Genomic DNA, 64,015 nt, shown 5'->3' with positions numbered 1-64,015 from the left:
ACACTCATCCCTACGAACGCACACCCTGCCTTTATGAGCACCTTCGAAAGACTGAGCCACGAAGCCACAGTAGACTCCTCGTAGTCGACGGGAACTTCTCTTCCCATTGAAAGCGTTTCGCCGGAAATCCTGAATTAATTCCAAGATAAATGCGAGCATCAGAACTTAAACACTGCTGAGCTGAGGATACCACTGTCCACCTAACCATCCAACCACATGTTGGTTCGCCACAAGCCATGTTGTTGTTTCGATGCGAAACTGGAATTAACTAGCAGTATGCAGATCATGCTTGTATTTTCTTGATGATATTCTCAGATTGTTTAGGACGGAGGAGCTGAGCAGCTAGCCATCGACCGTGCTTTCGTAGACATTTCCTTCAGTCGTCGTTTTGTTGCTGCTGAGCAAGTACCAAGTCAGCGTTCAGAAACAGGATCATGTAGCGTTGGTTGGGAGTGGGCAAGGAGTGGCAGGCCAGCTCGATCTGATCTAGCTTGCTCTCCGTTGATTTAGCAAACGCGACCCGGCCCGGGGGAGACGACACTTGTAAAATATAGGGAAACAACACTGCAAACACTGTGTGACGGAATATGTATACAGCATATGCTGCCTGTTGTTGGTGAGGCCGTCAGTCCTTATCCGCAGTTTGTTTACGACGAGCAGCGATCGGTGCTTTGTTTAATTACTAGTCGTCGTCCAGTCGACCATTTATGGTTTTCTTTGGATCGGAAAAGAGAGGACGATCGTCATTGGGAACTCTGAAAGAGTACAGCTAGACGGACGACGCTTGCTAGCCGAAATTCACACGACATGTCATATCGCACCTCCATTCACAAGTTAAAACAGTCCGACTCTGAAAATGGACCGATCTCTCCGCGCACGTACCCACCATGCTATGCTTTTTTTTTCAAAAAGGGGAAATACCCTCAACCTCTGCATCTCTTGATGTACATAGTCATCTTATTGAAAATTCAGGTCCAAAACAAAGTCTTAAACAATAGTACAAAGCTCAAAAAATAAATTTGCCACAACCGCCGAAAATAGGGTAAGATGACTAAGCAACTATCATATTATTGGACCGTCATCCAAACCGGTTGTAAGTATCCCGTGCAACCGTCTCTCATCGGTTGCACCCAATATCCATATGCTCCATGTGGTGGTCCATATGGATGAGTAACGACCACATACGGATCCAAGTAGACGCACTGAAGATGACCTGCACAAAATTTTGATAGTTTGGCTGTTAAAGGCAACATCATTTCGACAGTTCCATATGGTCCAACGTAATGCACAGACTCCAAGTCGAATATGTGCCGCAGTCTTAGGCTCTATCTCAGTTAACCAAGTCCCAAAAAAATGCAGGCGGAACAATGTTAAAAGCAACGTGAATGGTTCTCCACAATAACTTAGCAAGTGGGCATTGGATAAAAAAAATGTTCTATTGTTTCATCCTGGTCACAAAAGCAACATCTTTTACTTCCTTCCCAACCACACTTGGCCAAATCATCCTTTATCAAAATTACCCCCTTATGCACAAACCACACAAACACCTTAATTTTCAATGGCATCTTAATTTTCCAAATGTGTATGTCCCCGGGATAGGCCCGATGTTAATCAAATCCGTATACATAGATTTAACAGAAAATACTTCGGACAGCGACAACTTTTAATGTAAGGAGTCTGCTGCATCAGAAAGGTTAACATGCATTAACCTACGCACGAGATGTAGCCATCTATCCCAACGATCACCCACTAACGACCGTCGGAACTGGATATTAATTTTCGCGAATACGCAAAGCTTGCGTATCATTGCATTGATAGAAGGAATAGAATGAGTACAGAAGGGGTATATCACATGACACGAACGCAGGCAGGCCTGAACATGGTACCCGAAGCAGGGAGACAAGGGATGCTCAGCCCAAACAGGGGATACAACCTAGCTAGACCTACCAAGCCTGAACCAAGAGTGGCAATGTTGAACCAGCAAGAATACCAACATCACGAAAGCCAAATCGGGGACACCACGAGCGAGTAAGATAGCGTCTTCAAGAAGGAAGAACGATGTCGAGACGCCATCGCCATCCGGTCCGGAGGAACCAAACCTAGGGTTTCCCTTGAGCTCGAGGACGGGGCTCAGCCGAGGGCCTTGATAGCTAGTGCCTCCAAGGAGAAAAACGACATCCGCCGACGCCGCCGCTGCCAGCACCGGCAAACCGGGCAGGGATTTCGCCCTGGCCTAAGGCTGAGCAATCCCATAGCCGCCGCATCTGGAGTCGCAGATGAGGAAGCCAGCGCTAGTCGGAGCCACCATATCAGCGGGGGTTGGCGGGGCTGCACCTGCCGTCGAAGGGTGGCACCGCCTCCGGACCCACGAGCATTGGATTTGGCAAAAGGGGAGCTTTGAGAAATACAGGGCAGGCAGTGGAGCGAACCACAGGGGGTGGGGCGACGGTGATCAGCAATGCCGGCAGACTAGAACTGGAGGGACGCAGATCCTAGCTGTCGTGGCCGAACCCGTCGAGACATCAGTAAGCCAAGCAAGCTGGAAGAGACGCAGCTGCTGGGTCACCGAGACCGGAGCCGCCCGGTAGAGGACACCGACGTCCACGGGCACCGGAGAGACGCGGGCCCGAGGTCGACGGGCCGGAGCAGCGCCAGCAAATAGCCGCCTTGAGGAGCACCATGACTGCACAAACACTGTAGCATCATCGCCTCCGCGCGTTAGCCATCACTGTGGCTCGGGAGGGGAGGAAGGGCCGCTGGAGACGAGGGGGGCCTGCCTGTGCGGAGGCAGGCCGCGAACACCCCCGCGGCCGGCTGCAGTTCTCGCGCCCAGCCCGCGGCCAACACCAACACCAGAAGTGCTGGGCCGCACCGCAAAAGGGGGGATGGGCGGATCGCAGGGCAGCGCACCGAGACCGTGGCCAGGCACGCCGCGCCCGACGCCGAACCGGCAGGAACAAGCAGCAGCTAGAAGGGGGGGACGCGCCCGCGATGCGCCATAGGTACGGGGACGCAGGGCAGGGGGAAGCGCATGGGGACGGGACCGCCATGCCGCCACCTTCCCGGGGCTCGGCGCGGCCTCGCTGGCCGGCCCTCTGGCGGCGGCGCAGCGAAGGCAGGTGGAGGGGGGCGGGGCTTCCCGGCGGCGGCTGGTGGATCTGGGCGGAGGGCGGGGGGATGCGCGAGGCACGGGGGGGGGGGGGGGGGGGATCCGCCCCGCCGCCGCCATCCCGGGGCACGGCGCGGCTTCGCCGGCCAGCCCTCCGGCGGCGGCGCAGCGAGAGCGGGCGGAGGGAGGAGCTTCTTGGCGGCGGCTGGAGTTTCCCCCGTGTCGCCAGAGGAGGGCGACGCGGGGTGGGTACTCTTTTTTTTTCCTAGAACTGAATATCAAGAGGAACGGATCCCAACATTGTGCCAACAAAAACCTTTTTCCGTTGTACAATGTTATATAGGAAACGATACTGCAAGGCCAGTGGAGTCTCGCCTAACCATGTTTCCTCCTAGAACCTAGTACCACGTTCATTTTCTACAATGAATTTGCTCTTTTTGAAGAAGGCAACCTTTGTCTTTATAAGCCCCTTCCAAAAAGGAGAATCGGACGGTCGTGCCCTTACTTGAGCCAGCGTTTTAGAATGTAAATATTAATTACGCAGTAGCTGAATCCATAGATTTAACCGAGAACCGGGCTTTGACCATGTCTCCCGAACAATTTCAGACCGGACACCGACAACTTCCAGTGTAATGAGTCTGCTGCATCAGAAAGGTTAACCTGCATCCCAACATTTTACCAACAAAAACCTCTTTTTCATTGTACAATGTTATATAGGGATGGATACTACAAGGTCAGTGGAGTCTCGCCCTACCAGGTATTCTAATAGATCACCCTATTCATTCCCTATAATGAATTTGCTCTTCTTGAAGAAGGCAACCTTTGTCTTTATAAGCCCCATCCAAAAAGGAGAATCGCGCCATTATTTGAGCCAGAATGTAAATATTTATCACGCAGTAGCTGAATCCATACCCCGTCTCTTTCTACCCCCACCATGCTATGCTACCAGTCAGAATTCAGAAACCGGCCGGCCAGTAGGCTTTTGTTCGTTGGGTTGGGCAAGAAGAAGCGCGTGGCAGCAGCTGCTCTGCTCTGATCCCTCCTTGACATTGCCATTGCAATGTGAAACGGAGCCAGCGGATAGGGATCGGAGCTTGTTGCGTGCCGCACATGTGAACCACGCCGGCATAATTGCACATCGATCATGACCGGAGATGCTCACATGGCGCAAGCAACTCCAGCCATCAGGCTCACATGGAAGCACCGCTCCCTTATTGGCTTCGAACTCCTCCGGTTGTTGCTCGGACAAAAGGCATCGCGGATCGGATGAAGGAATCTTCCAACTCCAAAACGCGGCCATTGGTTGGCCAGTGGTTGTATGTATAAATAGAGGAGCAGTACACAAGATAGATAAGACAAGAGCAAGAAAGCAACACTGCAACAAGAGACGCAGAAAGAGAGAGAGCGAAGCTTGAGCTGAGCTAGGACGATGGGGTTGCTCATGCTGCTTCACGTCCTGCTTGTCGCGGCCGCGGCGAGAGCTCCGGCGGCGCAGGCGTGGGGCAAGGAGGGCCACTACATGACCTGCAAGATCGCCGATGTGATTAAACCACCCACTGATCATCTGACTTCACCGGCGCCGGCCGTCGAGGTAAACTGAGCTGATCCCAAGTGCCGTTTCCGTGCAGGGTTTCCTGACGAGCGAGGCGTTGACGGGGGTGAAGGCGCTCCTGCCGTCGTGGGCCAACGGGGAGCTCGCGGAGGTGTGCTCGTGGGCGGACAGCCAGCGCTTCCGCTACCGGTGGTCGAGCCCCCTCCACTTCGCCGACACCCCCGGCGACTGCGAGTTCAGCTACGCCAGTACGTACATGATCCGGCCCAGACTCTTTCTCTCCCTCATGCATGCTCTCCTCTGAACCTTCCATGCATGGCGCCGAGCATATGCATGCATCGATACAACTTCAGCTGCTGTTTACTGTCACAACAACCAAATACGGTAATTTTTAAACTTTTGTACTACCCTAGCTAGTAACAGCAGCATGTCACGATCGGTAGTTAAGGCGCGCTTTGACCTTCGAGCCCGTACGTACGTGCCTAATTAGAGGCCCGTCCCGATCGACACGTTACGTGCGTGTCCACCTGCTACTGAAGCTAGCATCCCATCCATCCATCCATGTGTCTGGTGAGTGGCGGTTACAGCTACCTGCATCAACATCGTTCAAATAAAAAGGCATATGCCAACAGTTCCCATCTTTGAATCGCATCTCACAAGGAGTAGTATCATTTGGGGCGAGTCATTATCATTTTGACTGGACGGTGAAATGTTGACTGGTGGCTGGCCTGCCAATCGGGTATAGGTTCGCTTGTCTGATTGGGCAAGGGAGTTGGTAGTTCGTAGGTCCTCGTCACCGGCTGACAGTCAGAGTGCATGCACCACAAGCTAATGTAACAGTCCGCCGTCGGGGCAGCATAGCATGCGGCTAGAGTTCCACAAGCAAGAACAACTCATTAAAGCCAAACACATAGTACGTACAAAGATCGCGGATCAGAATTACACACGTGTCTCACGTTATGCTTGGGTGCTACTGCTTGATTTTGGACAGGGGACTGCCACGACACCAAGGGGAACAAGAACGTGTGCGTGGTCGGGGCCATCAACAACTACACCGCCGCGCTCCAGGACTCGTCAAGCCCATGTAAGCATCACTGATCTACACCCCAGGTTCATGAGTTAATAGCATACTGTAGTACAATTCCATGGATGATCTTCCCGTCCTCATGCATTGCCATCGATGGCAGTTGACCCGACGGAGAGCCTGATGTTCCTGGCGCACTTTGTGGGCGACGTGCACCAGCCGCTCCACTGCGGCCACGTGGACGACCTCGGCGGCAACACCATCAAACTCCGCTGGTACAAGAGGAAGAGCAACCTGCACAAGGTACGTACTCTGACAGTCTCAGCTCCATGATTCACTCATTTATTCACTGTCTAATTTACGTATAGTGGTTTACGAGGGTGTTGTGTTTCCAAACTACTAGGTGTGGGATTCGGACGTGATCACAGAGGCCATGAAGGACTTCTTCGACAAGGACCAGGACGCTATGATCGAGTCCATCCAGCGCAACATCACCGTAAGCTAGCTCACTAGTTAGCTCCTGCACTGCATTTCACTCCACCATTACTTCAGATTAATTTCACCTCGAGTAATTTTTTGTCTGAGTTGATCTCCTGCAGGAGGACTGGTCCAGCGAGGAGAAGCAGTGGGAGGCGTGCCGCAGCAAAACCACGACCTGCGCTGAAAAGTAAGCTCAACAGTCATCACGATGATCCAATCCAATCTGGTATGTCCGAGGCTGAATCTGACGGCTGAGAACGACCGAATGCTGCAGGTACGCCCAGGAGAGCGCGTTGCTGGCATGCGACGCGTACGAGGGCGTCGAGCAGGACGACACCCTAGGAGGTACCGTACCAGATTGATAAGACTAAATTTCTATGTATAGATACTCATGTGTGATTTCTTTGGAACAAGTGTGACGAGATCCCTTTTTGAAACTGGACTGCAGACGAGTACTACTTCAAGGCGCTACCGGTGGTTCAGAAGAGGCTCGCCCAGGGAGGCGTGAGGCTGGCGGCGATCCTCAACCGGATCTTCAGCGGGAACGGCAGGCTGCAGAGCATCTGATCGATGCAATTTCCTAGAAAATAAAGAAGAACAAGAGGATTGTCCTGTCTGACCACGTTATAGCTTCACCAAAATCACTGAACTCGCGATTATAGTATTTGTTATCCACCCACCAAGGCGGCTTAGAGTCGTTGTATCTGTATGTATCCATTAACTCCATTGTATCCTCTTCCTCGGAGCGGCTTAGAGTTTCTGCAGCGAATCATTGTATCTGTATGTGTGTGTACTGGTACCTATTGATTGACACCATCGTGTCATCTTCATTTCCTCTGTACGGTAGCAATCTACTCCCATGTGATTGTGACCTTTTCGTCTCTGCTAAAATAATCTACTGCTTCAGCTACACAGAACATTGTCGCCGATGTGTTAATTCATAACCAGTTGGATAGATGGCCTCTATTTCAAGAAAAAAAGCCAATGCAAATACGCAGCTGTGCTATGAGTTAACCGGTAGATAAAATCGTGTCCATAATCCAAACTTGCATTCGGGGTGCAAGGCAAGAGGTCACTTCAGATAGATTGTTCATCAAGGGAAACACAACATTTATCCTTTTCATGTTATGTGCTACAGATATTTTTTTCAAGGATCGATACACCATGGAGAGATGTGTCAATATCAAAGAAGAAGAGCCAAGCGGCTGATACATCGCCTTTCGGCAAACAATTCACAACACCACGACTACAGCGACAAGAGATCAAAGACCGCGTCTCAACCAACACCGGATACCTAAAAGCACAACCCTGGCCACATCTCAGTCTGGGTCAACGCACTCTTCACCCTTCACACGCCTAGGAGTCGGCAAGTGAACAGCAGGACCCAACCGGAATTGAAGAAGGCATCATCCAATTGCAGCCAGTGACGACGTACATTGCGCCCGAGAACTCATGCCCACAGTCGAAACCAACACCGAACCATACATTGCCCCAATCCTCGCCGAAGAGCCGACGCGGTCACCAACTCCGGCAACAACTGCGTAGCCTCCATGAGCACAGGCAGCACTAAACCTGAGAATGGTTATTAAAAAACTGGGTGAAATGGTTTGGTTCTTGCTTTGGGTTTGATTGGTTCAGGTTTTATTGGGCTGAATCTTTTTTAGTTTGGTTTTGGTTTGGATATGTGAAGAAACCAATTTGGGTATAGTTGGTTATGGGCTTAAACAATTTGGTTATTAACGGCTATAAACTATGGGTCCAAACCGATTTCTGGGCATTGGTTATGTGCAATAAGCAACTAGCATCGACAACGAGTATCTTTGATCCGCGTACATGCTGCGATGCATTATGTAATTCTGTATCATGGGGAAACACCACATGCAAATCGAATGTGTTTGCTTGTGCTTTAGCTAAGCAATTGGTTTTAATACACTTGTCAGTGAGCTTTTCAGTCGTGGGCATTGTCTTTTTGACACTTGTTATGTGTTGACCGTATCTCAACGGTAACTTTGTTCCCAAACTGTTGTAGATGCACTTATGCCTTTTCTATGTCATTTGCTTCTTGACATGTCGATTTGTGCAATCATATATACATTGAAGCAAACCCATAGTTATGTATTTGGTTTAAACCCACGGTTATGTATTGGGTTTAAATTGGTTTGGGTGAAAAAAAATAAAGGGTTTAGTTTTGGTTGGGCTGAAAATGACATTAAACGGGTATGATTCAAGTATGGTTTTGAGAGAGACATGTATGGGTATGATTCAAGTATGGTTTAAGTATGAAACCATTGTCAGATTTAGGCAGCACCTCCAGGGAAGCGACGACACCGCGGCGCCGCTACTGCCTGGCCAGCAAGCCAGCCTAAGGGTTCCCCTGGTGCTACAGATGAAATGGATGGTCCATAAATATTTGGCTCCAGATCCAGTTGATTTACCAAAATCAGAGATCTCGAAAGCGGCAGTCGATAAAAGTATAAGTGGACACAGCCTCCTCCAAACAATCCTCGCAAAAAAAAGCATCCTTCCAAACAAATCCTAGAAAAGACAAATGCGATAAAGTAAACAACCTAGTGTAAGATTGTTAGGCTAATTGTTTCTTGTTGACTAGTCAAAATGAGGATTGGTGAATGCCATCAGGTTTCAGCATTAGCCTAGAGCCCTAGAGTGCTCCCTCGCTATCTGTCTGTAAGCTATTTCATTTCAGGTTCCAGCATTAGCCTTAAGTTTTGACTGAATTGTTTCTTAAAGAAGAATTGGTCCACCGAAGAGAATCCGTGGGTGGCGTGCAGTGCAGTACTATTGTACTAAAGCAACAGCTTGTGCTGACAAGTACTCCCTTCATTCCACAATGTAGTGTCTATAGATTTTTGTGAAAGTCAAACTTTGCCAACTTTGACCAAGTGTATAGAGAAAACTGTCTACATCTACAATACCAAATATGTACATTCTGAAAATATAACTCATGACGTATCCAATGATGTGCATTTGGTATTCTAGATGTACCTACTTTTCTTTATAGATATGGTCAAAGTTTTTTTTTAAATGAAAGGGGTTGCCCCCCACCCCAACTTTTATTAAAAAGCAAAGGCTCAACCAACACCAGACTGTTTATCAGGTCTCGGCTCCAGCCAAAAGTAGCTGCAGCAGACTTATTACAGGACTGAAAGGAGAGACGTTTCTCGGAATAGAAGCTAGTTTTTGTTGGCTAAGAACCAAAGGAGAGGTGAAAGAGAGCAGAGCTACAACAGCTCCATTATCTAACAACCCCAGCATCATCAACACGCCAAGCAATCCTAAACAGTTCCCCGCGATAATGGTCGAGCAGCTTCAAGCATCGGAGGTGTAACGCAACCTGGGAGTCCATACACAGCACCTTCCATTGACGAATATGCTTCCCCACCAAATTCAGCACACACCTGATACTTCTCTATTTTCTTCCTTGGAAAACAAATTCATTTCGAAGCAACCATAAGCTCCACAAGGTAGCGGCAGAGATTAAATTAACAGCATCATAACATTTCTTCTTCTTCCAGAAGGGAGTAAATGAACTAAAAGAGTCAGGAGTATGTAAATCAACACAATCAGAAATCACTCTCCAAACTTGACGGGCCACCACACAATCAAAGAAAAGATGTTGTATACTTTCCAGCTCATTGCAAAAAACACAAGTCAAATCATTAACATTTTGCCGTTTTGATAGATTATCTCTAGTCAGACTTTTGTTGTGTACCATCAACCAAAGAAACACTTGAATATTTGGGGGGACTTTGATTCTCCAGATATAATCCTTCCAAACAGAAGTCATACCTCCAAAATTTATCATCTTATACATAGATTTCACAGAATAAACCCTCTTACTTTCTAGGGCCCAGACAGGCTTATCCAGATCATTTGAAGGAGAGAAACCCCTCACCAAGTCTAGCATTTCATTCCACAGATTTAAAGTATGTTCATCTACACATCTCCTAAAAGTCAATTGCAGGTTTAAACCATCCCACACTTGGGCCACAGAAGCATCTTGTTGTTGACAGATAACATACAATTCCCAAAACCTAGTCTTAAGTGAATAATCACCAATCCATGTATCATGCCAAAATGACACATTCCTACCATTCCCAGGAACCCATTTATAGAAGTTTTTAGCAGCTGAGAAAGCCCAGGTGATGCTCTTCCAAAAAGGGGAGCCCACCCCAGTTTTGGAACAGAGAATGTTAGGTTTATCCACATTGTATTTAAATCTAAGAAGCTTTTTCCAATCACTGTCTCTACTATCAAAAAATGTTTACTCCAAGCAGCCAGCAATGACATGTTAAATTCCCTAAGATTAGGGACACCCAAACCACCCCATTCTTTTTTTGGGAGATCATCCCCCAGTTGGCCAAATGGTATTTATGGTTTTCTCCTACATTGCCCCAAAAGAAATGAGACATCTGTGAAGTAATAGCATCAATTGCCCATTTAGGAAATTTCATAATAGACATCAAATAAGTGGGGATGCTGGCAATGCAAGTGGTGAGCAAGATGAGTTTGCCTCTACAGGATAAATTCCTTCCCAACCATCCAGCAATATTCTTAATGATCCTATCAATAATAGGTTGGATGTCCTCCCTTCTGAGTTTCTTATAATGTAAAGGGACACCCAAATATTTGAAGGGGAAATCCCCAATTTGGCAACAGAAAATTTGAGCAAATTCCTTAGCAGTCTCCTCATCAATGTGGATAGTATGGAGGTCACTCTTATGAAAGTTAATACACAAACCAGATAATTTTTCAAAGCATGCCAAGATCCATTTAAGGTTCCTAGCATGTTCTACTGAAGCATCTAAGAAAAGCAGAGTGTCATCAGCATACTGCAGGCTGACCACACCCCCTGGGATAACATGAGGCAAAAGCCCTTTGATCAGATCCTGAGTAGCAGCTTTTTTAAGCATCTTAGAAAAGACATCAGCTACCAAATTAAAAAGTAAATGAGAAGAAGGATCTCCTTGTTTAAGCCCTCCCCCCCCCCCCACAAAGTGTGGACCATTAGTACCATTTATTCTAACAGAAAAAGTCTCTTGGTGTAGACAACTACACACCCACCCAATCCACTTGTCTCCAAAACCTCTAGATTTGAGCATTTCCATAAGGAAATCCCAGTTTACCTTATCATATGCTTTCTCATAATCAAGTTTCAGAACCAACCCACTAGCCCCTGTCCTATGAATTTCATGGATCACTTCATGGGCCATAACCACACTTTCCAGAATAAATCTCCTTTAATGAAAGCAGTCTGATTCTGGGAGATAATCTTGTCACACGTGTGTAGGAGATATGCCCTAGAGGCAATAATAAATGTTATTGGTTATCTCCCTGTTCATAATTAGGTTTATGTTCCATGCTATAACTGCTATGGTTCTCGAGTCTGCAAATAAAACGAGGCTCGGAGGAAGACTCATATGCACATGTGGAATAATAAACGATAAGAAGTATTCCTAGTCTGGCCTCTAAGACTAGCTCAAGTGTTGCATGATGGTTCTGTTTTCCTGATCATGGGCATGTCTATGCCAGCAATTTTGAGGGCACAATGTTAAGAGAACATTTGTGTTGAATCGACCCGGACTGATGTTATGCTATGAGATTCATTCGTCACAAGTTAATGGTTAATAACACAGAGAAGTTAATGTTTGCATAATTCCTTAGACCATGAGAGTATTCAGTTCCTTCATACTTGCTTCGTGAACTTTGGGGTTTGTTAAACGTCATCCGTAACTGGGTGGCTATTACGGCGGCTTACGGGTTCACGGAAAGGTATGGCAAGTAACGAGACAACTCAAGATTGGGATTTGCTCCTCCGACGATGGAGAGATATCTCTGGGCCCTCTCGGTGTTACGGTATCCATCATCGTCTGGCCAGACAAAGGGTGATTTGATCACGGGGATGCCGGAACACGGAACGAGAAAACAGAACAATATCGGTAACGAGGTAAATGGCATAGTGGACAAGCAGTTGATCCACAGGGATGCCAACATGTCTCACCTCGGGTATTCGTAACATATCGCGAAGCAACAGGAATAACACACGTCAACTAGAGGTTCACTCGAATATTCATTCGTGTGGGTATAGGGGTCAATATGGGTGTCCACGGCTCCGATGTTGATCATTGATCGGAAGGGGTTCCGGGTCATGTATATACTTCACCGAACCTATAGGGTCACTCGCTTAAGGGTCATCTATCTGCTGAATACTAGACAGGGAGTCTGAGAGAAAGTTTCCGGAAAAAGTTTTCAGAGACAGCGAAAAAGTTTCGATAAGAGAGGTCACCGGATGAGTTTCGGTGAAACCGAAAAAGTTGTTTCGGGGTATGCCATTAAGTCAAAATGTTTTCGGCACATGCCTGATAATTCTCGGAGGGTGCCAGAATCATTCTGGAAATTTTTAGAATTTTCAGAAATAAAAACCGGAAATGTTCCGGAGCTGCCGGAACCGGTTCAGATGCTTTTCGCAGATGAAAATCACTAAACTGGAATTGTTCCAGAACGCGTTGAAAATTATTATGGTGGGTACTGGAAATGTTCTAAGCCCACATAAATATTTTTAGTTCGAACGGACGATGAAAAATGTCGTCGTGAATAGTGAAAGTGCTTTTTGCGATATTTTATGGAAAGCCACCTTTTGGGGCTTTGCCCAAAAGATCTTGGGGTGTGACATGGATGGATAGGAGCCCTTTTTGGGACCCCTCATGGGGGTGTGGCCGGCCACACTTGGGGCTCCACCTTGGAGCCCCTCTTGTTCCTTGGTTTCACTTTTATGCCCTTGAGGAAGGACTTCATTCATGTGCCTTTGGGTTTTAATGTAAAACCACCATACCCCTTGGGATTTCCTATAAATAGAGGTGGAGGGGCCGCCCTCCACTCTCATCCCTTCTCACATACAAGTTCCATGCATGATCTGGCTTCTCTCTCCCTCCCAGCGAAATAGTTTCGTAGAGCCGAAAGGCTGTCAGGGTTCCGGTGGGAACTAGTTCTGGACGGCGAAGCCCTGCCGGATAGATGACACCGTATGTGTGCAACCCCGTCGAGAGGTCGTAGTTTCGATCCTTTTGCCCGAGGGGCTGTTTTGAGAGTGCCTCCCGAAGGGCTGTCCAAGTGACTGTCCGAGTTCTGTGAATCCTCCCGAAGGGCTGTCCGAGTGACCGTCCAAGTTTTGAGGGTCCTCCCGAAGGGCTGTCCGCGACACCGTCCGAGGGACTGTCCGACCGCCTCCCGGAGGGCTGTCCATGGGGCAGATGAGGGTATACATCCTCGAGGTTGGGAGGTTGTAAATCCTAGCTGCGGGGATCTGCACCGCCATTCATCGTCGACTCTACTTCCGCTGCGCTACGAGTAGGTAATGAAAAAGATCAAACCTTGTATGCAGTCTCCATAGTGGTCCTGGGCTGGTGCGTAGGTCGGAAAAATTTTGTTTTCTGTCGCGTTCCCTTACAGTGGCATCATGAGCCGTGCTATGCGTAGATGCCGGTTGCGATCTAGAATACATAGAGATGTATAGGTATTGCATAATATAATTAGGTAGTAGATGAGATCTATTGCTGAAAATTATTTATGCGGGTGACAGATGAAATCTGTTACCCGATGTTCTTGTTGCTTCCCTGGAATTTACATATTTCTGATCTTGATAACAGTATGGTGGAGTTTCAATGTTCTGGCAATCCGCGATCTTGATTGATCAACGAAGTGCTAACAGTTCATTGAATTCCACCGTAGTTAAAAAGAAAGATGAAATTTAACAGACGAAAGGGCAATGCAGATATGATCTGCACGGGGGCCATGCGTATGACAAAGTTCGGTATGGGGCTCGATATTTTATTATCTCGTGTTTCATACACCCTGCAATGTTAATCTGGCGACATGGATAATCATGCTTGATGATGGACGTTGGTAGCTTCGGTTTGTTTCGAAACCTTAGAAGCCACGAAAAACAAGTTTTTTGCATGAACCAATTAGAGACGTCTAACTTGGTTTTGCAGGAGGGTTTGCATGTGCATATGATGTGGTATAGCAGTGCTCATAATAATTTGATTATGTATGAGATGACTATATGATGTAAATTGATTAAACATGACCTGTGTGTCATGATTCGGCATGATGGCTGGAGCCATATGATTGCACTTTAATGACCTGCGTGTCAACCTTAAGTAATGCACTTATTTTATTAGCTATAGAGATAGCAATATTATCTGGTGCATCGACAAGGTGGTGGCAATCTTCGCGAAGGTAAACACCGACGCGAACGCCGAAAGACGAAGAAATACAAGACTTCTTCGTCTGAAAGGGCTATACCGTATCATGCTAATTATGAATTGCCTGAGATGTTTATCCCTTATGATGCACCCTTCTTGATTGCGTGGTAGTCGCTTTTATTAGGGTGATCTCTCACAAAAATATCAAGTAGTTAGTGTTCTCCCAAGTGTAGCACTGTCACGGCACCTAACTTTTCGGGGTATCGCAGGATCTCCCTGGGTACGAACGATTAGGGAAGTGTGAGGCGGGTGAGTTGAGACCTCGCAGCAAGATCACTTGGTTGTCTTGACGATCTGGAAGGATCTCCCTGAGCTCGGAACACGCCCATCGAAAGATGAACAACAGTCACATAGAGATGTGATCGGCAAGTTTGCCTACCGATTGAATTTCGCGCCATCAGTGTTCATCTCGTTCAATGGCGTTGAATGGATATGTGGGTCTTGTGTCACTCATAATCAATTTTGAGAGATTTTGATTTGAGTGGGAGCGCACTGTTGAATTAACATGTTTAATTCTCAGTGCAATTAATTATGAACATTGTCTAAGTGTTTCTTGCAAAATAGTTGTAGAATAATGGCTCGCGTTTCCACCTTCCCTGTTAAAATTGAATAGCTGTTAAATATCTAGTTAAAACTTTACGATTGGTAACATAATGTGAGTATTGTCCTCAAAAGTGCCGAGAAGGACTTTGTCCTGTCGCATGCTTTCCGTATCCTCCCGCTAATTCTATGGATCATGTGACTCTCGTCCTTCGATCCAAAAGCTAGAATTCTGTTACGGTCAAGTGGAATATGTTTGCTTCCATGAAACCCAAACTTCGAAAGTTGGGATAGTTATATGATATTCATGGAACTAAAAATTATTTTCAGATACAAACAAAGCAATGTTTGTTTGCAAGTATTAGTAAAAGTGTTTACTATGCATTTGACTGTTGGGAAAAGGATCCAGAAGAACGCCTGTCATATAATGAAAGGTGAATAAAACAACAACTTAAAGAGAAAGGAAGTGTCCAAAGGGTGTTAGTATGACTTACACGCCTAGGAAGTCCGGGGCTAATGCCACTCTTAAGTTGGGTGCTTATTTTGCGAGTAGGAGAAATACTAAAAGTTAAACTGTTAGAAGTATAAAGGCAGAAAGAAAGATGACTGGAATATCCAGCTCATGTATGAATGTCATACAAGTTTTTGATGTATAGTAGGCTGGTCAAAGATATAGTTCTTGGGAATTATGGTTAAACATGTTAATCACTAATTCTTGGGTATTGTGAGTTAATCACAAAGATACCCGCTCGATTGCATTCTGTTGCGAATCAATGTAAGAGCTACTATGGCCTAAAAAGACTAGCCAGGAATGAGGTTTTAATACGTGTTGGGAACATAGTAAAAGTTACTATACCTTCCATCGGTGTATTACCTATGTTTTTTCTTTCATAATTCATTTTAGAGTTTCTTACACTCTACCCTTTGCACAAGGTATCTTGCAAGAAGGTTGTTCATAAGAGAACTTTTGATGTTCAGTATTATGAATAAACATAAGGGCCATACTTTCATTGTGAATGAGATGTATGTTATGAATAATGATATTAATATATTACCTCTGTGTTTACTTTCATAATTCATTTTAGAGTTTCTTACACTCTAGCCCATTGCACAATGTTTATTGCAAAACGGTTGTTCATAAAAGAACAATTGTTGTTCAGTATTATGAATAACATGAAGGGCCATGCTTCCATCCAAGATGGGATGTATGTTATGAATATTGATGGTAAAATGATACATCCATAACGCTGACGCTAAATATTGTAAGACTATGAGAATACCACACATGTGTGGCACTGCATTTGGTCACATTGGACAAACCCGCATGGAAAAATTCCATTATGATGGATTTTGAAGTCGTTTGATTTTGAATCATCTGACACTTGCAACTTTCCTCTGAAAAGTGAAGTGACTGAAATACCGTTCACATGCCATAAGGAACGAGCAACAAACTTATTGGTGATCATACATTTTGATGTGTGTAGTTCAATAAATATTGTTGCAAGTGGTGGATTTATTTATCTTCAGAAATGACTCAAGTAGATATATGGATATTTACTTGATGAGACGTAAGTCTGGATCTTTTGAAATCATTCGAAAGGTTTTCAAAAATGAAGTAGAAGTTATTGTAACAAGAAAATTATGTTTCTGCAATTTGATTGCACAAAGGAATATTTGAGTTACATGTTTAGCGAATGTCTGATGAGTTGTGAAAGGGGTTTCATAACTTGCACCTCCCGGAACACCACTGCAAGTGGAAAGTCCGTGGAGATGTAATCTAACCATTTATGACATGGTAAGGTCAAAGATGACATAAATAAATTTTCCATTATCCCTTTTAAAGTGATGCTTTAGAGACTGCGGCTTTTACACTGAAAAGAGATACATCGGGTCTGTTGAAATGAAGCCATGGTATGGTATGCCCAACCATGTTATATCTTTTCTTAACATTTGGAATATGGGGCTTGTGTAAAAGGTTACAAACCTATTCCAAATCATACAAGTGCTAGTTTTTAGGTTATACCAAAATGTTGGGTATTCCTCCCTCACTATACCGAGGCAAATAGTTTTGCCGCGAAACCGTGTGCTTTTAAAGAGAATGGTTCTTTCAAAAAGGTGAGTGGGAGAATAGTGCAACTCGACAAGATAAACAGTATCTTCGTCATCAGATCAAAGGAAAGAGACCTTGGAAGTAATTCCAGACTTCCCTACTGCGACTGATACGGAAGTCTCTACAATAAAATGTATGAACTTCGGTCGAACTTGCAGCTGAACCACGTAGGCAAGGCTCGTGCAAACCTCTCAGGTGCACAAACGAGATATTGTTGTTAGACAACATTATACCTACCATACACAAGGAAGCATTGATGGGCCCTGACTCCGGAATTGGCTAAATGCCAATACAACCCGAGTTAGTTTCCATACAAGTGATTCAAGATTAAAACCTTGATACACCTTTCGGAAGACTTAGAGTCTAACGAATATTTATGGAACTTAAAACTGATACGGATAAAAATGTTTTATCCATAAAGCTCGACTTGTTGAAATAACAAGTTCAAGAGTTGACTACGATGAGATTGTTTTCATCCTAGCCATGCTTAAAGTCGGTTCAGGTTGAACTAGCAATTAATACATATTTCAATCATGAGATATGAAACATGGATGAGAATAGGATTTCCATCTGATGGAAATGAAACCAAGGACTTGCATGTTTTACAGTCCAAGGCATTTTTTCTATCCAGAGGATGCTATTAAGGGTGCAAACTTCAGAGTTCCAGCGATGGACAGAAGAGAGCAAAATGGAGTTGGAATCTTCGTGCTTTGATGAAATGGTCAAAGGGGTTTGACTTCATCAATGGGTAACGAAGATGCTTGTAATTCAAGAAAGTAAGTGGGAGCATAATAATATTTGTAAAAACCTTGTGTGCTTGACACATTGTTAATTGCAAATAAATTTCTTGACACGAATTAGGACTTCATTTGAAAATAGTTTTTTGATGAAGTGCTTAGGCTAAATAGCCTCAATATTAGGCATAATGATCTATGGAGATAGATTTACCTAATAGGGCTAAGCAATGAATACATATTGACAAACCTTTTAGCATTTAAAACCGCCAAGGAGTGATTCTTGCCGGAGTCACATGGAAGAGTTTTTTGCAAGACTCGGTGTCCCAAAACACTGATGAGCAAAATACATGATGCAGATTCCACACACTTTTGTGTTTGGATTAATCATGTATTCCATGGTATGTAAAACAACCAGAAATGTCCGATACTCCCAGGGTGTTGCGAGTATGGATACTAAAGTGATCAAAGTACTGATCGTGGGACTACAGTGAAAGATGTCATTGAGTACTAGAGTAAGTACTGATGATATGTTTTCTCGCAAGCGGAGATCATGAAGAGTTCGTTGTAAAATGTTACATCGATACAGTCTTCATCTTTTCTCCATGCGATTTTTGATTTAAGTTAAGGGTTTTGTGTAATACACAATATGGTGGCACGGTAGTTGGAAATTGTTCCCAACAGGATACTGTGGCAAATTCTATAACAAATGACTAAGTATGTTGACGCTTTAGAAGCGACAAACAAGATGTTGAATCATATACTTCATTCATATACTTAGTATGGTTCCAAGATGGCTTTTGTCAATGGGACACTTCTGCAGGTAGTTTCTCCATAACTCAGTCTGAGGAATCTAGGTTCGACCTGTGATTCACATACATAAAAGCCAAGTCCACATAACAAATGAATTTTGTAAAAGCGTGAAAACGTGAGGATATGCAAAGATACACACTGAGCTGAAGTCGTCAGATCCGTTGGACATCAGGCTATACCACAAAGGAAGCATTTTCTACACCAGTATGCCATAGGTGTAAAGTGCATTAGCATTGACTAGATATTGACTCTAGTGCAAGTGGGAGTCTGTAGGAGATATGCCCTAGAGGCAATAATAAATGTTATTGATTATCTCCCTGTTCATAATTAGGTTTATGTTCCATGCTATAACTGCTATGGTTCTCGAGTCTGCAAATAAACGAGGCTCGGAGGAAGACTCATATGCACGTGTGGAATAATAAACGATAAGAAGTATTCCTAGTCTGGCCTCTAAGACTAACTCAAGTGTTGCATGATGGTTCTGTTTTCCTGATCATGGGCATGTCTATGCCAGCAATTTTGAGGGCACAATGTTAAGAGAACATTTGTGTTGAATCGACCCGGACTGATGTTATGCTATGAGATTCATTCGTTACAAGTTAATGGTTAATAACACACAGAAGTTAATGTTTGCATAATTCCTTAGACCATGAGAGTATCCAGTTCCTTCATACTTGCTTCGTGAACTTTGGGGTTTGTTAAATGTCATCCGTAACTGGGTGGCTATTACGGCGGCTTACGGGTTCACGGAAAGGTATGGCAAGTAACGAGACAGCTCAAGATTGGGATTTGCTCCTCCGACGATGGAGAGATATCTCTGGGCCCTCTCGGTGTTACGGTATCCATCATCATCTGGCCATACAAAGGTTGATTTGATCACGGGGATGCCGGAATACGGAACGAGAAAAGAGAACAATATCGGTAACGAGGTAAATGGCATAGTGGACAAGGAGTTGATCCACAGGGATGCCAACATGTCTCACCTCGGGTATTCGTAACATATCGCGAAGCAACAGGAATAACACACATCAACTGGAGGTTCACTCGAATATTCATTCGTGTGGGTATAGGGGTCAATATGGGTGTCCACGGCTCCGATGTTGATCATTGATCGGAAGGGGTTCCGGGTCATGTATATACTTCACCGAACCTATAGGGTCACTCGCTTAAGGGTCATCTATCTGCTGAATACTAGACAGGGAGTCTGAGAGAAAGTTTCCGGAAAAAGTTTTCAGAGACAGCGAAAAAGTTTCGATAAGAGAGGTCACCGGATGAGTTTCGGTGAAACCGAAAAAGTTGTTTCGGGGTATGCCATTAAGTCAAAATGTTTTCGGCACATGCCTGATAATTCTTGGAGGGTGCCAGAATCATTCTGGAAACTTTTTAGAATTTTCAGAAATAAAAACCGGAACCAGTTCAGATGCTTTTCGCAGATGAAAATCACTAAACTGGAATTGTTCCAGAACGCGTTGAAAATTATTATGGTGGGTACTGGAAATGTTCTAAGCCCACATAAATATTTTCAGTTCGAACGGACGATGAAAAATGTCGTCGTGAATAGTGAAAGTGCTTTTTGCGATATTTTATGGAAAGCCACCTTTTGGGGCTTTGCCCAAAAGATCTTGGGGTGTGACATGGATGGATAGGAGCCCTTTTTGGGACCCCTCATGGGGGTGTGGCCGGCCACACTTGGGGCTCCACCTTGGAGCCCCTCTTGTTCCTTGGTTTCACTTTTATGCCCTTGAGGAAGGACTTCATTCATGTGCCTTTGGGTTTTAATGTAAAACCACCCTACCCCTTGGGATTTCCTATAAATAGAGGTGGAGGGGCAGCCCTCCACTCTCATCCCTTCTCACATACAAGTGTCATGCATGATCTGGCTTCTCTCTCCCTCCCAGCGAAATAGTTTCGTAGAGCCGAAAGGTTGTCTGGGTTCCGGTGGGAACTAGTTCTGGACGGCGAAGCCCTGCCGGATAGATGACACCGTATGTGTGCAACCCCGTCGAGAGGTCATAGTTTCGATCCTTTTGCCCGAGGGGCTGTTTTGAGAGTGCCTCCCGAAGGGCTGTCCAAGTGACGGTCCGAGTTCTGTGAATCCTCCCGAAGGGCTGTCCGAGTGACCGTCCGAGTTTTAAGGGTCCTCCCGAAGGGCTGTCCGCGACACCGTCCGAGGGACTGTCCGACCGCCTCCCGGAGGGCTATCCGTGGGGCGGATGAGGGTATACATCCTCGCGATTGGGAGGTTGTAAATACTAGCTGCGGGGATCTGCACCGCCGTTCGTCGTCGACTCTACTTCCGCTGCGCTACGAGTCGGTAATGAAAAAGATCAAACCTTGTATGCAGTCTCCATAGTGGTCCTGGGCTGGTGCGTAGGTCAGAAATTTTTTGTTTTCTGTCGCGTTCCCTTACAAGATGGGAGAAGCCCTAGTATTCATAGCCTTGGAAAAAATCTTAACACAGCAGTTACCAAGGCTAATAGGTCTGAAGTTCTTCATGTCCTTAGCATTAGGAACTTTAGGGATAAGAGTGGTAAGAGCAAAATTCAACCTGGATACATCAAGATTACCATTTTCAAAATCTCTAACCAACCACATAAAGTCATTTTTAATCAAATCCCGGAATTTTTGATAGAAAATAAAGAAGAGCCCATCCGGGCCAGGACCCCCCTGCATAAGAACTCATGATAGCCTCCTTGATTTCCTCCTCAGAAAAGGGTCTCTTAAGAAGAACTCTATCTTCTTCAGTAATCATTTCACAATCATCCCAAAAATTAGAGTCTAGATGAATGTCGGGTTTGGGCTCAAAAGAAAATAACCTCTTATAAAAGGTAGTAGCCACGGATAGCATATCTGTAGTGGAGGTGACAGGGCCATCAGGGCCATTCAATTCAGTTAAGTGGTTTTTATGGTGCCGATGATTCGCCAGTGCCATAAAATAGGCATTATTACGATCCCCTTCCAGGATTTTCCTATCCCTGGATCTTTTCCATAAGGCAGTTTCCCCCTTCTTCCCAATTTCATCTAGTTTAGCTTTGATCTGATTCATCCTCTCATGATCACTAGGTGAAAGAGGATTACTCTCAGAGAGCACATCCAGGATATCAAACTCCATAAGGAGGAAACTTTTCTTTTTCTTCATAGCAGCCTCAATATTAGTACTCCACCCTTTAATGAACTTCCTAAGGACCCTGGTCTTGCACATCCAATTTTCAATAGAGGAACTGGATTCCATATTAGCTACCCAAACATCATGGACTAGCTGGGAGAACCCAGGTTGGGATAGTGCTACCTCTTGAGCATGCGTTGGTTTTCCCTTGAAGAGGAAAGGGTGATGCAACAAAGCAGCGTAAGTATTTCCCTCAATTTTTGATAACCAAGGTATCAATCCAGTAGGAGACTACACGCAAGTCACCTCGCACCTACACAAACAAATAAGAACCTTGCAACCAACGCGATAAAGGGGTTGCCAATCCCTTCACGACCACTTGCAAAAGTGAGATCTGATAGAGATAGTAAGATAAATATTTTTGGTATTTGTATGATATAGATTAAAAGTAAAGATTGCAAAGTAATATATAGTTTGGAAACTTATATGATGAAAGATAGACCCGGGGGCCATAGGTTTCACTAGTGGCTTCTCTCAAGATAGCATAAGTATTACGGTGGGTGAACAAATTACTCTCGAGCAATTGATAGAAAAGTGCATAATTATGAGAATATCTAGGCATGATCATGTATATAGGCATCACGTCCGCAACAAGTAGACCGAAACGATTCTGCAGCTACTACTATTACTCCACACATCGACCGACTCCTGCCTGCATCTAGATTATTAAGTTCGTAAGAACAGAGTAACGCATTAAGCAAGATGACATGATGTAGAGGGATAAACTCAAGCAATATGATATAAACCCCATCTTTTTATCCTTGATGGCAACAATACAATACGTGCCTTGCTGCCCCTGATGTCACTGGGAAAGGACACCGCAAGATTGAACCCAAAGCTAAGCACTTCTCCCATTGCAAGAAAGATCAATCTAGTAAGCCAAACCAAACTGATAATTCGAAGAGACTTGCAAAGATAACAAATAATACATAAAAGATTTCAGAGAAGAATAAAATATTGTTCATAGATAATCTTGATCATAAACCCACAATTCATCGGATCTCGACAAACACACCACAAAAAGAATTACATCGAATAGATCTCCAAGAAGATCGAGGAGAACTTTGTATTGAGATCCAAAGAGAGAGAAGAAGCCATCTAGCTAATAACTATGGACCCGAAGGTCTCTGGTAAACTACTCACACATCATCGGAGAGGCTATGGTGTTGATGTAGAAGCCCTCCGTGATCGATTCCCCCTCCGGCGGAGCTCCGGAAAAGGCCCCAAGATGGGATCTCTTGGGTACAGAAGGTTGCGGCGGTGGAAATAGGGTTTCGTGGTGCTCCTGGATGTTTTCGGGGTATATGAGTATATATAGGAGGAAGAAGTAGGTCAGTGGAGCTGCGAGGGGCCCACGAGGGTGGGGGCGCACCCTCCTGCCTCCTGGCCTCCTCACTGCTTTCTTGATGTCCACTCCAAGTCCCCTGGATCATGTTTGTTCCAAAAATAACTCTCCCGAAGGTTTCATTCCGTTTGAATTCCATTTGATATTCCTTTTCTACGAAACACTGAAATAGGCAAAAAAACAACAATTTGCACTGGGCCTTGGGTTAGTAGGTTAGTCTCAAAAATAATATAAAAGTGTATAATAAAGCCCATTAAACATCCAAAACAGATAATATAATAGCATGGAACAATAAAAAATTATAGATACGTTGGAGACGTATCAAGCACCCCCAAGCTTAATTCCTGCTCGTCCTCGAGTAGGTAAATGATAAAAATAGAATTTTTTACGTGGAATGCTACCTAGCATAATTCTCAATGTAATTTTCTTTATTGTGGCATGAATATTCAGATCCGAGAGATTCAAGAAAAAAGTTTAACATTGACATAAAAATAATTACTTCAAGCATACTAACTAAGCAATCATGTCTTCTCAAAATAACATGGCCAAAGAAAGTTCATCCCTACAAAATCATATAGTTTGGTCATGCTCCATTTTCGTCACACAAGAATGCTCTCATCATGAACAACCCCGATGACAAGCCAATCAATTGTTTCATACTTTAGTAATCTCAAACCTTTTTCAATTTTCACGCAATACATGATCATGAGCCATTGATATAGCACTATGGGTGGAATAGAATATAATGATGGGGGTTATGTGGAGAAGATAAAAGGGAGAAAGTCTCACATTGACGCGGCTAATCAACGGGCTAGGGAGATGCCCATCAATTGATGTCAATGCAAGGAGTAGGGATTGTTGGGGAACGTAGCAATAATTCAAAAAAATTCTACGCATCACCAAGATCAATCTATGGAGTTTACTAGCAACGAGAGGGAAGGAGTGCATCTACATACCCTTGTAGATCGCGAGCGGAAGCGTTCAAGAGAACGGGGTTGATGGAGTCGTACTCGTCGTGATCCAAATCACCGATGATCCTAGCGCCGAACGGACGGCACCTCCGCGTTCAACACACGTACGGAGCAGCGACGTCTCCTCCTTCTTGATCCAGCAAGGGGGAGGAGAGGTTGATGGAGATCCAGCAGCACGACGGCGTGGTGGTGGAAGTAGCGGGATACCAACAGGGCTTCGCCAAGCGCTGCGGGAGGAGGGAGATGTGTCACGGGAGGGAGAGGGAGGCGCCAGGGCTTGGGTGCGGCTGCCCTCCCTCTTCCTCCAAGGAAGGGTGCGGCGAGGGAGGAGTCCATCCTCCCCAAGGCACCTAGGAGGTGCCTTCCCCCTTTAGGACTCTCCCTTTCCCTTATCTCTTGGCGCATGGGCCTCTTGGGGCTGTTTCCCTTGGCCCATATAGGCCAAGGCGCACACCCCTACAGCCCATGTGGCCCCCCCGGGGCAGGTGGACCCCTTGGTGGACCCCCGGACCCCTTTCGGCACTCCCGGTACAATACCGATAATGCGCGAAACTTTTTCGGCGACCAAAACAAGACTTCCCATATATAAATCTTTACCTCCGGACCATTCCGGAACTCCTCGTGACGTCCGGGATCTCATCCGGGACTCCAAACAACTTTCGGGTTACCGCATACTAATATCTCTACAACCCTAGCGTCACCGAACCTTAAGTGTGTAGACCCTACGGGTTCGGGAGACATGCAGACATGACCGAGACGACTCTCCGGTCAATAACCAACAGCGGGATCTGGATACCCATGTTGGCTCCCACATGTTCCACGATGATCTCATCGGATGAACCACGATGTCGAGGATTCAATCAATCCCGTATACAATTCCCTTTGTCAATCGGTACGTTACTTGCCCGTGATTCGATCGTCGGTATCCCAATACCTTGTTCAATCTCGTTACCGGCAAGTCACTTTACTCGTTGGTATCCGGGAGTTGCACAATCTCATGGTCTAAGGAAATGATACTTGACATTTGAAAAGCTCTAGCAAACGAACTACACGATCTTGTGCTATGCTTAGGATTGGGTCTTGTCCATCACATCATTCTCCTAATGATGTGATCCCGTTATCAATGACATCCAATGTCCATGGTCAGGAAACCATAACCATCTATTGATCAACGAGCTAGTCAACTAGAGGCTTACTAGGGACATGTTGTGGTCTATGTATTCACACATGTATTACGGTTTCCAGTTAATACAATTATAGCATGAACAATAGACAATTATCATGAACAAGGAAATATAATAATAACCATTTTATTATTGCCTCTAGGGCATATTTCCAACAGGGATTGCCATGCAACGGATGCACTAGAGTTATAAATGTATGAAAGTTCAACAAAAGAAACTAAGTGGGTGTGCATCCAACTTGCTTGCTCACGAAGACCTAGGGCATTTGAGGAAGCCCATTGTTGGAATATACAGGCCAAGTTCTATGATGAAAAATTCCCACTAGTATATGAAAGTGACAAAACAAGAGACTCTCTATCATGAAGATCATGGTGCTACTTTGAAGCACAAGTGTGGGAAAAAGGATAGTATCATTGCCCCTTTTTACTTATATTTTTTTTGGCCTTTCGTTTTTTTGGCCTTCTCCTTTTTTTATTTGGGACAATTCTCTATTAATGATGATCATCACACTTCTATTTATTTACAACTCAATGATTACAACTCGATACTTAGAACAAAATATGACTCTATATGAATGCCTCCGGTGGTGTACTGGGAAGGGCAATGAATCAAGAGTGACATGTATGATAAATTATGCATGGTGGCTTTGCCACAAATACGATGTCAACTACATGATCATGCAAGGCAATATAACAATGATGAAGCGTGTCATAAATGAAACGGTGGAAAGTTGCATGGCAATATATCTCGGAATGGCTATGGAAATGCCATAATAGGTAGGTATGGTGGCTGTTTTGAGGAAGATATAAGGAGGTTTATGTGTGATAGAGCGTATCATATCACGGGGTTTGGATGCACCGGCGAAGTTTGCACCAACTCTCAAGGTGAGAAAGGGCAATGCACGGTACCGAAGGGGCTAGCAATGATGGAAAGGTGAGAGTGAGTATAATCCATGGACTCAACATTAGTCATAAAGAACTCACATACTTATTGAAAAAATCTACAAGTCATCAAAAACCAAGCATTACGCGCATGCTCCTAGGGGGATAGATTGGTAGGAAAAGACCATCGCTCGTCCCCGACCGCCACTCATAAGGAAGACAATCAAAGAACACCTCATGTTTCAAATTTGTTACACAACGGTTACCATATGTGCATGCTACGGGACTTGCAAACCTCAACACAAGTATTTCTCAATTTCACAACTACTCAACTAGCACAAATCTAATATCACCATCTTCATATCTCAAAACAATCATCAAGTATCAAACTTCTCTTAGTATTCAATGAACTTTTATGAAAGTTTTTATTATACCCATCTTGGATGCCTATCATATTAAGACCAATTTTATAGCCAAAGCAAATTACCATGTTGTTCTAAAGGGCTCTCAAAAAAATATAAGTGAAGCATGAGAGATCAATAATTTCTATAAAATAAAACCACCACCGTGCTCTAAAAGATATAAGTGAAGTACTAGAGCAAAATTATCTAGCTCAAAAGATATAAGTGAAGCACATAGAGTATTCTAATAAATTCCGATTCATGTGTGTCTCTCCCAAAACGTGTGTACAGCAAGGATGATTGTGGTAAACTAAAAAGCAAAGACTCAAATCATACAAGATGCTCCAAGCAAAACACATATCATGTGGTGAATAAAAATATAGCCTCAAGTAAAGTTACCGATGGATGAAGACAAAAGAGGGGATGCCTTCCGGGGCATCCCCAAGCTTACGCTTTTGGTTGTCCTTGAATTTAACGTTGGGGTGCCTTGGGAATCCCCAAGCTTAGGCTCTTACCACTCCTTATTCCATAGTCCATCAAATCTTTACCAAAAACTTGAAAACTTCACAACACAAAATTCAACAGAAAATCTCATGAGCTCCGTTAGTATAAGAAAACAAACCACCACCTAAAGGTACTGTAATAAACTCATTATTTATTTATATTGGTGTTAAACCTACTGTATTCCAACTTCTCTATGGTTCATACCCTCCGATACTAGCCAAAGATTCATCAAAATAAGCAAACAACACACGAAAAACAGAATCTGTCAAAACAGAACAGTCTGTAGTAATCTGTATCAAACGTATACTTATGGAACCCCAAAAATTCTTAAATAAATTGCTGGACGTGAGGAATTTATCTATTAATCATCTGCAAAAAGAATCAACTAAATATCACTCTCCAATAAAAAAAATAGCAGCCAATCTCGTGAGCGCTAAAGTTTCTGTTTTTTACAGCAAGATCGCAAAGACTTTCCCCAAGTCTTCCCAAAGGTTGTACTTGGCACAAACACTAATTAAACACAAAAAACACAACCATAACAGAGGCTAGATAAATTATTTATTACTAAACAGGAACAAAAAGCAAGGAACAAAAATAAAATTGGGTTGCCTCCCAACAAGCCCTATCGTTTAACGCCCCTAGCTAGGCATAAAAGCAAGGATAGATCTAGGTATCGCCATGATAATGATAAAGTAAATCGCAAAAACTCATCTCATACTCCCTACTTTCAGCAGCAAGCTTTCTTTGTGGCAAGAAAAAGTAATCAAAAGGGCTAAATTTAATGAGACAAAAGTCCCCAAGATCAAGCTCGGGAGGTATTGGTTCCTCCTTTGGCCCCTCATATTGCACAACCAATTCATCATTATAAGCATTCTTTTGACAAATGTCATGAGCTTTTGTTCAAGGGAAAAACCTAACCCATTGTTCTGGATAGCAAAATTATCATTAATTTCTGAGATCCTATCAACAAGAACATCGGTAGGAATCTTTTCTCTAAGGTTTTCATTAAAAGCAACATGATCTAAAGATCGTAAGCACATTATGTCCTATTGATAGAAAACGAGAGGCAAATGGAAAATAATGTAATGCGAGGGATAAGAGTTTGTGATGGGTACTTGGTATGTCTTGACTTGGCGTAGATCTCCCCGGCAACGGCGCCAGAAATCCTTCTTACTACCTCTTGAGCATGCGTTGGTTTTCCCTTGAAGAGGTAAGGGTGATGCAGCAAAGCGGCATAAGTATTTCCCTCAGTTTTTGAGAACCAAAGTATCAATCCAGTAGGAGACTACACGCAAGTCACCTCGCACCTACACAAACAAATAAGAACCTTGCAACCAACGCGATAAAGGGGTTGTCAATCCCTTCACGGCCACTTGCAAAAGTGAGATCTGATAGAGATAATAAGATAAATATTTTCGATATTTTTATGATATAGATTAAAAGTAAATATTGCAAAATAAAATATAGTTTGGAAACTTATATGATGAAAGATAGACCCGGGGGCCATAGGTTTCACTAGTGGCTTCTCTCAAGATAGCATAAGTATTATGGTGGGTGAACAAATTACTTGCGGTATTGATCCAAATACCTCGAGAGTGCATAATTATGAGAATATCTAGGCATGATCATGTATATAGGCATCACGTCCGCAACAAGTAGACCGAAACGATTCTGCATCTACTACTAGTACTCCACACATTGACCGACTCCTGCCTGCATCTAGAGTATTAAGTGCATAAGAACAGAGTAATGCATTAAGCAAGATGACATGATGTAGAGGGATAAACTCAAGCAATATGATATAAACCCCATCTTTTTATCCTCGATGGCAACAATACAATACATGCCTTGCTGCCCCTGCTGTCACTGGGAAAGGACACCGCAAGATTGAACCCAAAGCTAAGCACTTCTCCCATTGCAAGAAAGATCAATCTAGTAAGCCAAACCAAACTGATAATTCGAAGAGACTTGCAAAGATAACAAAACATACATAAAAGATTTCAGAGAAGAATCAAATATTGTTCATAGATAATCTTGATCATAAACCCACAATTCATCGGATCTTGACAAACACACCGCAAAAAGAATTACATCGAATAGATCTCCAAGAAGATTGAGGAGAACTTGTATTGAGATCCAAAGAGAGAGAAGAAGCCACCTATCTAATAAATATGGACCCGAAGGTCTGTGGTAAACTACTCACACATCATCGGAGAGGCTATGGTGTTGATGTAGAAGCCCTCCGTGATCGATTCCCCCTCCGGCGGAGCTCCGAAAAAGGCCCCAAGATGGGATCTCTTGGGTATAGAAGGTTGCGGCGGTGGAAATAGGGTTTCGTGGTGCTCCTGGATGTTTTCGGGGTATATGAGTATATATAGGAGGAAGAAGTAGGTCGGTGGAGCTGCGAGGGGCCCACAAGGGTGGGGGGTGCGCCCTCCTGCCTCGTGGCCTCCTTGCTTCTTTCTTGACGTCCACTCCAAGTCTCCTGGATCATGTTTGTTCCAAAAATAAATCCCCCGAAGGTTTCGTTCCATTTGGAATCCGTTTGATATTCCTTTTCTATGAAACACTGAAATAGGCAAAAAAAACAACAATTTGCACTAGGCCTTGGGTTAGTAGGCTAGTCCCAAAAATAATATAAAAGTGTATAATAAAGCCCATTAAACATCCAAAACAGATAATATAATAGCATGGAACAATACAAAAATTTAGATACGTTGGAGACGTATCAGATAGCCACCATTTTTCAAATCTGAACATTTTTGGACTAGAGAATTTCCTAGCCCCAGTATCCAGTACCAGGGGGGTGTGGTCACTTCCCACCCTGGGAAGAGCACTCAAGGAAGATAAAGGAAAATATTTGTCCCAATCCACAGAAGTGAATATCCTATCAAGAACATCAAAGATTGGGTTGCTCTAATTATTAGACCAAGTAAATGTCCTGTTGGAGATAGAATCTCCAATAAGCCCCACCTATTCACCCAATCATTAAACAAAAAGGTAATGTGAGAATTAATGATCCCACTACTTTTATCTGTCTCATGTCTAACTAAATTAAAATCACCACACACCAGCACAAGATAGGAGATAGCTCCCAAGATGTCATGTAGTTCAGCAATAAAATCCATTTTAAATTCAGGATAAGAAGAACCATACACCACAACTAATTGCCACACAAGGTTATCAGTTTTGGATCTAGTAGTAGAAACCACCCCAAAGTATAGGGGATCAATTGTAGCCTCTTTCGATAAGTAAGAGTGTCGAACCAAACGAGGAGCTAAAGGTAGAACAAATATTCCCTCAAGTTCTATCGACCACCAATACAACTCTACGCACGCTTAATGTTCGCTTTACCTAGAACAAGTATGAAACTAGAAGTACTTTCTAGGTGTTTTTGGAAAGGTTTGCAAGATAATAAAGAGCACGTAAATAAAATCTAGGGGCTGTTTAGATAAATACACAATAAAGTTAGTATAGCGAGTGTGGAAAAGTGGTGGTAGGAGTTGCGAAATTGTCCCTAAGCAATTGACTACGTTACTAGACCGATAGCAAGTTTTATGTGGGAGAGGCCACTGCTAGCATGTCATCCCTGACTTGGAATTCTGTGCACTTATGATTGGAACTATTAGCAAGCATCCGCACTACTAACGTTCATTAAGGTAAAACCCAACCATAGCATTAAGATATATTGGTCCCCCTTCAATCCCGTATGCATCAATTTCTATGATAGGTAGAAGCTTCTGTCACTCTTGCCCTCCAATACATAGTCCTATCAACATACAACTAACCCTATGGTGTGATCCACGCACGCGCTCATATGATGGGAACCAAAGGACAGCAACATAACCACAAGAAAATTAAACCAATCATAGCAATTCATCAATTACCGATAGGACAACGAAAATCTACTCAGACATCATAGGATGGCAACACATCATTGGATAATAATATGAAGCATAAAGCACCATGTTTAAGTAGAGGGTACAGCGGGTTGAGGGAGAGTGGACCGCTGTAGATAGAGGGGGGAAGGTGATGGAGATGTTGGTGAAGATGGTGTAGGTGTTGGTGAAGATCGCGGTGATGATGATGGCCCCCGGCGGCGTTCCGGCGCCACCGGAAGCGAGGGGGAGAGAGCCCCCCTCCTTCTTCTTCTTCCTTGACCTTCTCCTGGATGGGAGGAGGGTTTCCCCTCTGGTCCTTGGCTTCCATGGCATGGGAGGGGCGAGAGCCCCTCCGAGATTGGATCTGTCTCTCTGTCTCTCTCTATTTTTGCGTTCTGGATTCTGCCCTTTCACCATTTCTTTTATAACCGGAGATCCGTAACTCCGATTGGACTGAAACCTTCGCCCAGATTTTTCTCTGAAAATTAGCTTTCTTGCGGCCAAAGAAGAGCAGCAACCGCCTTACGGGGGGCCCAAGAGGGTCAGGGGCGCGCCCAGGGGGGCAGGCGCGCCCCCCTGCCTCGTGCCCCCCTCGGGCACCGTCTTGCGTTGATTCTTCTTCCCATATTTCACAAATATTCCAAAAATATTCTCCGTCCGTTTTTATCCCATTTGGACTCCGTTTGATATGGGGTTTCTGCGAAACATAAAACATGCAACAAACAGGAACTGGCGCTGGGCACTGGATCAATATGTTAGTCCCAAAAATAGTATAAAAAGTTGCCAAAAGTATATGAAAGTTGAATAATATTGGCATGGAACAATCAAAAATTATAGATACGACGGAGACGTATCAGCAATCACCTGAAACAGATCATTCTTGAAGCCTACTAAAATACCACCAGCAGTTTTTAAAGCAGGCAAAAAATGCCAGGTAAATAGATTTCTTTTGTCCAGGGCTTTGAGGAAACCCTCAGATATAAGTTCTCTCTTAGTTTCTTGGAACCCAATGAAATTAGGGTTAGCTTTAGCAATAGTATCTCATAGGCACTGAATTTTCCCAGGTTGTCCCAAGCCTCTAATGTTCCAAATAAGGCCAATCATAATTAAGCTATCTTGAATGGGTGAGACAAGCCACAAGGCTTAACTTTAGTCAAAACAGCAGGTGACTCTCTCAAAGCATCAGCAGTGCCCACTGATATATGAAGAGAAGACCTAACTGGACTATGACTATTATTCATCAAATCAATATCTAAATTGGGTGGTAAAACAGTTTCAGGATTATTATTGGCAAAATGCAAGCATTTTTCATTCTCATCAGCAATCAAATCATTAATGATCTCAGATTGAGAGTATGCATCATCACCAAATTTCAGACTAATCTTATCAGTATGTTGAGTAAGAATAGCAGGATCAAGTAAAGCAAATGAGTTACCTTTGTAAGTCTGAGGAACCTCCAAATTTTGTTTTCTTTTGTATTTAGCAGCTTTTTTTCATAATGTTAACATTGCCATGCCCCCTAGTTTGTGGCTTCTAAGATAAAACAGGGCCCCACTTGACCTTTGTGTTTTTAGTTTTTCCAGTATCAACCACCTCTTCCAAAGAATTAATCAGTGATCTCTTCAGCCCACAAGAACTGATCAATTTAACAGCTTCAGTAGGTAGAACATCCATCTCATCTTCTTTGCTTATCTCATCCTCAGATTCAGAGCAATCAACAGACAGCAGTAGCTTTTCACAATATCTCACACTCTTGTTTCCATCTTCATCATTATGGTCATCACAAGGATAAACATCCGCAAGGAGAGTTTCATTTGTCTTAGTTGTACAAATTCCCATATCCTCAAAAGAGGTCACATTCTTCCCCACAGGGGTTTCACTTACTGCATCAGTCATCAAAGCCTGACATGCCTCTTCAGCTTGATCCTGGTCATAAGATTTCCAGCATTCATCAGGGGACAACCCCTCACTAGACCCATCCTGCAATGAAACACTATAATTCTTGCCATTCTCCACAACACACTCCATAAGGAAATTCTCATGTTCACTATCAGTACAAGTAACATGGCAAAAAAACAGCCTCGGATGTTTTTTGTGGCTACTACCAGCCCCTTTTCCATGTGAGTTCAAATTGGCTTTATCCAACTCATCAATAGCATTTTCACCATTAGTTAGTTTTTCATTCTGAACATCATCAGCCTTATCTCCATGCAAGTTACCATTATCCTCATCAATGTCCTCATCCTCTCCATCCTCATCATCCACCACAAAACCAATCCCACCAACCTGTTCATATCCCTCCACAGTAAACCCAAGGAGGAACAATTTCTTTTTCATCTCAATCAACCTTTCAAAAGGAATTTTAGCTGGGTCTCTGCATGCAATCTTTATCCTCACATTCTCAAAAAAGGTCCTAAACATACCATTCCAGTCCACATCAGTGAGAACACCGAACAGAGAGGCTACTTGACAAAATACCTTCCAAGTACACCATTTTGGTGGAATACCTTCAACCAAAACCCATGCTTCCACAAGCTCCCCAAAAGGGTCACAAGCACCTTTCCATTCAGTCACATTGACATTCACTCCATCCTTGGGTAGATCAAAAGTAGGAAATTCTATCAAATCTTCTGCATTCTTCCAAGGTGGAAACCTAACCAAAAGGTTCTACTGGATAACTCCCTGATTTTCCATGGCCATTGTCTAGTTTTGCAGAACACAGCAGAGAGCAAGCCAAAAAGCTCAGATTTAAGAACATCACCTTTAACTCTATTCACCACAACACAGTTCTGATAGTTAAGCCATTTAGTTTTAGAAGCAACAGGGACCTCAACATGGTAAAAACCTAAGCCACTAGCACCACTCCCAAAGAAGGTAGCAGATGGTTGAATTTTGGTCCAAGCAGCACAGTTATTGACATTATGATTTTGCTGGCAAATGAAACAAGCCTTGGGTTTCACACAATTCCCCACATAGTGACCAGGCCCCCCACAATTGAAACATATCATGTCCTTATATCTAGGGTCAAGAACTTGCTCTATCTCACCAGCGACAACTTGAGGCGCAGGGACTTGAGAAGATGACCATGTAGAAGCAGTAGACTTGGAATTCTGCGCAGGCATAAGATCCTTACCAGATGGAGCAGATGCTTGCCTACGCTGCACAGGGGCTGGGGCATGCTAGGCAGGACCGCGCTGGGATGCAGCCCCAGAGCTGGATCCCGACTGACGACGATCAGCCATGTCCACACCAAGCTTAACAGCTTCAGCAAATGATCGAGAGCCCGGACCAATTCCTCGCACGAAATGTGGATTTCCTTTGGAACACGATTAGATAATCGCAACTTAGCAGGGTAACAATCAGACAGGGTAAACTCTCCCGTAGCTAGTAGATCTTTCCTAATCCAAAATATACTAGGGAGCGGTTTGGGGAAGAACGAACTAGGGTTACTGCGGCGGCGAGGAGGGGGGAGGAATGGACCATAGCTGGCCATATAGTTCCTCTATATACTCTAGGTCACGATCCTGAGAACAAGAAGACAGATTTTCAGAATCCGCTTTGCCCCTCACCACACATCCATGGATGAGCGGTACATGAACCGCAGGGCAAGGTTTGTTATCACTTTTAGTTTTATCAGGCTTTCCAAAAGCAAAAGCTTCGTTGTCAGTATTCGAACGCGGCGAGGCACATGACCGCAATTCTAGCTTATCCCTAAAATCTTCAGAAATAACCATCCCAACTTCAGACTCGAGATTAACTACCTCATCAACCTCCTGAGGGAGAACCCTCAATATCTCACTATTTTGATCATTATCCACATTATTATCCCCTCAAACAACATCACCTAAATCATTCTCTTCTGAAGTGGAAGTACACTTAATCACATATCGGCGGCGAGAACGAAATGCACGCAAATAATCAAGGGAAGCAGCGGACAGGATCTCAGGAATCATACCATGGTCTCCAGACCATGGAGGGGGCTCGATGTCGCGCTTGCTCCTCGGGTACGCCTGATTGTGACCAGCAGGAGAGGGGTCCTCGCCTCGCGTGCTCCGACCATCGCCAGCGGCGACGACTATTGCTGGCGAGGCGGCCGAACCCCCGGCAGCAACGCATCCGATGGAATTCTAGACAGAGCATCCACCCGCGGCCTTGCGATGCTGAGATGAGGCGGATCGGGCGCGCGGAAGTAGCTCCATCTCGACGCCTGCACTGGATTTGGAGAACTCGCCTCCTGAATGACCCAGAACAGGAGCTCCACATCCGATGCGCCGTCGTCGCCGGTGAACCTCGCATACTCCTCGAACGTGGCATGCTGGATGATGAGGTCGAGAAGATCCGACCACTCCGAGCGGTTCGGGAATCTCTCCCGCACCACCCGCTCCATCTCCTGATACGCCTCCGGCGAACTCGCATCGACTGGGGGAGGCGGAAGCAGCAGGGGTTCCGCCACCTGCGACGCCGGTCTGAGACGACGAGGGGCACCGCGTCAGCGAGAGGTCATCCGCCCCAGCAATGGAGGGAGCAATCGAGTGCAGGGGAAGCGTGGTAATGGCGAGTGGGTGGTAGGTAGAGGGAGGAAGGGAGGGGGGAGGGGAAAATCGCCTCACAGGCTCCGCCCCCGAGACGTCCATCCAAGCTTGATAAATATCCGGATGGTCAAAGTTTGTAATGTTTGACTTTTGCAAAAATCTATAGTCACTACACTATGGAACGGAGGGAGTAATTAAGCTCTCATCATCATAATTTGCATGCATGGATCTATTCATGGAAACTGCACACAATTCTGAATCTTCAGTCCACGTGTCTTTTCTGTAAAACATTATTCTGTGATTGTTTAGGGCGAGCACCGAGCAGCCATCAATCATCGTCCCATGCTTTGTAGACACTTCCTTCAGTCGTCGTCTGTTGCGGCTGAGGAATTGGAGCACGTAGCGTTGGTTGGGAGTGGACGAGGAGCGCGCGGGGCTGGCAGGCTCGCTCGCCGTTGCTTTGGCGGCTGCAACGGAGTCAGAGCGGCGGCGGCGACCTGGGGGAGACGGCGCTTTGCGTCACACACATGTAGTAGTAAATGATTAACCACTGCGTGCAAACAGGCAAACACTGTCGACGGAATATATACAGGAGGCGTTGGGCATATGCTGCCTGTCGTCGTTGGTGATTGCGTCAACCCTTATCTTCCGATCATCTAGGACGAGCAGCTATCGGTAGTTTGTGTAAGCGGTCTCGTCAAGTCGGTCATTTATGCATGTTTTTGTTTGGTTGGGAACTCTGAGTCTGAAGCTCCACGAATCTTGCACGCCTGTGCCTACCGACCATTTCGGAGTTCAGAGACCGGCCGGAGCCGTAGGCGCTCGTTGGGGGTGGGCAAGAATCAAGCGCGCACGCGGCATGCAGGAGCTGATCGGCCGGTCGGCCAATTCTGCGGCGGAGCTAGCGGATGGCGACTAGAGTATGTTGCGTGCTGCACATGTGAACCACGGCGACATAGTTGCACATCATGGCTGCAAAGCTGGGGGAGGCGCAAGCGACCCCATACGTCAGTCTCACATGGAATGGAAGTACCGCTCCCTTGAAGGCTTCAAACTCCTCCGGACATAAAAGCATCGCGGATCAGAACAAGGAATCTTCCAAGTCCAAATCCCGGCCATCGGTTGGCCGGTGGCCGTCTGTATAAATAGGGGAGCAGTACACAACGTACATGAGACAAGGAAGGAAGCAAAACAATTAGATAACACTAGAGAAAGACACGAAGAAATAGAGAGCAAAGTAAGCTCGAGCTAAGCTAGGATGGGGCTGCTGCTGCTGCTTCAGGTGCTCGTTGCCGCCGCGGCCGCGAGAGCCCCGGCGGCGCAGGCGTGGGGCAAGGAGGGGCACTACATGACCTGCAAGATCACCGACGTACGTGAACCACACACCGACCGTCGTCCGACGTGATCGATCAGTTCTATCTAAGTATCTACGCCGTTGAGCTAGGTATAAGCTGAAATGAACTGGATTTCTTCTTCTTCTTACGTGCAGGGTTTCCTGACGAGCGAGGCGTCGGCGGCGGTGAAGGAGCTCCTGCCGTCGTGGGCCAACGGCGAGCTCGCAGAGGTGTGCGCGTGGGCGGACAAGCAGCGCTTCCGGTACCGGTGGTCCAGCCCCCTGCACTTCGCCGACACCCCCGGAGACTGCAACTTCAGCTACGCCAGTACGTACGCTCTACCATGCCATGCATCATGCTTGTTCTGAATCTGAACCAACCTGCCAGCCATGCATGCATGCCTCCATTTACAATTTCAGCTGTTTCTAGGTTTCACCCATGCGCACAACGCAAAAAAAAAACACTTACGTTTTTGTAACTCACAATAAATTAGCAAAACAGACACATGTTGAGATAGATAATCTGGTAGAGCTACCGCGCGCATGCCCTGGTAACATCAGCATCTCGCCATCGGAAGTTAAGACGCGCTTTGACTTTGAGCCCGTACGTATGTGCTTGATTATAGATAGAGGTCCGTCCTGACACGTTATTTGCCGTGCTCGCGTTCACCTGCTACGTACTGAAGCAACCGGCCGGTCCATCTGTTTGCTTCCCTGATTGGGCAAGGGAGTCCTCGTCACCAACTGGGAGTAAGAGGGCGTGCACGACAAGCTAATGTTCACGAGCTAGAGTTTCACAAGCAAGAACAACAACTAACTACTAATCAAAAAAGCCCAACACGTAGATACGTTTTTTTTTTATCTGCAAGAAAAAAAGGGGCTCTTCACGAGCCTTCGTTCTAAAAATTAAAAAAAAAAGGAAAAAAAAGGAACTCCGCAAGGTTTTGACTTTCGAAACCAACAAAATTTCGCTCACCCTTGAAAGCACCGAAATTTCCGAAATGTCATAAGTTTCGAAAACCATTTCGAGCAAATTAACGAATTTTTTAATTAAATTTGGATAAATTCAAACTTAAAGTATTGAATAAGTAATGTTTTAGCAACACTTTTACATAAGAACTCATCTATGGCAATGGTTCGGCTGCTACTTCAGTCTCTATTGATCTAGGTTCGAATCCCAAGAATAGTAAAGTACTAAAAAAATAAAAATTGTGAGACTGCGATTCAAACCATAGCCCTAAACTAGGCAACAACACCCTGCCTACTACCGCTATGCTAACCAAAGGAATATGTTTTAGATTGATTCCACAAGTTTATTATACAGTTAATTTGAAAATACCAAAATAATTTAAACAAAACACAAATGTTTTGAGGACCTTCGAAATTGCGAAAATTTCATTGATTTTCTTTCTTAATTATTACGTCATGCTTCCATGCTCCTACTGATTTTTACTTTGTGGGCAGGGGACTGCCACGACACCAAGGGGAACAAGGACGTGTGCGTGGTCGGGGCCATCAACAACTACACCGCCGCGCTCGAGGACCCATCCAGCCCATGTAAGTGCTCCCTCTGTTCACAAAATAAAAGTTCTTTTAGTGTGTTTGTTCATTCATTTCAGTCTGTTAGCAGTTTATATTGAAATACTAAAAACAACTTATATTTATAAACGGATGAAGTAGTACAGTACGTGCATGTACGTAGTATCATTTTCTCACGCATGGTATTGTGTACTGAGCATACGACGTACACATGCACTGCATGGTATGTACGCATGTGTATCATCCAGATGATCGGACGGAGAGCCTGATGTTCCTGGCCCACTTCGTGGGCGACGTGCACCAGCCGCTCCACTGCGGCCACGTGGACGACCTCGGCGGCAACACCATCAAACTGCGCTGGTACAGGAGGAAGAGCAACCTGCACCACGTACGTCCTAGCACACTCTCAGCTCCATGCTCCATATTCAGACTTGGACCCGCTGGTCGATCCGTATTGTTCACTGTCTAATTTAACGTCGGTGTTGTCTTTACAAAACTAGGTGTGGGATTCGGACGTGATCACACAGGCCATGAAGGACTTCTACAACAGGGACCAAGACACCATGATAGAGGCCATCCAGCGCAACATCACCGTAAGCTACCTACCAATTCCTGCACTGCCTTGACTTGCAGTCCATCACCTCGGCTTAAATTTCACCCTGAGTAAACCCTGATTATGTTGATCTCCTGCAGGAGGAGTGGTCCAGCGAGGAGAAGCAGTGGGAGGCCTGCGGCAGCAAAACGAAGATCACCTGCGCCGAAAAGTGAGCTCCCAGATCACGACGATGACGAGCCAATCCATCTGCAAAACTGAACTTGTATATATTCAGAGGCTGGATCTGACGGCTGAGAATGGTCGAATGCAGGTACGCCAAGGAGAGCGCATTGCTGGCCTGCGACGCGTACGAGGGCGTCGAGGAAGGCGACACCTTAGGAGGTTAATAAGACTAAACCATGTGTTTCTTGTGTAAACTTGATTAGTGGTTGGTTATGGTTCCATTGCAACAAGTGTGATAAGGTCTTTTTGAATTTGGAGTGCAGACGACTATTACTTCCGGGCGCTGCCGGTTGTCGAGAAGAGGATCGCTCAGGGGGGCGTGAGGCTGGCGGTGATCCTTAACCAGATCTTCAGTGGGAAGAACAGCAGGCTGCAGAGCATGTGATTGATATACTGTACTACTCGTAGTAAAAGAAGCGGCTACACAAAAATCACGAATCGCGATTGAATTTGTTATCAGTCCACCAAAGCGGCTTAGACTCGCTGCTGCGGCAAATCATTGTATGTACGTACATATGTATGTATGTGGTGTTGTATTTATTGACACCAATGTATCATATTCATTTCCTCAGTGGGATAATACTAGCTATAGTGATCTAACCTTCTTGTGATTGTAACTATTTTCTTACAACAAAGTGATGTGTACATTAGTACCAGTTGGATAGATTGGTTTGTTGTTCTAGCAAAGTCGGAAAAAACGTGGCACTTGCATCCAGAGTTGGAGAGACGCGTGAGTTTGCGCCATCTCTGTGGTCGCATGAGTTCATGAGCTCAGCGTTGCGTTCCTTTCCCCTGCATCGCCCGAGTCTGGCTGAGGGGAAACGGCCGAATCGGTCATTCCTAACTGGCCTGGCTGAGAGGTGCTTTAATGTTCGTGCTATGCAAGCCAGACAGTGAATGCATGCAAACAAACAGCCAAATTCGTTTTGTGTGGATCTGGTTGGGCTCTCTATATATATCCCCATATGAAGCTTTAGTTTCACTTTAATATAAATAAATAAATAGCTTGACACCATATATAGAGTATTTTCCTGTTACCGGTTCAAACTATATATAGAGTATTTTCCTGCTAATATCAATAAATAAATGCTACTGGTTCAGACAAAAAAAAAGCATCGCGGATCAGGAATCTCCCTAGTCTAGAACGCGGCCATGGGTTGGCCGGTGGTTGTTTGTATAAATAGGGGAGCAGTACAAGGTAGATGAGACAAGACGGAAAGCAACACAACAAGAAGACACAGAGAAGGAGAGAGCTAAGCTAGGATGGGGTTGCTGCTGCTGCTTCACGTCGTCCTGGTCGCGGCGGCGGCGGGAGCCCCAGCGGCGCAGGCGTGGGGCAAGGAGGGGCACTACATGACGTGCAAGATCGCCGATGTATGTATACCACCGACCCGTCGTCTGGCCCAGCACTAGTGATCGATTCCATCCGTTTTCACCGGCGCCGGCCGTAGAGGTTAACTCAACTAGTGTTTATCAATGCAGGGTTTCCTGACGAAGGAGGCAACGGCGGGGGTGAAGGCTCTCCTCCCGTCGTCGGCCAACGGCGAGCTCGCGGAGGTGTGCTCCTGGGCGGACAGCCAGCGCTTCCGGTACCGGTGGTCCAGCCCCCTTCACTTCGCCGACACCCCAGAAGACTGCAAGTTCAGCTATGCCAGTACGTACGCCTGCTCTCTCTCTCTCTCTCTCTCTCTCTCACACACACACACACTCTCTCTCACACACACACACACATGCACACTCATGCTTGCTCCAAACCTGCCATGTACCATGCATGATGCATCTACACAGTTTCAGCTGTTCTTAGTTTTGTTGTTATTGCTTAATACTCTCACAACAAAAAGCACTTAGTTTTTTTCCTTTAACTCCAAAAAAAAAAGGATGCTAATAGGGCGCGATCGACCAGTCTCCCGAGATCCCAATGCGACTAACTATTCGTGCGCTAGCGCTCCCCCACACGACAGAATGATCAGGGCTGCACCGTTCGCACGTCAAGGCGCGACAACCCCCCCCCCCAGCCCTCCTACAAATTTTATCCAAAAGAATATAAAAGTTGCCATGCTATGGCCCTGTTTGGTTCGGCTATGGATTTCTAAAAGCAGCTGTGAAAAATCTGTTGTGGAAAAATAGCTGTGGAAAATCTGGTGTGAAAAAAATATAGGTCATTTGGCAAACAAGCTGATACAGCTTTTTCAGATTTTGGCCCGCAACGGAATCAGATTTTGCAAAGCACGTCCTGGGCTGCTTCCGCTTTTGGTTCAGATTTTGGCAGCGGATTTCTAGAATCGGATTCTGCTGGGTTCGCCTTTTGGTTCAGATTCTGCTGCGCGGCAGCGGAATCCGTCGATAAAAGCTGAACCAAACAGGGCCTATATACAATAAAACTGACATCAATCCAGGAAATTCATATAAATCAGGGGATTTAACACGCAGTTTGAGGTTGCCATTACTAATAAGAACTATTATCACTCAAGTAAGTCATGGTTTTGCCACTTAGAAACGAAAGATATAACTACTGTTAAAAGTAATTAAAACTACCACGAAGAAATCAGCCAGTACCATAACAAATGCACCAATGTGGTTATATAAAAAAATGGGATTGATAAATCTCAGTCGACTGAGACTTCATCAAGTCTCAGTCAATGCTATATTCATGAGATCTTACGTGGAGATCCATGTAAAAAAATATTTTTCTTCTTTTATATGTTCTGTCACTTGACCGATACTTTGTTAAATCTCAAGCCACAACCATATAAAAAATTGAAGAAACTATAGAAAAACACATCACTGCACAAAATCTACGTAAAGTTGCCATGGAAACTTACCTAAAATTACCACTTTTAAAAAAACACACACACACACATGTCATGTAAACAGAGAAGACAAATGGTGTGTGTGTCAACACAAAAACCCCAATACAGAAAACAATTTCCATGGTGTGAGGCAAAAAGTTGCCATGACATAAAGCGTAACAAAAATTCACACAAATCATAACAACAAGAAACTAATTAGAGTTGCAATGGTCCACTATCTAGATTTTCCACCAAGATAAAGATTGAACTGCTACACATACATATAGGAAAACTAATTAGAGTTGGCACAATTTAGTGAACATTTTTTTTAATTTGCCAGGTGTTTCCTGAGTTTTTAAAAGTTGCCATGTTATTACTGAATTTTCTAAAGTTGCCATGTGAACTTCACAAAATTTTGAAAAGATTGTTGTGTGAGCAGTACAAAAAATTCTAAAATTGTGATGTGACCAGTAAATACATTTGTAAAAGTTGCCATGATTGTAGAGAATAAAATTATCTGAATTTATCATGTGATGATTACAAAATGTCTACAAATTGCCATGATTGTAGAAATCACAAAATACTAAAATTGCCATGTAACCAGTGCAAAGTTTTGCTACGTTTGCCATGGTCTAGCTAGAGATCAAAATTGGGTAAAGTTGTCATGTGACCAGTACTAAAAATTATATATCTGTCATGAGTTATTCTACAATTTTGTAGAAGTTGCCATGCGTATAGTTGCCATGATGTATGTATAGCTACCATGGGGTATATACAATTACATTCTATGGTACAAAAATCATACACAAAATGAAGAGAACTTGCCATGATGTAACAAAAGGTAAGGGGAGGGGGGGGGGGGGGGGGTTGCAATGATACAAATAATAGATCTACCATGTGATAAGAACAAATATTTTCAAAACTTACCAAAATTCCTAAATTTATAACGTCGACATTACCAAAAATTTCTAGATTTGCCAGCATTTAGGGAACATTTTTTCTTTCTAAATTTGCCATCTGACTGGTACAAACATTTTCTAAAATTGCCAAGTTTTAGATGAAAAATCCCTATATTTTGGCATCTGATCATTACAATTTATTTTAAATTTGCCATGTTTTAGGATACACAAATTTCTCAATTTGCCATGTGACCATTACAAATATTTTTCAAAATTTGCCATGGTTTAGAGAAACAACTCTTTTTCAGAAAACTGCCATAGGCAAGTAGAAACATTTTAAAATTTTGACATTTTTTTTATAACATTTTGCATCTTTTACCTAGAGGTTCGTCCCGACAAGTTATTCGTGCATCTTTTTATCTCAAAAAAAGTTATCCGTGCGTCTCGATACGTAGCGTGTGTCCACCTGCTACTGATGAAGCAACCAACCAATCCATCTGTCTGGTCAGTGGCGGTTACGGCTAACTGCATCATCATCATTCCGATAAAAAGGCAGACGCCAACTTTTCCCTCTTTGATGGATCGGATCTTTGAAGGAATATTATCATGCATTCGGGGCGAGTTATTATCAGCTTGACTGGACGGTGGCATGCAATCGAGTATAGGTTTGCTCGTCTGATTGGGCAAGGGAGTTATGCCCTCGTCACCCACTCAAGAGGCCATGCACGACGTGTTTGCCTGAGCAATCGTTGATGCCGTCAAGCTAATGTAACCGTCGTAGAGTTTCACGAGCAAGGACAACTAAAAACACCCAACACAAACATGTTCGTATGAGAATCATACACGTGTCTCACGTTATGCTCTCATGCTACTGATTGATTTTGCACAGGGGACTGCCACGACACCAAGGGGAACAAGGACGCGTGTGTGGTTGGAGCCATCAACAACTACACCGCCGCGCTCCAAGACTCCTCAAGCCCGTGTAAGTAATACGGTACTACTCCCTCCGTTCCAAATTACTCGTCGTGGTTTTAGTTTAAATTTAAACTAAAACCACGACGAGTAATTTGAAATGGAGGAAGTACTTAGTACGTATATCAGTTTCTTCAAGGGTGGTATATATGTATAATATATTGGTATACAAGTAATACTGCATGGTACGTGTGTGTATCCTCATCCAGATGATCGGACGGAGAGCCTGATGTTCCTGGCGCACTTCGTGGGCGACGTGCACCAGCCGCTGCACTGCGGCCACGTGGACGACCTCGGCGGCAACACCATCCTCGTCCGCTGGTACAGGAGGAAGAGCAACCTGCACCACGTACGTAACGTACCACCACTGACAGTCTCAGCTCCATCCACGATGATTCATAGTGTAGAATCATCAATAATCATATGCTTACCTGTCTATATATAACTACTAGGTGTGGGACGTGGACGTCATCGAACAGGCCATGAAGGACTTGTACGGCAAGGACCAGGACGCCATGGTCAAGGCCATCCAGCGCAACATCACCGTAAGCCAAAGCCAGCAACTTCTACGCTGCACTGCACTGAATTGCAGCATCGCCTGAGCTTAATTTCACCTTGAGTGATTTTAAATTTCGCTCACAGGAGGACTGGTCCAGGGAGGAGAAGCAGTGGGAGGCGTGCCGTAGCAAAACCAAGACCTGCGCTGACAAGTAGGCTCACCAGTCACCACGATGATCCATTCCAGCAGCAAAACTGGATACATGTTGAGAGGCTGACGGCTTGAAATGAGTGCAGGTACGCTCAGGAGAGTGCGGCGCTCGCCTGCGACGCGTACAAGGGCGTCAAGCAGGACTCCACCTTAGGAGGTACCGTAACGTACGAGATCAATCAATAAGACTAAAATTATGATTCCTTTGGAACGAGTGCGATGAGATCTTTGCTGGAACTCAACTGCAGATGAGTACTACTCCGAGGCGCTGCCGGTCGTTGAGAAGAGGATCGCTCAGGGGGGCGTCAGGCTGGCGGCGATCCTCAACCGGATCTTCAGCGGGAACGGCAAGCTGCAGAGCATCTGATCTATGCAATTTCGTCGAAATTAAGGAGGAAGAATGTCATCCTGCCCTGTCTGACCATGTTATAGCTTGGCCAGAAATCACGAATTCGCGATTATATTTGTTATATATCGATCCATCCACCAAAGCGGCTTCGAGTCGCTGCTGCAGCAAATCATTGTACCTGTATGAACGTACGTATATGGTGGTGTACTGGTTAACACCATTGTATTGTATTGTATTGTATTGTATCCTCTTGATTTTCAGTATAAGTACGATGGTGATGATCTACTACTTCCATGTGTAGTAACCATTTGTTACATCAGAGTGATGTTGAGAACCAGTTGGATGGAACGGTCTCTAGTCTATTGCAAGCAAAATGCCCAGCTAAACTTCGAGTTAACGAAGAAAAACATGGCGTTAATCCAGGCTTGCATCAAGTGTGCAGAATCAGACAAGAGAGTTCAGATAGTTTTTCTTTTTCATTTTCTTTTTTGTTTTGAAGGAGTTCAGATAGTTCATGGAAGCGAAACACCACATTTATCCTTTTCATACTTATATATGCTGCTACAGATGAAATGAAACGGTCCATTAACTACTCAGCCCCAAAATCCAGTGAAATTCTACTTAAATCAGAGGTCTCCAAAGACAGCAGTCGTTGATACAAGTAAAAGTGGACAAAACCTCCTTCCAAACAAATCCTGGAAGAACGATATCAAGTAAACCAACAAAGCCAAGGTTCATTCTTCAGCAGGAGACCAGTGGAAGTATCATAGCTTTGCAAAATTCCAGCAGTGCTCTTTTAGATTCTATGTTTGGGAATGTCGAACTCATGTTATAAGAGCTTCAGACCACCAGTGACATCGTCAACCATGTCAGCCGGCCCTGCTCAAATGAAACAGCACAAACAGCAGCCATATATCAGCTCATTACAAGCCCACAAATTCTGAAAAACATGATACACTGTGAAAATCATGCATGTAACTTACCAAGAATAGCCATGACTGTTCTGGAATCTACAGGATCGCAAGACAAAAAAAAAAATCAATTCATCAAGAGATAAACAGACAGAATTGAATTGGATGTGTGTAGATGAAGATTAAATAACTCACTAGGTGCAATCTGTGTTCTTCCAGCATCAATGGTAATGTGAGTTGGCAGATTCATAGATTTTGCTCTCCCCTGCACCCAAAAGTGGGCCCACATGTGATGGGACAAAAATAACATTGTTCCAAATGAGAAGCATGTTTAAGATATAACTACGAACTTACTTTTATTTTGTTTTAAATACATAGATTAAATAAACGATTTATGTAAAAGAAGAACATGGAAAAAATGGGATGTTTCATTTTTCTGAAAAAATGGGAAGGGATGAAATTGTTGTTGATGTTTCAGGACAGGACACATTCAGCTACAAAATTTCCAGTTTTTGTAAGATGTTTTTTTAAATACTAATATTGTTAGTATTTTAATTCCTCTGATAACTGTGTAAATGTAGATTATCTGATAAGAGCAAATTGTTTAATGACTGGTTTTGTTGATATACCCAAGGTGGTTTCAAGATTAAAGTGCCAGTGAACAACAAGACATAATACTTACTTGTAAAACAAGCATATCTTCCTCACTTTCTACTTTCACAACCACCTTAACTTGGCCACACCTCTCCCATCTGTACAAGATAAAAATGAAAGGAAATTTGTTTTCCCCTTTAGGACACTTGATTATGCATTAGTACAGACAGGAGAAGTAGCTACTGATAACGATACCTTCGTAATGACTTTGGTGCTCTCTGCTGGAGTTTTTTAAACAAGCCCAGTGTTGCATGGCTGAGCAAACAGAAAAGGAAACAACCAACCATAATTAGCCCACCACTCCCATGTATTGAAAATAACAAAAGCATAGTAAAATAAAGAGCGATCACTCATCCACTTCTAAAAACACTCAGAAGCAAAGATACACATGCTTTCTTAATTGAAATGCCACATGTTTTCACATACAGCATGTTTACCATTGTTCAAATATGTTGAATAACCATGCTGAGTTCAAGCAACTACCTAGTGTTAGATTGTTAGGTTAAGTGTTTCTAGTTCTAGACGAGTAGTCGAGTAGTCACAATGAGGATTGGTGAATGCCATCATAGGGGTGAAAAACGAGTTTAGTTTGGTACCTAGAGTGCCCCCTCGCTGTCTGGCCAATCAAATCTGATGGAAAATATATTGGCTGGTTGGCATGGGGACAGAGATCAACATTTGGACATTGCAAAGATTATAACGCAATAAGCATTAAATTTGCCACGATTTTTTGGGAGCACCAAATATGGGTGATAAGAAACCTTATCTTGGATAAAGAAGCAAAGCTGGCTTAGGTATTATGGGAGACACTATAGACTATACCATCTATCTATTTTTCAAAACAAAATGACAATTCCAATTTGGAATTAGGAGAAGCAGCCACCTGGTTTGGGCATCAGATCAAACCAAAATAGTCTTCCATTCCCTCACCCCCTCCATCTCTATGGTTTCTTTACGTAAAAGTTAAGACGTAAGGAATACAGATCATATTCATGGATTGTATACTAAAGCTGCAGGATAGATCACACAGTCTTGGACGTAACCTATCCATCTTTCTGGTCAGTGGCGGTTACAGCTAACTGCTTCATCATTCAGATAAAAAGGTATATGCCAACAGTTTCTCTCTTTGGTGGATCACATCTCACAAGGAATATTATCATTTGGGGTGAGCCATTATCATCTTGACTGGATGGCGACATGCTGACTGGTCTGCCAATCGGGTATAGGTTTGCTTGTCTGATCAGCCAAGGGAGTTAGGCCCTCGTCACCTACTCAAGAGAGCATGCACGACACATTTTCCTGAGCAATGATGTCCATGCTCTCCCTGATAATCGTTGATGCCGTCAAGATAATGTAACGGTCGTATACGTGCTTTTCTTTCCCCTCTTCTAAGGTGACTAGGGCAAAGCCTTTCTCCCCTCGATCTCCGCCGATGAGCCCGTGGATTCACCTCCCATCTACATGCCTCTCCGGCGACCGGTGGCGGGGAGGGGAATCCTGGGACCTCAGCTTCGGCGCGGCTAGTAGATATGTAGTGTTTCCTTGCTGTCTGGTCAAGGAAATCTGATGGAAAATATATTGGCTGGTTGGTATGAGTACAGAGATCAACATCGGGACATTGCAAAAGTTCTACCGCAATAAGCATTCATGCAGCCATGATAAAATTTGCCTTGGTTTTTGGGAGGACCGAATACTGGTGATGATCAGAAACCTTGGGTGTGTTTGGATGGTGGCCAAAATCAACCCTACTAAAAAATCATGACCAAAATTTTGGTCTATATTTGGATGACCACCAACTTTTGGCATGCCAATACTTCTTTTACTAATCTAGTTCACTTTTCTTGCCAATGTCGGCCAATTCGTGGGCAAGCAAAAAACTCCACCAAAATTTTGGCCAGCCAACTATTTGCTAGGGTAAAGCTAGGCTAAAACCAAACATACCCCTTGTCTTGGATAAAAAAGCCAGTTGGCTCAAGTGTTAAGGAAAATGCTACCATCTAGTTTTCAAAACAAATAGCAATTGCGAAGAATTAGGTGAGGCGGCCACCTGGTTTGAGCATCAGGCCAAACCAAAATAGTCTTCCATTCCTTGAACCCCTACAACCCAATACTTCTTTTAATGTAAGAGTAAGATGTAAAGAATGCCAATCGCAGTCATGAACTGTGTACTATAGCTGCAGGATAGTTCTAACTTCTAAGAAAGGACATGGCATGCACCATTGGCACCTAGCAGACATGTTCATAGAAAACAAGCAGCAAGAAAAATGACAGATTGCCACATGGCTTTGGCATGACCAATTTGTGTGTGAAACTGCATTCATCCCAGACAAACACACATATTAACAGAAAGGAAAATTTTGTCTACGTTATAATCCTTGTTCAGTTTGAAGCTCATAAAAACATGTCATGATCAGAGCTAAGAAACAATCTAAAGTCTCAAACAGGTATGTCAGCTCAATATCTCCTGTTGCAAAGATGGACACACTTAACAACATGATACACTGACCATTTCATCACTCCGTGTTAACCATCGATATCGGTTCCCAATCTAGTAAGTTTCTATTCTTAGCCTATCCTGATTCTGAAATGTGTTACCTGCATTGCGCAGCGATTTTCCCCTTTCCCATCTTCAGGTCGTTTCTCACCACAAGCACCTGCACCAGCAAGAACATCAACCAAGTTATTTCCCATTCTCTCCCCCAAGTGAAAACGCCCAAAATCCGAGTAAAAGGAAGAAGTGTTGGCAAGAAAGAAACTCCAATACCATCTTGAAATCCTCTATTATCTTGGCGAGGTTCTCGATCTCCAGGGGGGCGGAGGCGGCCTGGGCCTGCGCCCTCTCGGCTTCCCTGGCGGAGTCGGACTTGGTCACCACGTTCCGGGACCAGAACAGCAGCCTGAGCCCGGTCCGCTTCCGCCCGGCGGCTCGCTTCGCCGGCGCGGCGCGGCCGGAATTTTCGTCATCATCTTCGTCCGAGTCGTCCTCGGAATCGTCGTCGCCGGAGTCGGGGGCGGCGGCGGCGTGGATGGGGAGGCGGGCGAGGGCGAGGAAGTAGCCGAGCGCGAAGCAGCCGGCGGCGCCCGCGATAGCGGTGGCCGCGCCAGGGAAGGAGGCGGCCACGGGGAGAGAGAGGACGGAGGCGGTGGCGCCCATCGTGGTCGCCGTCGCCGGTGGCGGCGGCGGCGGCGGCGGCGGCGGCGATGGGGTGGGGGGTAGGGGAGAGAGGAGTGGGAGGTGGTTTGGGTGTTACGACACCGTGGGGTTTGGGGATTGGTGGTTTTGGCGAAGTGAAGCTGACACGCGGGGCCCACGGTTCAGTGGGTATGGTCTGTCCAGCGGCGTGGTTTGGTGAACGCGCCGCGTTGATCGATTGGAAATTTGCAACTGAGAGTGTTCGACGCTGTTTTTCTTTGGACAGCGAGCGTGCCACGCTGCTTGATTTTGCTTATATTTAGTCAAACTAGAAAATTGGCTAACAATTGATTCGAGTACCAACTCATATCGCCTATTTTTCAAGACTTGTCATAGGGATATGGTGTGCGCGCATGCCACTAGTAGAAAAATGGTCAAATGTCAAGCACATTAGTGCCGGTTTGCTTTTGAGCCGGCACTAATGTGTGCATTAGTGCCGGTTCCAACGGCTAGCCAGCCGCTTTTATTAGTACCGGTTCGTGGCCGACCTTTAGCACCGGTTCGTGCCACAGACCGGTACTAAAGTGAGTGGTGGCAGGATGTTGTCAGTCCGGGGCCCCTCCAGCACCTTTAGTATCGGTTCATGGCACGAACCGGTGCTAAAGGTCGTCCTACATAAACCCTTCGTCCACCCGAGCTCGCTCTGTTCTTCCCCTTTCCCCTCTCCTCTCTGTTCTTCCCCTCTTCCTCTCGAGCTCATCACACATTTTGCCCAAAATTTGTCAAGATTTGAAGGCCCCTATCCATTCAAATGATCACAAAGGTTAGCAACTTTGTCCTTTCATCTCTCATTGCTAGATTAGCTCTTGCAATGCTTTGTATAGTGATTAATTTATGAGTTTAGTAATTTGGTAGAAAATATATGTGCTAGTATTTGATTTATATGCAATTTGTGGTCAAAACTAACACTTAGTTTGCATATGTAGGTGTGGTTTACTTAGTGCCTTCTAAATCTCCGTCGTAACCACAGTCGATTGCCCGCACCGTTCCGTCGCCGGCACCACCTTGTGGTGAGCCTCTTGTTCATGAATGTTTTACATTACCAAATTGATGTTTGTGTGATTTGGATATATAGTTACTCGTATAATTATCTTACCCGTACGTTGTTTGTTATACATAGTGCCATGGTTTTGATATCCGTCCCCGTCGGCCCTCGTCCTTGTTATGATTCGGATGTGGTATATTCTCTTTTAAAACTAGTTGTTGCATTTCGTGTTTATGACAAATTATGCCCATCAAGTTGACAGATATTTTTGTCTAGGAGGTTTGTGAACCGGAAATCCAACCGACCCTATTGTCGAGAGGTTAAATTTAGTTGAAAGAGAAAACGAGTATTTGAAAGAAAAATTGAAAAGAATTGAGGGGGAGAAGATGGAATTGGAGTTGCATGTTGCCGATGTCGTCGATGATCACAAGATCAAGATGGAGAAAATACGCTTGAAGATTAGAAAGATTAGAAAATATGCCATTGATAGTGAGGCTTGGTATCATTGTGTTGTTGGATCAATTGTTACCTTAGTTGCGATCTTGATCGCATTTGTTGTTGCATTTAAATTCTTTAGTTAGAGAGTTATTTGTTTGTTGCATTTAAGTCTTGTATGAACTTTATGTATGAACTTGTTAATTTGGTCTATTCGGTGTTGTGTAATGAAGATGAGCCGACAATGGATGTACGATGACCGATGCTCTCCTGAGTTCATTAATGGCGTGCAAACTTTTCTGCTTGCGGTTGAGGCAAACAAGCGGGCGGATGGTTTTATGCCTTCTCCATGTTTAGTCTGTAAGAATGATCACAATTACTCTACGTCAAGAACCATTCACGTCCACCTGTTTAAGTCCGGTTTCATGCCCCACTATAATGTTTGGACCAAGCACGGAGAAAGAGGGGTTATGGTGGAAGACAATGAAGAAGAAGAGGACGACGACAGCTATCCTGGCCATGGGTTCCCTGAATACGATGATACAACAATGGGGGAAGAAGCTGAGCTGGCAATGCGGGAAGAAGCTGAAGAAGAGGCATCAGATGAGCCCGCTGATGATCTAGGTCGGGCCATTGCCGATGCAAAGAGAAACTGCGCAAGTGATTTGGAGAAGAAGAAGTTGCAGCGCATGTTAGAGGATCACAAGAAATTGTTGTACCCGAATTGCGAAGCTGACAAGAAAAAGTTGGGCACCACACTGGAATTGCTGCAATGGAAGGCAGAGAATGGTGTATCTGACAAGGGATTTGGAAAGTTGCTGGTAATGATAAAGAATATGCTTCCAAAGGACAACGAATTGCCCGAGAGTACGTACGAAGCAAAGAAGGCTGTCTGCCCTCTAGGGTTAGAGGTCCAGAAGATACATTCATGCCCTAATGACTGCATCCTCTACCGCAGTGAGTACGAGGATTTGAACGCTTGCCCGATATGTGGTGCATTGCGCTATAAGATCAGGCGCGATGACCCTGGTGATGTCGAGGGCGAGCGCCCCAGGAAGAAGATTCCTGCCAAGGTGATGTGGTATGCTTCTATAATTCCACGGTTGAAACATTTGTTCCAAAACAAAGAGCATGCCAAGGCGATGCGATGGCACAGAGAAGACCGTAAGAAAGATGGAAAGTTGAGAGTACCTGCTGACTGGTCGCAGTGGAGAAAAATTGAGAGAAAGTACGGGAAGGAGTTTGCAGATGACGCAAGGAACGTATGGTTTGGTCTAAGCGCAGATGGCATTAATCCTTTTGGGGAGCAGAGCAGCAACCATAGCACCTGGCCTGTGACTCTATGTTTGTATAACCTTCCTCCTTGGTTGTGCATGAAGCGGAAGTTCATTATAATGCCAGTGCTCATCCAAGGCCCTAAGCAACCCGGCAACGACATTGATGTGTACCTAAGGCCATTAGTTGAAGAACTCTTACAGCTATGGAATGGAACAGGTGTACGTGCGTGGGATGAGCACATGGGGAAGAATTTGACCTAAAGGCCTTGTTGTTCGTGACCATCAATGATTGGCCTGCTCTCAGTAACCTTTCAGGACAGACAAACAAGGGATACCGCGCATGCACGCACTGTTTGGATGATACCGACAGTATAATTTGGACAATTGTCGATTTCTTCCGAGAAGGCATCCCGTAAGAAAGAAAGGCAAGCATTTCAAAGGTGAGGCGGATCACCAGACGAAGCCTCACCACCGTACTGGTGCTGATGTACATGATATGGTCAAGGATTTGAAGGTAGTCTTTGGAAAGGGTCCTGGCGGACAACCTGTTTCGAATGACGCTGACGGACGCGCACCCATGTGGAAGAAGAAATCTATATTTTGGGACCTGCCCTATTGGAAAGATCTAGAGGTCCGCTCTGCAATTGACGTGATGCACGTGACGAAGAATCTTTGCGTGACCCTGCTTGGCTTCTTGGGCGTGTATGGGAAGACAAAAGATACACCTGAGGCACGGGAGGACCAGCAACGTATGCATGGAAAAGACGACATACATCAGGGTCATGCCAGCTACGCTCTTACCAAAGAAGAGAAGGAAATCTTCTTTGAATGCCTGCTCAGTGTTAAGGTACCGTCTGGCTTCTCGTCGAATATAAAGGGAATAATAAACATGGAGAGAAAAAGTTTCAGAACCTAAAGTCTCATGACTGCCACGTGATTATGACGCAACTGCTTCCGGTTACATTGAGGGGGCTTCTACCAGATAACGTTCGATTAGCCATTGTGAAGCTATGTGCATTCCTCAATGCAATCTCTCAGAAGGTAATCGATCCAGAAATCATACCAAGGTTAGAGAATGATTTGGTGCAATGTCTTGTCAGTTTCGAGTTGGTGTTTCCACCATCCTTCTTCAACATCATGACGCACGTCCGAGTTCACCTATGCGAAGAGATTAACGGTTTGGGTCCTGTATTTCTATACAATATGTTCCCCTTTGAGAGGTGCATGGGAGTCTTAAAGAAATATGTTCATAACCGTGCTAGGCCAGAAGGAAGCATCTCCAAGGGCCATGAAAATGAGGAGGTCATTGAGTTTTGTATTGACTTTATTCCTGACCTTAAGCCGATTGGTGTTCCTGAATCGCGGCATAAGGGCAGACTGGATGGAAAAGGCACGCTAGGAGGGAATCAAAAAATATATAAGGACGGACATTCTCTCACTGAAGCACACTACACAGTTATACAGAATTCCACCTTGGTGGCTCCGTATATGGACGAACACAAGAATTTTCTACGCTCCAAACACCCGGAGCGGTCTGATGACTGGATTACACGTGAACAAACCAGGAGTTTCGCCGGCTGGTTGCAGACACGTACCATGCATGACGCCTCTATTGAAGATGACCTGTACTTGCTGTCCCAGTTACCATCTTCGAATATAATGACTTTCAAATGGTAATACATTTTACATGATCGCCCAAGATAAGAAGAGCACCAACCAAAACAGTGGTGTCCGCTTTGATGCAACAACCAAGACGGGAAAGGAAACATATTATGGTTACATAGAGGAGATATGGGAACTTGAGTATGGACGTGGTTTGAAGGTCCCTTTGTTTCGGTGCAAATGGGTCAATATGACACGATATGGGGTAACGGAAGACCCGCAGTATGGAATGACAACAGTGGATCTCAACAATCTTGTGTATGCAGACGAACCATTCGTCCTAGCTAATGATGTGGCACAGGTTTTCTATGTGAAGGATATATCTACCAAGCCGAGAAAAAGAAAAGATAAGGAAGCGAATGCATCATACGATGAGCCAAAGCGCCACATAGTTCTTTCTGGGAAGAGAAACATCGTGGGAGTGGATGACAAGATAGACATGTCAGAAGATTATGAAAAGTTTGATGAAATTGCTCCATTCACAGTGAATATTGACCCGAGCATCCAGTTAAATGATGAAGATTTTCCATGGCTACGGCGCAAAGGGACATACGCGAAGAAAAACTTTCACACCCAAAGATCTGGGATGTGATCGGTTTCACTATCATCACTTTCTTCTGTGTTTCACACCCAGAAGGGAATCTCTGTAATAGTTAGGGTAGTTATGTGTTTTGGCATTTGAAACGCGAAGAAATTTTATGTGCAAACAAATTCTTTCATGCATTTACTGATTTTTTCAGCTAAATGACCCTGAAATTGAAAAGCATTTCAAATGAACTCAGAAAAGGTTGAAAGTTGGCATGGTATCATAATTTCACCCACATAGCATGTGCAAAAAAGTAGAGAGGGTTACCGCAAAAACTGGATGCACTTCGTGTATAAAATGGACAATCTCTTTCGAAGTATCAGGGTTTCGGACGAAAACTCATCCGTTACAAAGGCATTTCATTTTTTAAATAACCTAAGCATTACCAAATTGAATATAATGATAAAACACACTAATATTAAACATAAGAAAAAAGAATCACTGAAAAAATCTATTTTCAAAGTTAAGTTATTCACAAACTAGTGATTCACACAAATTTCAAATAATTCAAAATGTAAACTATTCAAATTTGTAAACTACTGGCACTAATAGAAAGTTTGTAATTTTTTGTACCTAAAGCAAAAATATTCACAAAGAAACTCTAAATACAGCAAAAAACAACTCAAAAATAAATAAAACAAAAATAAATAAAGCAAAAAAAAGAAAATAAAAAAGCCCGCCTACTGCGCCACAGCGGCCTGCATACGACTAGAAACTCAACCTGTTGTTGGGCCAGGATGCAGGCCCGCAAAGGCCCAGTAGGCCCACAGGGCAGCATAGAACATTTAGGCCCAGTACGCCTGCTTTGGAGAGGAGCTCGAGAGAGCTACCGCACTGGGGCTTATAAACCAGTGCGGACGCCCCTCGGCTAGCGAGGTGGGACTAAACATGACGCACCGCACCTGCGCCAGCGCACCACCTTTAGTGCCGGGTGGTGGCTCAAACCGGTATTAAAGGGAGGGTCTTTAGTACCGGTTGGAGCCACCACCCGGTACTAAAGGTGGGCGCTTCCCGCCGCTTGGCCTGGCCAAAATTGACCTTTAGTACCGGTTGGTCGCTCCAACCGGTACTAAAGGCCCATCCTATATAAGAAAACACTTCAAAAAATTCAGTTTCTCATCTGCTTCTTCTCCTCTGCCCCGTCGCCCGCCGCCCCCCGTCGCCGCCCCTCGTCGACGCCCACGTCGCCGCCCCGGCCGTCCCCGTCCCCGTCCCCGTCGTCGCCGCGCCGCGCCCCGTCGTCCCGTCGTCCCCGCCCGGCCCATCCCCGTCCCCGTCGTCACCGCCCCGTCCTCATCCCCGTCGTCGCCGCCCGTCGCCGTCCCCGTCGCCGCCCCCCGTCGCCTCGCCTCGCCGGTGAGCTCCTGCCCCGGCCGCCATGTCCACACACACACACACACACATTGTTTTTAGTTTTTTAGTTATAGAAATATTTCTGTTTTTTAGTTATAGAAATATTTATAGAAATGTTATAAATTTTTCTGTTTTTTAGTTATAGAAATATTAGAAATGTTATAGAAATGTTAGTTATATAGAAATGTTATAAATTTTTCTGTTTTTAAGTTATAGAAATGTTAGCAATTTTTCTGTTTTTTAGTTATAGAAATATTAGAGATGTTATAGAAATGTTAGTTATATATATAGAAATGTTAGAAATTTTAGAATTAGTTTTAGTTAGATGAATTAGATTAATGTCAAATTGTTAGAATTTGCATATAGAATTTTAGTTATCACAATCCAATCATTTAAAAAATGTTACTTTTTGCGGGCATATAGTATTTGTTCTCGACGATGCCCGGCCCGCATCCTCGCCGTCGACCCGTTCGCGACGACGTCCGGCTGACCCATGTCCGGGATTGGGCTCCGCCGGGCTGGCACTGGGAGGTGCTACCTGGAGGGGCGCGCCGCTTGGTGAGGAACCCGGCCTCGGGTCCCGTCGTCGACCCTGATCTCCTTTGGTGGCGTTCGCGTGGGCCACATTCGGTGCAGAGGGAGCCGGCCCCGCCGGAGGTGGTGCGTCGTCGTGTCAGGGAGGAGGACGAGCACGTCCATCGCTACATGGCTGCTATGGACGTCAGGTTCTCCAATACCTGGCAGGTTCTTTGGGCAGATGACCGGAGATATGATCCTGTGATGGTTCCTTGTCTTTGGGTGTCCACCGCCCGCGCCCCAGGAACCGCGAGTGGCCTAGATTCTTCTATAGTATTCGATCTTTATTAGCTACCTAGCCAGTGATGTATTCGAGATTATATATTATTCGAGACGATGTATTCGAGATTATATATTATTCGAGACGATGCATATTATGTACTATATGATTCAGTTTTTCCTTATTGATTGCATCCATGCATTGTAATTTGAATACTAAATTGTTTTATATTTCTTCTGTATTAGTTAAATAAAAGCTATGGCGGACAATACCGGCAGAGAGGGAGAAGAGGCCCTGTTCGAGATCATACGCAGCCCTAGCAGGCCAGATGATCTGAATGAAGCAAATGACGGCTCCCAATATCTGAACAATACCGGGGAGGGTGATGATAAGATATTCGATCTCGACGACCGAGCTGATGAAGTCATGAACTATGATTATGATTATGATGACGCAGACAATGATTATGATGACGAATACAATGTTGATCTTGAAATAACAAAGACTACCGGCGAGGTATATTTATATAAGCAGGCATCTAGTGATCATCACATGTTTTTTTATTTGAAGATATATTAACGAATCGATCTTTCTTCTTTCAGCCCTCCGGATCGAGCAAATCTGCTTCTACAGACAGCAGGACAAAGCGCGGCCCGGGCAAAAAGTTGAAGGAGGGTGTAAAGTACAACATCGATTCCATCAAAGCTAGTGGCGAACCCCTCACGCCTAAGAACATTGCGAACAAGTTCGTTCGTCAGTGCGGAGTTCTTGTGAAGGACCAACTCCCGATCTCCATTCAAGAATGGAAAGAGCCAAAAACTAAACGCCCAGATGTTACTTGGGTCGACGACAGAGCAAAACAAAAGCTTTGGGAATCTCTGATGGAACATTTCACCCTACCAGATTATTTCACTGATGCAGATGTGCAGAAAGTCAAGGACGCTGCTCTTAAGAAGATGGCAATTGCATTCAACACCCACAAGAAAACTGTATGGGCCAACTACCTCGCTGCAGAAAGGAAGACTCCAGAATTCAAGGGAACACTGGAGAAGCAAAGAGAACACTGGCCCGCTTTCGTGAAATTCAAGGAATCAGAATTATCTAAGGAACGGTCGAGAAAAAACAAGGCCAATGCCGCAAAAAAGACGCAGTTCCATAGGCTGGGTCCAGGTGGCTACGCGGTGGCAATGCCTAAGTGGGATAAGTCTGAGCAAGAGATGGAGGATGCAGGGGTCACTCCGGTTACTAGGAGCTGGCCCCCCAGGTGCAGAACTTGGTTCTATGCGCATGGGGGGCGTTGGACCCGAAGACAGGCCTGGTTTCGAAGAAGGCAAGTCTAAAAGGAGCAGAACAAAAGTTACTTGACGCAATAGAAGATGCTCGAAAGGGGGTGTTCACGCCCAACAGAGAGAACGACGAGCTTACGCGCGCCCTGGGAAATCCTGAACACCCGGGAAGAACACGAGGCAAGGGCGTTATTCCCTGGTATGAGGGCTTTTCGGAATGGAACGACGACTACAGGACCCGTGCAAGAAAGAAGATGGAGGAGGAGAAGAAGAGGAAGCTGGAGGAGGAGCAGAGGAAGCAGGACGCGGAACGCCTTCAAGGCCTAGAAGCAAGGCACGCGGACTTGGCACTCAAATTCCAGCAGCAGCAGCAGCAGCAGATCGACTCACTTAGCCAGGAAAGGGGGTCTCAGCAGCGGCAGCAGCAAGCGGATGATCATCCAGCATTGGATAGCACCGTCCCATCCATGCCGAGAAGCAGCGTTGGTTCCGCCCCGGGCGACGCACTACTGGATACATACCCTGTGGCTGACATCATAGAGAACACTAACTGTGAGCTACACATCAAAATGAAGAACATATCCATGAAGGTGGCGGACGCCGTTGCTTTTACAATTACCCCCCCCCCCCAGCAACCTTCCATTGCGCCCCGATTCCAGCGGGCTATGCTCGTGTCTTGGTTGATGAGGTGGTGGACCCATATTCGGGGCTAGATCTTGACATTCCTGGAGGTGACGACGAGCACACACTGGGAGAGGCCATACATCGTATCATCCTATGGAGAAAGGATTGCATCATCTTTCGAAGTCCCCCGACACCGCGTCTGCCGACTCCTCCTCGAAGTCCGCCACCGTGTCAGCAGACTCCCGCTCCTCCAAGTCCACGAACGCGTGAGCAGACTCCTGCTTCAAGTCCGGCACAGCGTCAGGCCACTCCTCCTGTTTCAAGTCTGACACCGTGTCAGGCCACACCTCCTGCTTCAAGTCCGGCACAGCGTCAGGCCACACCTCCTGCTTCAAGTCCGACACCGTGTCAGGCCACACCTCCTGCTTCAAGTCCGGCACAGCGTCAGGCCACTCCTCCTGCTCCAACTAAGCCACGTCAGCCGTCTCCGCCGCCTAAGCAATCGCAGAAGAGACACGCTGCAGCTATGGTGCGTAGCGGTACGAGTCGAGGTAGTACAGAAAATATAGGCGGAATCAAGCGATATAAATATGGTCCAAGCAGCCTCGCTCCTCTTCCTCAGAGGCCTTACGACATGACCGAGGAGCAAAACGATGCAATAGTGCGGGCCGAAGTGGACGCTCATTTTCGACCGAAACTGGCAACGCCGCCGAGGGAGAAAGTGCCTGAGGAAAAGATTGACCACTTCATTCGTATGGCTAGACCACCAGCTCCCAAGCCTGTTGACTCAGACTATGAGCGCCAAATCAGGAAGGCACATCGAGCACGACTACAGAAAGAAGCGAGCTCGAGCTCGAGCCAACAAGCAGCTGTCAAAAAATGCGGGAAAACCGTTCCCCAGCTGGGAGAACAGGCGGCGCAATCGCCCCCCCCCCCCCGCTTGTTGTGCCAACAACACATGAGAGTACGCGCGCCCAATATTATTGTGGGCAAACCGTTTACGTTCCCGAGCTGGGCGATGTGGTAATAACCGAGGAGCATATAATGCAGGCTGAAATGCTCAACATCACTGTTGGACAACTCCTCGATATCGAGCCCATGTCTCCGCTTAGAGAGGAGGAAATAAAACGGAAATATGTCCGGGGCCAACCTTTGGTCGAGCCCGAGGAGGTCAAGAACCTCCCAACGAGAATGTATGAATTGCATGATTGGTACATGAAAATTACCAAGATTTCCAATCGAGAGTCCCTCATGGTGCAAGTCGAGGAAGATCATTACTTCAATAAGAAAGCTTTGTCCGTTGAGTATTCAGAACTATTTCAGTTATTCAATCAAGATGCACTCGACAAATCTATCGTCAGTTGCTATTGTCTGTAAGTGATTTCTTTCTGTAATTTAAGTCTCAAGCTAGCTCTAGTGCTCATTGATTGATCATTAATTACCTGTAATTATATATCCTCACTATATATTCTTTTCTGTGGTATTATGCAGGATGAAGATGTATGAAATGAAAAAAGCTGGCGCTATGGCATTGGGTTCATTGACCCAAATACCGTTAATGAATACACATGGAAATTGGAATGGTGTAGACAAGATGTAGAGAAAAGCATGGTAGAGTTCTTGAAGCGCCTCAATAGCAATGAAGATATACTACTTCCTTACAACTTCGAGTGAGTCACACTGTCTTGTACTACAAATTCTATTTTTGCTTACTAGCTAGATGTTAATAAGTGTATAGGGTTTAGGGTTATAGTTGATTAGTGTTATGCACATGCCCACTTAATTTATACATGCAAACGTATGCGCATGCAGCTTCCACTGGATCTTGTTAGACATTAAAGTTGACGAAGGAAAAGTTGAAGTACTGGACTCACTACTTAAAAAAGATAGTGACTACAGCATCGTGAAGGGGATAGTCGACAGGTTATTTCAATCATTATTAACTATATCTCGGCCTATTTAGTTCTTCATTTCCTGATATGAACTATTTTTAATAACCCCTTTATTAATTTTCTTTGCCGGCGGGCAGGGCTTGGGAAAAGTACATCAAGGTGACTCCAGGAAAATGGCGACAAAAGCTATGTTGGTATCGACCCAAGGTAAGTAATTAAGTAGTACTAGCTAGCTAGCTACCATCTCTTTAATTCTTGTTTCAATACCATTAATTAATTAACATGCTTGATTAATAATTATCTGATTAAATTCTATTCTCGTAAAGGCCCTGAAGCAGGTACCGGGACTGAAGGTGTGCATACTACGTTTGCGAGAACATTCGCATGATGGCGTCCGAAATGAGCAGATCTGATAGACAGGACTGGGTACGTTTGCCAGAACACTATTCACAAATCTTACATGATTGTCGATATCTAGTCACACAACTAATACACATGCATATTGATCTCCTTCTTTACAGTTCAAAGAGGTGCGGGACCAGCTCCTACCAACAGAGCACATACGAGCACTTCAAGAGGAAATAGCGGGATTTTTGCTCGACCAGGTCATAGATCCCAAAGGAGAATACTATTACCCGCTACCGCCCCCATGAACCACTTGTCATCGTGCTCTGAAGGCACCAAGGCAACATGTAGGAGAAATTGTATATATATTCACGTGTATGTGTGAATAATTAATGATGGTTGTGAGACATTCGATTATATATATATATGGTCGGTTCTACGAGAAAATATATTTATATATATGCATAACGTGTACAATATGTAGTATCGTAAAATACCAGCAAACAAAAAATAATTAAATGGAAAACACAAAATTAATGGAAAAATAAAAATTAAAACCAACCCCCCCCCCAAACATTTAGTACCGGTTGGTGCTACCAACCGGTACTAATGGTCTACCAGCACCCGGGCCTGGCTCGTGCCACGTGGTGGCACTTTAGCGCCGGTTCATGCCGAACCGGTAGTAAACGGGGGGGGGGGGGGGGGCTTTAGTCTCCACTCTTTAGTGCCGGTTGCAGAACCGGCACTAAAGGCCCTTACGAACCGGCGCTAAAGCCCGGTTCTGCACTAGTGTGCATTCATAGGACTAAGCGTACGTGTATATATGTGAGCGTTTGCATTTGTATTTATTTATATATATAAAAGTTGTCAATTTTTGATAAGTTTAGCAAATGCCAAATGTTTCTGACATCAGTCATGCTCTCAGCACTACCTAATAGTTGGTTGTTTTTCACGTTAAAATATGTATTGTCGGAGTCCTTATTTGTAGAAAAGACGTCGTTCGAGCCCAAGAAAAGGCTCAAACCTAGCCCGACTTACAATTACCAAAACCCCGGCCAGAATTACAATGACCAACCACTGAGTCAGTGTCGTGTATGTTGCCGGTTTACTTTGCAAGCATATAATATTACAATTCAGACCAGCAATCAACTTTGCAACAGCACTCCGTTTAGCACGGTTATGAAGCCCTCGCAAATTCCAATTGGAGATGTTTAAATCCATACAAACAAAGGCAGACTCAGAGAGCAGCCGACAGCTTCGGCAACACATATACAATCGGACAGGGACGTCCGGCCCAAGAACCAGAGCAACTGGAGCAGTAGCAGCACCGATACAACACCCATACCAGACCAGAGCAACCACAGAACGAGGGGCCTGCCCGGCGACGGCCTTGCAACAAACCAAAGTAAACCGGCAACATACACGACACTGACGAAACTGAAGAAACCCTTTGGTGTTGGTGTCGGACGAGTTCTCTCTGTCGGCTGCTATCTTGGATAAGTCCAACAATTCTTCTTGGGATCTCACTTGCGTGTATGGTCCGCAACTTGTCTCGGATAAGACCCGTTTTTTAGCTGAACTTGCTGAGCTGCAACCGTTGGTTAAGAAGGAATGGCTGGTGCTGGGCGATTTCAACCTTATTAGCAAAGTCGAGGATAAGAATAACTACAACTTTAATCTCGGGCTTATGGGACAATTCAGGAACACTATTGACTTGCTGGAGCTGAGGGATTTACCTCTTTTTGGAAAGAAGTACACTTGATCCAATGAAAGAGCAGGCACCACTATGACAAAGATTGACCGCGTTCTCATGTCCAATGACTGGGAATTAAGATACCCCCCAATATCAGCTATCTCCGACCTCTTCTATTGTGTCCGATCACTCTCCTCTGCTTCTCAAGAAGATGGATGTCCAGATTTACAAAGGATTCAGATTCGAGGCTTACTGGCTAAGGCTGCATGGTTGATGTGGTCTCCAAAAGTTGGAACAAGCCACTGAGATCCAAAGAACCTTTGCGGAGACTTCATGCTAAGCTATCTCGCACTACTTTGGCCCTGAAGGCCTAGGATAAGAAGATCAAGGCTTCTTCCAATCTGACGTTCAATCTGGCCAATGAGGTTATCTTTAACTTGGATTTGGCTATGGAGGATCGGGAGCTCTCCGAGACTGAATGGGCTCTCCGAAGAACGCTTAAGGCACGGCTGCTGGGTATTGCGACGATAGATAAAATCCTTTGGCGCCAATGCTTAAGAATTACCAAGATCAAAGCAAGCAATGCTAGCTCTAGATTGTTTCACCTGCAAGCTAACGGGCGAAGGAGGAAGAACCATATACCTGTGCTTAGAGGGCTGAACGGCGATGTTAACGAGCACAAGCTCAAAGAAGAGCTCCTTCTGAATCATTTCAAATCTTTATTGGTGACATCTTCTTCTGCGAGGAAGGTCTTCAACTGGGACCTGCTTCAACATCCATCGGCTAACTTGCAGCACTTGGAGATGCCTTTCATGGAGGAGGAAATTAAAGCGGCTGTCTTTGACTAGCATGATGAAAAAGCACCGAGGCCGGATGGTTTTATTGGGAAGTTCTTTAAGAGATTCTGGACTTTAATCAAAGATGATTTGGTGGCTGCAGTACATCAGATTTTTTTGCCTTCGAGGAGATAACTGGAATCTCCTTAACTCTGCGCATATTGTCCTGCTACCCAAGACTAAGGCTGCGGTCTCAGCCAATGATTTCAGACCAGTGAGCTTGTTGCACAACTTTGCCAAAATTGTCTGCAAGTTGTTGGCCAATAGGTTGGGCCCGGAATTGCAGCAACTTATATCTTGCACTCAAAGTGCCTTCATTCGCGGAAGATCAATCCAAGACAGTTTTCTTTATGTCCAGAACACTATCAAAGATGCACACAAGAGGAATATCCCTCTGGTTTTCCTGAAGGTTGACTTTGCCAAGGCTTTCGACTCTGTTGGTTGGCCCTACCTGCTGGATGTAATGGAGGCTTATGGTTTTGGGCAGAGATGGCGAGATATTATCAGTTTGTTGCTGGCCTCGTCATCTTCTCGAGTTCTTCTTAATGGATGCCATGGGCCTCCATTCGCTCATAAAAAGGGACTGCGTCAAGGAGATCTGCTATCTCCA

General features: G+C 44.9%; 4 protein-coding genes across 4 annotated transcripts; 3 read left to right on the top strand and 1 right to left on the bottom strand.

Moving 5' to 3' along the window:
* The first annotated feature begins 4,377 nt into the window (after positions 1 to 4,377).
* LOC123054895 (endonuclease 4) lies at positions 4,378 to 7,000 on the top strand. Its single transcript, XM_044478772.1, has 8 exons — positions 4,378 to 4,649; positions 4,738 to 4,909; positions 5,653 to 5,745; positions 5,849 to 5,988; positions 6,089 to 6,181; positions 6,285 to 6,352; positions 6,440 to 6,510; positions 6,614 to 7,000. The coding sequence occupies exons 1-8, from the start codon at positions 4,539 to 4,541 to the stop codon at positions 6,730 to 6,732; spliced, it is 867 nt and encodes a 288-aa protein (XP_044334707.1). The 5' UTR covers positions 4,378 to 4,538; the 3' UTR covers positions 6,733 to 7,000.
* Positions 7,001 to 36,625: 29,625 nt separating this feature from the next.
* Positions 36,626 to 39,763, top strand: LOC123054894 (endonuclease 4). The gene is made up of 8 exons (XM_044478771.1): positions 36,626 to 36,878; positions 36,999 to 37,170; positions 38,307 to 38,399; positions 38,630 to 38,769; positions 38,882 to 38,974; positions 39,075 to 39,145; positions 39,248 to 39,318; positions 39,423 to 39,763. Exons 1-8 carry the CDS (start codon positions 36,768 to 36,770, stop codon positions 39,542 to 39,544), a joined length of 873 nt encoding a protein of 290 aa, XP_044334706.1. The 5' UTR covers positions 36,626 to 36,767; the 3' UTR covers positions 39,545 to 39,763.
* Positions 39,764 to 40,353: 590 nt separating this feature from the next.
* LOC123054892 (endonuclease 4) lies at positions 40,354 to 45,165 on the top strand. The gene is made up of 8 exons (XM_044478769.1): positions 40,354 to 40,533; positions 40,642 to 40,813; positions 43,737 to 43,829; positions 44,029 to 44,168; positions 44,272 to 44,364; positions 44,462 to 44,529; positions 44,615 to 44,685; positions 44,777 to 45,165. Exons 1-8 carry the CDS (start codon positions 40,423 to 40,425, stop codon positions 44,893 to 44,895), a joined length of 867 nt encoding a protein of 288 aa, XP_044334704.1. The 5' UTR covers positions 40,354 to 40,422; the 3' UTR covers positions 44,896 to 45,165.
* A 229-nt stretch (positions 45,166 to 45,394) lies between these two features.
* LOC123054893 (peptidyl-tRNA hydrolase 2, mitochondrial) lies at positions 45,395 to 49,703 on the bottom strand. The gene is made up of 7 exons (XM_044478770.1): positions 49,207 to 49,703; positions 49,038 to 49,096; positions 46,638 to 46,697; positions 46,471 to 46,540; positions 45,984 to 46,053; positions 45,861 to 45,887; positions 45,395 to 45,756 (listed from the first exon to the last, which is right to left on the bottom strand). The coding sequence occupies exons 1-7, from the start codon at positions 49,594 to 49,596 to the stop codon at positions 45,707 to 45,709; spliced, it is 726 nt and encodes a 241-aa protein (XP_044334705.1). The 5' UTR covers positions 49,597 to 49,703; the 3' UTR covers positions 45,395 to 45,706.
* Positions 49,704 to 64,015: the final 14,312 nt, after the last annotated feature.

This window comes from Triticum aestivum, chromosome 2D (genome assembly GCF_018294505.1).
Source record: "Triticum aestivum cultivar Chinese Spring chromosome 2D, IWGSC CS RefSeq v2.1, whole genome shotgun sequence".
Classification (NCBI taxonomy): domain Eukaryota; kingdom Viridiplantae; phylum Streptophyta; class Magnoliopsida; order Poales; family Poaceae; genus Triticum; species Triticum aestivum.
The sequence above is the reverse complement of the archived record's forward strand: the minus strand, read 5'-3'. Positions and strand labels throughout refer to the sequence as shown.

Excerpts from the sequence above, each read along its gene's own strand:
- LOC123054893 (XM_044478770.1), bottom strand. The coding sequence starts at position 49,596 with ATGGGCGCCACCGCCTCCGTCCTCTCTCTCCCCGTGGCCGCCTCCTTC. Across the intron at positions 46,541-46,637 it reads GCACCAAAGTCATTACGAAG|ATGGGAGAGGTGTGGCCAAG; the intron begins GTATCGTTATCA and ends TATCTTGTACAG. Across the intron at positions 45,757-45,860 it reads AACAGTCATGGCTATTCTTG|GGCCGGCTGACATGGTTGAC; the intron begins GTAAGTTACATG and ends TCATTTGAGCAG.
- LOC123054892 (XM_044478769.1), top strand. The coding sequence starts at position 40,423 with ATGGGGTTGCTGCTGCTGCTTCACGTCGTCCTGGTCGCGGCGGCGGCG. Across the intron at positions 44,365-44,461 it reads CCATCCAGCGCAACATCACC|GAGGACTGGTCCAGGGAGGA; the intron begins GTAAGCCAAAGC and ends TTTCGCTCACAG. Across the intron at positions 44,530-44,614 it reads ACCAAGACCTGCGCTGACAA|GTACGCTCAGGAGAGTGCGG; the intron begins GTAGGCTCACCA and ends AAATGAGTGCAG.
- LOC123054895 (XM_044478772.1), top strand. The coding sequence starts at position 4,539 with ATGGGGTTGCTCATGCTGCTTCACGTCCTGCTTGTCGCGGCCGCGGCG. Across the intron at positions 4,650-4,737 it reads TGACCTGCAAGATCGCCGAT|GGTTTCCTGACGAGCGAGGC; the intron begins GTGATTAAACCA and ends GTTTCCGTGCAG. Across the intron at positions 5,746-5,848 it reads CCAGGACTCGTCAAGCCCAT|TTGACCCGACGGAGAGCCTG; the intron begins GTAAGCATCACT and ends CATCGATGGCAG.
- LOC123054894 (XM_044478771.1), top strand. The coding sequence starts at position 36,768 with ATGGGGCTGCTGCTGCTGCTTCAGGTGCTCGTTGCCGCCGCGGCCGCG. Across the intron at positions 36,879-36,998 it reads TGACCTGCAAGATCACCGAC|GGTTTCCTGACGAGCGAGGC; the intron begins GTACGTGAACCA and ends TCTTACGTGCAG. Across the intron at positions 38,975-39,074 it reads CCATCCAGCGCAACATCACC|GAGGAGTGGTCCAGCGAGGA; the intron begins GTAAGCTACCTA and ends GATCTCCTGCAG.